General features: G+C 34.7%; 3 protein-coding genes and 2 long non-coding RNA genes across 9 annotated transcripts; 2 read left to right on the top strand and 3 right to left on the bottom strand.

Annotated features, from left to right (window-relative positions):
• The first annotated feature begins 16,313 nt into the window (after nt 1–16,313).
• Nucleotides 16,314–21,719, top strand: LOC117275709 (protein NRT1/ PTR FAMILY 7.3-like). Its single transcript, XM_033655011.2, has 5 exons — nt 16,314–16,472; nt 16,953–17,067; nt 19,287–19,504; nt 19,726–20,294; nt 20,439–21,719. Exons 1-5 carry the CDS (start codon nt 16,446–16,448, stop codon nt 21,313–21,315), a joined length of 1,806 nt encoding a protein of 601 aa, XP_033510902.1. The 5' UTR covers nt 16,314–16,445; the 3' UTR covers nt 21,316–21,719.
• LOC108944392 (uncharacterized) lies at nt 18,340–18,742 on the bottom strand. The gene is made up of 2 exons (XR_001968420.1): nt 18,522–18,742; nt 18,340–18,482 (listed from the first exon to the last, which is right to left on the bottom strand). It is a non-coding gene; the product is annotated as an uncharacterized lncRNA (long non-coding RNA).
• A 4,319-nt stretch (nt 21,720–26,038) lies between the features above and the next one.
• Nucleotides 26,039–34,048, top strand: LOC104091942 (protein NRT1/ PTR FAMILY 7.3-like). The gene is made up of 5 exons (XM_009597387.4): nt 26,039–26,191; nt 26,763–26,880; nt 31,514–31,731; nt 32,131–32,690; nt 32,835–34,048. The coding sequence occupies exons 1-5, from the start codon at nt 26,165–26,167 to the stop codon at nt 33,709–33,711; spliced, it is 1,800 nt and encodes a 599-aa protein (XP_009595682.1). The 5' UTR covers nt 26,039–26,164; the 3' UTR covers nt 33,712–34,048.
• On the bottom strand, nt 27,505–37,671 carry LOC104091943 (uncharacterized). 4 transcript variants are annotated; one of them, XR_011412558.1, is made up of 5 exons: nt 37,318–37,668; nt 35,758–35,998; nt 35,499–35,579; nt 33,717–33,932; nt 27,505–32,509 (listed from the first exon to the last, which is right to left on the bottom strand). It is a non-coding gene; the product is annotated as an uncharacterized lncRNA (long non-coding RNA). The 4 variants fall into 4 exon arrangements; XR_685317.3 differs by having other exon boundaries at nt 27,505–33,932; nt 37,318–37,671; XR_011412559.1 differs by having other exon boundaries at nt 27,505–33,932; nt 35,504–35,579; nt 37,318–37,671.
• An 878-nt stretch (nt 37,672–38,549) lies between these two features.
• Nucleotides 38,550–44,357, bottom strand: LOC104089469 (type I inositol polyphosphate 5-phosphatase 2-like). Of its 2 annotated transcripts, XM_009594381.4 has the most exons (11): nt 44,085–44,356; nt 43,905–44,010; nt 43,728–43,814; nt 42,634–42,721; nt 42,423–42,527; nt 40,884–41,676; nt 40,170–40,360; nt 39,951–40,059; nt 39,564–39,712; nt 39,135–39,332; nt 38,550–39,046 (listed from the first exon to the last, which is right to left on the bottom strand). In XM_009594381.4, the coding sequence occupies exons 1-11, from the start codon at nt 44,112–44,114 to the stop codon at nt 39,043–39,045; spliced, it is 1,860 nt and encodes a 619-aa protein (XP_009592676.1). In that variant the 5' UTR covers nt 44,115–44,356; the 3' UTR covers nt 38,550–39,042. The 2 variants fall into 2 exon arrangements, with proteins under 2 accessions (XP_009592676.1, XP_009592677.1); XM_009594382.4 differs by lacking the exon at nt 42,423–42,527 and having other exon boundaries at nt 44,085–44,357.
• Nucleotides 44,358–72,089: the final 27,732 nt, after the last annotated feature.

Here is a 72,089-nt window from a genome sequence, read left to right as displayed (position 1 = left end):
CAACTCATGAAATTGGTGGTGGAAGAAGGTCATTCCGAAGTAAACTCAACAAGTTTAACTTACGATTGGAGGAACAAATACATAGATTATTTAAAGACTCGAAAATTTCCCTCGGATCCTAAAGAATCAAGAGCTTTGCACACGAAGGCGGCCGGGTTTAGCTTGTCCGAATGGACTATGTTCAGAAGAACATTCGACGGCAAGCTCGTCATACGCTTGGGGCCGAAAGATACCCTATATGTCTTGAGAGAAGTTCACGAAGTCACTTGCGGAAACCATTTAGGGGAGGAATCTTTTGTTCGGAAACTAATCATAGCTGGCTATTACTGAATCGACATGGAGAAAGATGTGAAGGAATGTGTACGAAGATGCGACGACTGTCAAAGACACGCACCGATGATCCATCAACCTAGAGAGCTACTACATTCAGTTTTGTCCCCATGGCCGTTCATGAAATGGGGAATGGATATCGTCGGTCCCTTGTCGTGGGAACCTGATAAGTCTCAATTCATACTATTTATGACCTATTATTTTTCTAAATTGGTCAAAGCTCAAGCATTCGAGAAAGTCCGGGAAAAAGAAGTCATTGACTTCATTTGGGACCACATAATATGTTGATTCGGGATACCGGCCGAAATCGTGTGTGATAATGGGAAGCAATTCATCGACAACAAGGAAAATAAGTTTTTCGAAGACAATAAGATTAAAAAGAAACTATTGACACCCTATCACCCTAGTGGGAATGAACAAGCAGAATCTACAAACTAGACCATACTCCAAAACTGAAAAAGAGTTTGACCGATACCAAAGGAAAGTGGAAAGAAATTCTGCCCGAAGACTTGTGGGCATACCATACAACTTCGAAGTCTAGTACCGGGGCCACCCCATTTTCATTAGTCTACGGTGCCGATGCCTTAATAACTATCAAAGTAGGAGCACCGAGCCTCAGGTTCCAATATGCGACCGAAGAGTCGAACGGAGAGGCCATGAACACGAGCCTGGAACTATTGGATTAAAGGCGTAAGGCCGCCATGGTCTGATTGGCCTCCCAAAAAAAACGGATAGAAAATTATTATAACTGAAGAGCCAACCTCTGATACTTCAAGATCGGGGACTTGGTGTTAAGAAAAGTAACACTGCACACCCGAAACCCGAACGAGGGGAAGCTTGGACGATTGGGAAGGACCATATCGAGTTGTCGGAATTACTGACAAAGGCTCATACAAACTCGAAGCAGGAAACAATGTACGACTACCAAACAACTAGAACGTAACGCACTTAAAGCGGTACTATTTCTAAGGTAAGATCTCATTTACCTCTTTATAATATTATGAATCGGACTAATACTTGCAGGGAACGACCAAGGGAGAATGTGACTATTAGGTCTGAAAACACGCGTTGCACTCTTTTTCCCTTGAACAAGTTTTGTCCCAAAATGGGTTTTTCGGCAAGATTTTTAGCGAGGCAACAGTAAAACAAGCTAACTTAGATTCGAAGGCCGGTCTCAAACCGGAGTCAATTGGTCTTCATTGTGCATCAACAGTATCTGAGCCCTCTCAGGCTCGACCTCGAATATTGGGGGCCATCATCCTCGGGTTAAGGTTCTTAGCAAGGAAGGGAGGATACTTCGTACTTGAGTAGCTAAGGCTCGGCGGTTAGGATACATTGTAAGGGCCAAACAATCGTAAGAACCGTGCCGACGTAGCCCACCTTAGCCACGGTACAAATTTTTATCATGTACTTTACACATTGAAATGAAAGAATGTTCCGCCTTGATATTATACATTATCTTGCCTCCTTAATCCCCCAGATCATAAGAGCCAAAGGACTACCCCTACTCGGGGACTTTCGAACCCAAGAGCTACCCCCTACTCGGGGACTGTCATCCGAAAGAAGTTCGAATGAACCATGCTACTAGATCTCGGGGAGGGGGTGGGGGAGGGGAACCAAACTTATTAGACGGTGCCCAAAAACAAACGGCTACAGCCACCTAAAAAATGGCTCGGAGACGTCTGAAGCTCGTAATCAAAAGAAAGGCCTTTAAAAAAATTTAAAACATGCTAAAAGGTTACCCTAAACAAAAGCACCATCTAAAATCACTTAAGCATCTTGAAAAAACTTTCGATCGCACCAAGGTTTTAAAGCCTCGAGCAAACAAGGTTGCATCGAAGTCATGCTCCGTTCGAACTTTTGAAAAAATAGATGCCCTATAACTACCTTGGATTCTATTATTTTAAAATATCAACAAATAATAATATTTAAAATCAATTTTAAATTTTATCCTACTCGTCATGGATTGAGGTTCTAAGTTATTAGGAACATTGCAAGAATAGAAATTATTAAAAGATGCTAAAAAAGAAAAGACTCGGAATTGCTAGAAAGGGAAAATTTTTAGATATTCCAGAATATACTTACAAAGGAACAACAAAAACGGCCTCAAAATAAACAAAAATATACAAACAAAAAGTACTAAGGCATCTACGTCTGATCTTTACCAGGGTCCGACTCTTCGTCAGAACCGTAGGAGCCTTCGGATCCCTCAGAACCCTCGAAATCCCTAAGGCCTTTGGCATTTTCGGGCTCATAAAGCTTCTTTGCCTCGACTTCAGAGTTTTTGGCTTCTTCGATCTCAGCCGTCAGGTCAAAGCCTCAAGCGTGGATCTCCTCGAGGGGTCTCTCTACGGGATAACCACTTTATATATTCGGCCTTTGACTTTAGGCAAACTTTGGTTGCCTCTACATCAGGCTTGTATTCGGCCATAATTTTGTCGGAATCGGCAGAGGTTGTAGCCAACTTGGACTTCACTGCCTCGTATTCTCCACCGAGGGTGTCCCTCTCTATGACAACCAAGATTAACTATGCTCACTTGTCAGCTTTCTCCTTCACCACTCGGAGTTGGACCTCTACCGATGCCAGCTTCGCCTTGGCGGTTTCCTTCTCCGAAGCCAGAAGGTCCATTTTGCTTTTCCACCCATCAGCCATGGCTTGGACCTCGTTCATCTCGGCTCGGAGTTGGTCAATCAGGTAGACCTTCTGTTGGACTTGTGAGGTTGTGTTGTTAGTCAAAGACCTTTACATTTTCAACTTGGTCGGCATGTTCCTGCCTCAGGATCGAAGCCTCCTTCTGAGCCTTGTCCAGCTCGACCTGAAGACCCTTGATGGCCCCGTCCTGTTGCTCACTAAGGAGCTTGAACAAATCCTTTTTAGGGTCTGCTCCTTGAAGTTGAACTCGAGCTGGCTGACTTCCAAGCGATACCGAAGGAAGCTCACTAAAGCTTGTAAAGAAAGGGAAATGAGTAAGAAACGTCAAAGGGAAACTTTAAGTGGTTCATAAGAGGAGTTTGCAGGTTATAGAACCTTAACAGGTTCAATGCCTGCCGTGCCTCATTAAAGAGGATCGACGTGCCCACCTCGTTCATCTTTGACTGGTCCTCCTCGGTTACCAGGCATAGGAGGTAGCTAGCAATGCCTATCGGAGCGGATATGACCCGGACATCTTCCGAGATTGTGATAACGACCATCCTCTTGTGCTCGGGGTCCGCGCTCGATGCAGGGAACTGCTTCGCCAATCTTGGGCTTATGCTCATCCCGTCATCTTCCGAAGGCACGTCCTTCTTCGGTATCTCCAGGTGGCCCAGCCCGGAAAACTCTTCCAATGTAGACGTATCCATTCCTTCGAAGAAAGAATGGAGAGGGTCTTCTGCCCCTTGTGCCCCTTCACTTGATTTTTCTTTGCCCGCTTGGGCCTCTTTGAGCATGAATTCAGTGTAGGAGGGCGCCTCTATGATGTCTATCATATCGGTCACCTCTTTCGGTACAGAAGCGGCTTCTTGGGTGGTCTCAGCCCCCGTCTCTATCTCAGCCTCTCAGATCGGCGGAAGGTCAGCCTCATGACCCTTCCCCTCGGTTGCTGCCTGCTCCCCAGCAAAGGTCGATCCGTGGGCAACAAAGATATCATCTTTTTCGGGCTCATCCATGAGCCAGTAAAGCAAATCAAAGTCCGGTACTTGGGACCCAGTATACTTCTTGGGCTTGCGGGACTGAGTGGCCGACCTCTTTTTTATCTTCACCTCGAACCCCTCCGAGCCCGATGATTTTCTTTTCCTCTTCTTTTTTTCCTCAGTAGTAGCCTCGAGTTGTCCCATAACGGAAGGATCAACGGACAGGAGCGGCCTAAGTTCTGTGGTCTTAGGCAAACCTATAAAGGAAAGAGAAAGGATCAGTGTTATGTATGTTCGGGGCATAATATTAACTATTTTAAGAAGAGCCTTACCATATGAATAGGCCTCCCATCGACCCTTCGAAAGTTTGCACCACGAGCGCTTTAAAGACAACATCTGCTTGCAGATGCCTTCGATCCACTCCTTGAGCCAGGGGACCGCATTGGAAACCCGAGCAACAGCTGCACGGTCACAAACACTGACGGTTAGAAGGGGAACAGAGAAAACTCGACACTTAAGGAAAAGGTACACTTACGAGATGCATTCCACTTCCTGGGGAATGGCAGAAACTCGTGAGGTATTAAATCTTCAGTCTTCACTCGAATGAAGCGCCCCTGCCAGCCTCGGTCTTGGTCCTCGTCGATACTCGAAAAGGGAGCCTTGCTAGCCCGGCGAGTGAGCTTGATTGGCCCCCCTCAAAAAATTCGGGACTGTATAGGTATAGCAGATTGTCAAGAATGAACCAGCAAGACTCGGTGTTATTTGCAAAGTATCAGGATACTCCAAAGAGACGGGTGGATTTTCCCAAGGCACACCTCGTATCTTTTGCAAAAGTCCAAAATAACTGGGTCTACCGGGGCCAGTATGAAGGGATAAGTGTAAAGACTTAAATATCCCTTCACGTAAGTGGTGATGTCGTCCTCAGGCCCGGGGACTACCACGTCCTTACCTCCCCAGTTACAGTCCTCTCGGATAATGGGAAGGGTGTCTTCGGTGACAAATCATATATACCTCGATGCCACATCACCTCGGTCTTGTTTGGACGAGGCCTTCTCGACTTTGAAGTCATCTAGGGTTGAGCAGCCCCCGAGAATAAAGATCTTCATGAGGGGCTCTAGGGCCGATTCGGAGGCACCCTCTTCGGGAGCAGCCATCTCGAGAACAACTACTTCAAAAGATGTCACCTCAGTACCTATGGCCGGGTGAGAAGACGAAGAGGCAGCTTGTTGAGGAACTGATTTGGATGTTTTAGCCATTACTATCTGAGAATGTTTGAAAACTTAAAGAAAAAGTATAAAGGTTTGAAGGAACGAGTTTGAAGGCTAAAGAGAAAAGTATGAAGATTTGAAGGTAGGATAAAGATCTGGGTAAGAACCTAAGAACAAATATGAAGATTTGAAGATCAAAGATGAAGATATGAAGGTTTGAAAGAGTTGGTAACAACTAGAAAATTCGAAGGTGGAAGCTTGGAACGGAAAGTGGAAAAAGAGCGAAGGGTAGAAGCTTTTATAGGGGTAGTACACGACGTTTCGCATTCGAGAGCAACCAGCCGATGATTGACATGTGTCCGAAGTCAGAACGACATGACTGATGGGACATTTCGGCTTCTTTGTCGTTTCGATTGTAACGTACGAAGGAAGGAACCGGGGAACATCTATCGTTTCCCATTATTTCGGCAAACCTTCTCTCTGAGAAATGAGGGGACTATCTGTATACGAGTAAAACCGAGGGTAACATATACGGGGTCAAAAGAAGAAAAGGCACAATTATATGGGATCGGAATCAAAGACGGAACACCTCGTATTAAGGCCCAAATGGAGTGGTCGCCACCGGGATTTATAAAACATTACTTCTCCCATCCCGAAACATGATCCGAGACCTCGAAAGACACGATAACGGTTACCCATGACCAACAGAAGGCCATGATATCTACACCCCCATCGGATATCATGGCGTAGATCTCTGCCCGTATTGATAGCGGATCAATGATTAATAAAAAAGAAGATTTTTTACCTTTTTTAGAATTGTACTAGGGGTGACACTCTCCTGCTATATAAAAGGAGTAGTTTTTATTGAATGGACACATTGTAACACGCACATAAAAGCAATATAGATTTGTTTTCTCTATTTCCAAGTTATTCAAAGTTCTTATTTTTGCTCACCACTCTTCATACATTTTTGGCTCTGAGTCGAGGGCAGAACAATCAATGAGCTCAGATCCGAGCCCCGACTTAACATCACAACTTGTTTGATTATTTATTTTATCTTTAATCTGCTTATCTAACGTCATTGATTACTTGTATTGAATTAATCCACATATCTTTAAAACCACATATAAATTCAATTGTTATCCATTTTTAAGGGTAAACATATACTAAATATAAAAAGCGGCTTTCATAATGAAACTATCACGACCCCAAATTCCCTCCGTAGGAGGTCGTGATGGTACCTAGTCTCTAAGACTAGGTAAGCCTATCAATGCGGAATAATCATAAATATCTGAAATAAATAAACTATAATTCAAATAATTACAACTCCCAAAATCCAGTAGAAATAAGCCACAAGCTTCTAAAAATTATCTCAATGTTTCTATGTATCAAGGTCTAAAGAAAAATAAGGAAGCAACATAAAATGATAGAAGGGGACTCCGGAGTCTGCGGACGCTGGCAGATATACCTTGAAGTCTCCGTGCGCATGTAACTCACTGATGTCTAAACTGATAAGATATACCTGGATCTGCACAAAAAGATATGCAGAAATATAGTATGAGTACACCACAGCGGTACCTAGTAAGTGCCAAGCCTAACCTCAGTAGAGTAGTGACGAGGTCAGGTCAGGCCCTACTGGAGAATAGATAATGACATGAAAAAATATTTAAAATAATTTAATAAGATAAAATGATTATGAAAATGAATCAAATAGTATGTCACATTTAATGACAACAAATAATTGCAAATAATATCTCGTGGAATCAAAACAGAATTTCTTTCAACTTTATAAAAATCACAACAATTAATCGAAGGCAACTATGGCCATAAATCAATATCAACAAGGGAACTACCGAGGTACCGTCTCGTAGTCCCAAATCATAAATAAATTCACAATATCTCACTTTCTTATATCACCGCGGGAGCCTTCACAATTTATTTAAAGAAAATATTTTTTCCGAAATAGCATCCCGCGTTTTAGTCACCCTTATCACACCGCAAGACTTCTAATAGTCACCCCTACTAGCCACGCGTATCAAGCCACCCTTATCTCACCGCATGCGTTTCAATACCCAGACCTTATACCACCACATGCGTATCAATATCACAATATATCACAATTTGCACCTCAAGTGCCCAATATTTCAATTTTCCAAAAATAAATCAACAACAATATTTTTCAATAATAAAGAGCTCACGGCTCATGCCAAAATAATCCAACAATAATATTTTTCCACAATAAAGAGCTCACGGCTCCATCACAATGAGTACCAAATATCTTACGAAATATTCAGGAATAAATAATTCAGGAAAATAATATTTCAAAATCTTTAATACGTTGCTTCAATATCAAATTTAGAAATGTCAAATACTTCATAATAATAATATTTAATTTAAAAAAATCAACCTTTAAATAATGCACAGTATAAAAGAAACTAAGTTTCAATTAAACAGATAAAACAATTAGCAGGAAAAGGTCAAGCAAATAAGATATACAAATCAAATCAATAATGGAGAATATAACAAGATTTAATAATTTAATTAATATGCAACAGTGATCTTCATAATTTGAACACATAATCCTTCACATTTAGTCCGTGTACACACTCGTCACTTCGTGTACACAACTTTCATCACATTACAATTAATACCAATCCTAGAAAAATTTTCCCCACACAAGGTTAGACAAGTCACTTACCTCGACTTGCTCCAATTTAACCAAGTAATATGTTTTTTCCTCGATTTTCTGATTTCGGTCGACTCGTATCTAGTCATAAATAATTCGATACAGTCAACAAAAATTATAGAATTAATTCTATAAGAAAATACTATATTTTTCAATAAAAATCCGAAATTAACTCAAAAATGGCCTGTGGGGCCCACGTCTCAGAATCCGATGAAAGTTACGAAATATGAACGCCCAATCAACCACGAGCCTGACCATACCAAAATTACTAAATTCCAATAATAGTTCGACCCTCAAATCCTCAAATCTATCTAAGAGGGTTTTCAAATTTTTTCAACTTAAATCATCAATTAATTATTAAAAATAGTGATAGATTCGGGTAATCTAACAAAGATTGAGTTAAGAACACTTACCCCAACGTTTTCTCTGAAAATCTCTCAAAAATCGCCACAATACGAGCTCCAAATCGTTAAAAATGGACTCTGAACTTAAAATATTTTGTCCAGTGGTTTCTTCTTCGCAAACGCGACCCTTGTCTCGCGTTCGCGAAGCACAAAAATGTGCTGCCCAACTTTCCTCTTCGCGAACGAGACCAACGCTTCGCGAACGTGAAGCTTTGCTAACTTAGACCTTCGCGAACGCGTCCCTTATCTCGCGAACGCGTAGAACAAAAGACTGGGGTTCCCAGCTGCCTCGCTCTCCTTCGCGAACGCGACGCCACTCACGCGTTCGCGATACACACACAGACCATACCTTCGCGTTCGCGTCCTCCCCTTCGCGAACGCGAAGAACAAAACCTCACATTCAGAAAACACTCTTCGCGAATGCGTCCTACTCCTCGCGTTCGCGATGCTTCCACTGACCACACCTTCGCGAACGCGAAGAACAAACTTCTGCAACAAAAACCAGAAAAATCTACTACTTCTCTAAGTCCAAAAATGACCCGTTGAGCATCCGAAACACACCCGAGGCGTCCGGGACCTCAACCAAACATACCAACAAGTCCTAAAATACCATTCGAACTTAGTCGAATCCTCAAATCACATCCAACAATGCTAAAACATGAATCACACATAGATTCAAGCCTAATGAACTTTGAAATTTCTAATTTCTACAAATGACTATGGAACCTATCAAATCACATCCGATTTACCTCGAATTTTGCGCACAAGTCATAAATGATATAACAGAGGTACTCAAATTTTCAGAATCGAATTTCGACCCCGATATCAAAAAGTCAACCCCTCAGTCAAATTTCCCAAAAATTCAACTTTCGGCATTTCAAGCCTAATTCCACTACGGACTTCCAAATAAAATTCCGATCACGCTCCTAAGTCCAAAATCACCATACGGAGCTGTTGGAATCATCAAAATTCTATTCCGGGGTCGTTTGTATATAATTCGATATCCGGTCACTATTTGAACTTAAACTTTTAATTTTTCATCAAAATTCCATATCTCGGGCTAGGGACCTCAGAATTTGATTTCGGGCATACGCCCAAGTCTCAATTCACGATACGGACCTACCAGAACTGTCAAAATACTGATCCGAGTCTATTTGCTCAAAATATTGACCAAAGTCAACTCAGTTGAGTTTTAAAGCTCTAATTTATATTTTAATCCATTTTCACATAAAAACTTTCAAAAAAATTTTACGGACTGCGCACGCAAGTCGAGTAATGATAAATAGTGCTTTTTCGAGATCTTAAAATAGAGAATTAATTATTAAATTTAAAGATGACATTTTGGGTCATCACATAAATAAATTTAAATTAAGAGTAAGATTGATAAATTGAAACGGATGAAGTATATATCAAGAATCTTGTTATACATCACTTTGTCTCGAGTTGGACGTTAACCATTTTACTTCTCTAACCGCACATGAACACAATGAGAATTTTCAATAAGAGAGCTCGGATCGAATCTGTACTAAAAGTTCTAGCTCATATTCTTTGATGTAAAAAAAAAATAGTTTATTGCACAAAGTATCTCGTGTTCACGCAGGATTCAGAAAATGGTCTCATTCTAAAGGGTATGATGTAGACAGTCTACCCTAATGCAAGTATTAGTGACTGCTTCTATGTCTCAAACGCGTAATATATAAGACAACTCGGTGCACAAAATATCTCGCATCAGTGACATTCTTGCTCGGATTCTTCTATATCAACTTGGTATAATTATCTCTTTGTTTCTCTCATGATTACTTACTAAATTGGTATTGCTAACTGATACTAATAGGGCTACGCCATTCCCTTTTTATCATTTATATTTGGCTATCTACTATTTGTGACTTAATTTGTGTCAATTACATGTCTGCTGTCCCATATTTCATTTTTTTTCTCAGATACATTCCCTTTTATATATTCTCTTTTATTTATGTGGAATTACTATTAGTACCATTTATTTAGGTGCTCAAGATTCTATCTTTATGTATCTAATTTATATTCTGTCGTTAACAAGTATGTGTGTAGTTGGTTCAAATCATTTTACATAATGAATTAACTAGTAAGTAGTAACAGGTTATTGTATTCTATTTCAAGTTAGCTATGAAGGGCTACGTACATGCTAGTGCTATAATAAAACAATTCATAAATTATCAGTAAACAAAACTTAATCTCGTACATGATTTTCTAAGGAAATACGAAAAAATATATATTGGTCGTTTTATTGTATATAACTTAAATTTATAAAATTCCCTTAGAAGATGTGCTTCTTATATCGCGTTAACTTTTTACCAAACTATATATGATGATAATTAAGTTATAATTTAACTTATCACTAATTGTGAACAAAGTTTTAATGACAGCTTTTCCACAACTAGATCTGCTTAAACATTCTTTCTTGTTAACCACTCGAGATGGGAAAAGCCAATTACAGAATTTTGACACTGAATCCAGGCTCCAGCTGTTAAAAGTCAAAAAGTTATCACACTAAAAACAAATTCCTAATTAAACTTTTCTTTTTGTGAACTAATAAGATACCTAACTCTTAAACAATATCTTGTTTTCTTTTCTTTTTGATTTTTTGGTGTCTAGTACTCGTATTGCAGCCTAACAAAATTTGGATTCTTACAAGAAATCCCATATTGAACGGTAAAATAGATCCTGACAAAGGCGACTTCATTTCCCGTATTAAAAGGTAAGACTTACCCTGACAAACGACTTTATTCTCAGGACACGATATCTTGTTCTTTTTCTCTTTCCTTGTGCCTATCGAAGAAACACTAAATCAAAAATAATTTGCCACAAAATTTTAGCAAAACCCACACATGGTCGATTTTGGAAAGGGTGAACCACCTCTTATATATATATATATATATATATATATATATATATATATATATATATATATATATATCCCATGCACTCAGGACGTTCATTGTTACTAAACGCATGTCTTTAACCTAGTGAGTAGAGTTACTTGTTATCTATACTGATAAGAGATAACATATACTTAGTGAAACAATCGTAATGCACACGATATAGCCCGAATATTGTTGTAATTATTTAAGAAGAAAAATGAAAAATTAAGATGTGGTGTTTGCAAAATTGATCCGTCTAAAGATAGTGATTCAAGACTTTGTGTGGCTAAAACCAGACTACTAGCTCACATTATCTGAACTGAGACGTGGGGAACTGTTTTTTGCATATTGGAATTTGTGGGAAGATTTTTTTGACACCTTGAGGTTACAAACCTAGGGGAAAATTTTACCCCAACAAAACAATAACAACAACTGTTAGGATCGGGAATTCGGGTAGTGCGGAATATAGCCAAACAACGGTATAATGACAATAACAAAGACAATTGAAGTTGATAACAATGACAATTAAAGTAGATAAAGAAGACACAAATTTAACGTGGTTCGGTCAAAGTGACCTACGTCCACAAGCGGAGAGGAGCAATTTACTATAAGAATAAGAGTACAAAAGAGAATACAAAATTAGAGTAAACACTCTAATTAATCCCAAATACCCTAAGAGAATAACCTCACAAGATCACTCCAAAGAAAGGGTTCACACAAGTGCTTCCCAACACTTAACTTTCATATAAAACACTCTTAATAAAGGAAGAAAGGAAGAAACAAGAAATGAAGACTCAAGTCTTGTTGGTGTGTCTAAAATGAACTAATGGCCTTCACTTTTATAGGCAAAAAAGTCTTGACCTCTTAGGTGTAAAAGAAGAGATACAACTTGTGCAAATAATGTCCAACACACAATGCAATATTTTTGGGTCCCAAAGAATATTGCCAACAAAGTCTACACTTTGCAAAGATACTTATGCTTATGTGAGATGGACTCCATTTGACAAAATAATGGCCATATTACAAATCTCCACCTTGGCCTAATTTTGGATGATATAGTAAATTTGCTCCACCTCTCTGCAAAAACCCCAATGGGCATATGTCAAAATTTAATGCCATCAAAATCGGACAAATTGTCTGATACCGAAACTGTAGTAGGGCCTATAACAGTGGATCCCAATAAAGTATATAACGAACCAGATCTGTGTGCTTTCATGATCAAACGAGTACCTTGAAAAATTTTCAGAACTCCACCTTCACCAGTGAATTTGCACCCAAGGGATTCTAAAGTGCCTAGAGAGATGAGATTTTTCTTCAACTCAGGAACATATCTAACGTCGGTGAGAGTTCTCACCACATCATCGTGCATTCTGACCCGAATTGTACCTTTGCCAATAACGTTACAAGTAACATTGTTACCCAATTGGACAACTCCACCTGCAACTGAATCATATATAGAAAACAAGTCCCTGCTAGGACACATATGATATGAATAACCGGAATCTAAAATCCACTCATTGTCTAATCTGAAACTAGTTTCAGTTGCTAAAAATATAGTTCCCTCAATCTCATCAGTTGCTACACTAGCTTCGGCGGTGTCAGTATTGTTGTTCTTATTTTTTCTTTCTTTGTGCTTTTCTTTATTTTTCAGTTTAAAGCATTCAGAGATATTGTGACCTTTCTTATGACAATAGCGACACTCTAAATTATTGTATCTGGAATTGGAGTCGGATTTGCCCCTAACAAACAAGCCAACTTCCGCTTGAGTTCCACTAGCTTCCCTAGTAATATCACTATCTATCTGTTCTTTTGATTTTAAGATAGATTTAATATCCTTATAAGAGATATTATCCTTTGCATAAAGCATAGTATCTCTTATATGCTTAAAAGATGGGGGTAGAGAACAAAGCAGTAACACGGCTTGATCCTCATCTTTAATTTCAGCATCTATATTACTCAAATCCATAAGAATGGAATCAAAGGTGTCAAGATGAGAGAGAATGGAGGTACCTTCACCCATACGAATTGTATAAAGCTTCTGCTTCAGGTAAAGTCTATTTTCTACCGTCCTCTTCATATATAAGGTTTTCAATTTTTCCCACATGCCTTTAGCTGTGGTTTCTACAGAAATTTCACGTAAAACCTCATTTGAGAGATTTAAAATGATACCTGCTTTTGCCTTTTTGTCTATGATGGCAAACTCCTCGTCCGTCATTTTATCCGGCTTCTTCTCCTTTCCTTGCAATGCCAAGTCTAAGCCATCCTGAATTAGGATAGCTTCCATCTTTAATTGCCACATTCCGAAGTTTGCACTTCGATCAAATTTCTCAACATAGGTCTTTGTTAGAGTCATTTTGGCTATTGAAACTAACTCGGTTAGATCCGGCTCTGATACCAATTTGTTAGGATCGGGAACCCGAGTAGTGCGGAATTTAGCCAAACAACGGTGTAATGACAATAACAAAGACAATGGAAGTTGATAACAACGACAATTAAAGTAGATAAAGAAGACACAAATTTAACGTGGTTCGGTCAAAGTGACCTACGTCCACAAGCGGAGAGGAGCAATTTACTATAAGAATAAGAGTACAAAAGAGAATACAAAATTAGAGTAAACACTCTAATTAATCCCAAATACCCTAAGAGAATAACCTCACAAGATCACTCCAAAGAAAGGGGTCACACAAGTGCTTCCCAATACTTAACTCTCATACAAAACACTCTTAATAAAGGAAGAAAGGAAGAAACAAGAAATGAAGACTCAAGTCTTGTTGGTGTGTCTAAAAAGAACTAATGGCCTTCCCTTTTATAGGCAAAAAAGTCTTGACCTCTTAGGTATAAAAGAAGAGATACAACTTGTGCAAATGATATCCAACACACAATGCAATATTTTTGGGTCCCAAAGAATATTGCCAACAAAGTCTACACTTTGCAAAGATGCTTATGCTTATGTGAGATAGACTCTATTTGACAAAATAATGACCATATTACAACAACAATAAACCTAGCGAAGTATTACAAGTGGGATATCGAAAGAATAGTATATATACAAACTTTATCTCTATCTTGTAAAGGTAAAAAAATTATTTTTAAATTCCAATAGACCCTCAGCTAAAGTTTTACTACAATTTGCTTAAAATTGGTATATACTTGCAAAGAAGGAAGAATAAAAGTGGTTTTGTTTTCTTTTCTGTTCAAGTTTGATGGGCATTCGGTACATATGTTGGTGGGAGAAATCAAAATATGCACAAGTTAACACGAACACCACGATTATTGAAAAATGATTCAACATATTAGAATGCGTGAGAGATTTTTATATCAATAAGTTGGGGCATAATAACCTTGGCAAAATTAATTTTGCTAAAAAATAAAATCGACAATCCTTAATAAGAATCAGAGATTCATGTCTCTTGTGGTCCGGCCCTTTCTCGGACCCTACGCATAGCGGGAGCTTAGTGCACCAAGCTACCGTTTTTAGAGATTCATATTTCCATTTGGACAGAACAACGTTATTCCAATGTCATCAAGTGAAATTAGCACATAATATGGAATCTTATCCTTCTCTAACATATAGGGGTATACAAACCGAACCGGAAAACCGTACCAAACCGAAAAATCAAACCAAATCGATTAAAAAAATCCGATTAGGATTGGTTTGATTTGATTTGATTTGGTATCCAGTAAAAAAAATCCGAACCAAACCGACATATAAATATATAATTTTATAATATACTTTTAAGGCTTTTTATAGAATTTTCTTTTTTTAAAAAATCGATAGAAATATTTGCGATTCTCTTATGGGATAAATATGAAGTGCTCCACTTTTATTAATTTTAAATAATGGGTTGTATGTTTATTTCCTTATCAAGTGTTAATGAAATACATTAATCTCTTTATTCTTTTATATTCATATGTCAATATCTATTAAATTCTTATATCTTTTTCGAATTTGAAGTGGTCTTCGATAATTTAAAATTAAATAGAACATATCATTATTTAGGTATCATGTTGATTTTTATGTTTAATTATTAGATTCGGTTAACCTTGAAAGTGTACATCAACGAAAAATTATTGTCAGATGACTAAAAAACTATCATATATTACAAAAAAAATTCTCCCATAAGAATATTTTAATAGATCATATGTTAGTCATTTTTTTTAATTTTTACTAAACATATATTTACTTATCAAAAATTTAACAAATTAAGACTGAAATAATATTCATGTAACAAAAAAACCCCGAAAACCCGATAAAATCGAACCAATCTTAACCGATATAGTTGATTTGATTTGATTTTGATAAAAACCCAACCGACCCGATTCATGTATACCCTACTTAACATAGTTGAACCCCAAGTTCAAGATGCTGCAAAACTCGACATATATTATTTTATACTTACGTTTGGTTGCAAAAGTCTTGTTCTAAAATGTCCCCAGGCAACCAAACATAATATTCTAAATTCTTTGTTTGAATCAACAAAATGATTTTCCAAACACCTTCTAATCAATTCTTGAAGATCATCCAGCTCCCTAATATGCAATTTGCGAACACGCTTGATTTGGAACAAGTTAACAGTTCATTAAACATCTCGGGATCTTCCACAACATGCTCGTGCTATTCAGGATCGTATAGTTATAAATTGTCAATACCATACAATAATAATAATATATCCTATGAATTCTCATAAGTAGAGTCTGAGAAGGGTCGTACGTAGATTTTACCCTTACCTTGTGAAAATAGGGAGATCGTTTTCGTAAATTGTCAAGACCATAAGCGTGAAAAAACTAGCTAAAAAAACACATAAATTTGTGAAACATAAGAGGAAAAGACTAATAATTTCTCATGCTTAGTTAAAGCAAAATAAGGTTAATAAAGTGATCAAAATCAAAGTTTGCCCACCCTTTAAAAACATAGGTCTCCAAATCATTCAACAGAGCATTACACTAAGTGTTTCATGTGTCAAATCAACTTTCAACCAATTGAGAGGCAAGAAAAAATATTGAAATGGACCCTCAATATTAGGTAATTTGATGTGTTAAATCACAAACAAAAAGTAACCTATACTTGCGTCCAAAACATCATGTTAACAAAATTTGGTCTTGTGCCTATTCCTTTTTTTTTTTCCTTCCTAAAAAAATCCTTTAATCTCCACCTTCCACTTATCATCTCTCAAACTTCTATATATACTTTCACTCACTTGCATTTATTCTCAACTCTCTTTTCTTTCTTGGGTTCTTCTCTTCATCTCCACCATTGATAACACTCATTAATACCAAATATTTTAAGCAAATCTTAGAGTCAGTATCAATGGCATGCTTGGAACTCTCAAAAGAGGTTAGTACTCACAATCTAGGCATCTTATCTCTATTTTCTTTCTCAGCAGCTCGATACATAAAGTATCACACATTCATGTTTGGTCCGGGACGGGTTGCACTTTAAGGAGTGTAATATAAACGACCTACCCTAATGCAAGCATTAGCAACTGATTCCACAGCTCGAACTCGTGACCTATCAAGGAGACAACTTTGATGTTGCTCCAAGGCTCTCGCTCATTCTCTTAATAATTTTCATAAAGATTGTTAGTTATATATATCACCCAAAAAAAAAGAAAGATTTGCTCTTATTCCTAGTGCGTACCATTTACCATGATATAGGCGCACGTAATAGCTTCTTTTTTTCTAAGTTATCAATATTAATTTTAGGTGACCCGATAGTATATAGTTTTTTTAATTATATCAAAGCTTGTTAAGCTAACTATATATCTTTATTTTAATTTATTTTTCTTTTTGGAACTTTATTATATATGATCATCAGGTGAAGTTGAAAGGGGAAGAAATGGATTGCACTAAGGATGGAACTATTGATCTTAATGGAAAGCCAGCAATCAGAGAAACAAGTGGGAAATGGGTGGCTGGAATTATGATTCTACGTAAGCTTTTATTCCTGAAATTAATCATATTAGAAAATTCTTAATATTTATCTTTGAAAAAAGAAAACGACATAAAGTACTATTAGTAATATCTGCATCTGCTTAATTTCTTTTATTAGTTCAATCATGGTATATACTAGAGCTACTCAAGTTATATTATTCTATACGTTCAGCATGTACAGTCATGAGAGTATAGAGTGTAAATGTGTAATTCGAATCTTATAGTATCAATTAAGTATATAAACTAGATCTATTTATATAATTCAAATCAATTCTTATCACTTGAAGTAACTTTTCCGATTGAGTTAGACCCAACTCTCTTAACATTTCTAACATGTAGTCTTTCCGGTTTATTTTTATGTGTTATTATTTGATTGAGTATGAAGTTTAAAAATAAAGAATTTTAAATTTTGTGATCTAAAAATAAAGTTATAAATATTTTTATTGGCTATAAATAAACTAAAATGAAAATTTTTAAATTAATTTTCTTTTAAATATAAAAAATTATTATTCCTTTTTAGACAGATTAAACAAGGAAAATTTACTATTACATAAATAACAAGTAATATTTACTTCACTGATTTTAACCGACGTAGAGCTTTTTCTGTTGGTGGGAGAAAAACAAAGAAAAAGAAAGGTTGATAAGGTGAGGTAATAAATAAAGCCAGCTATCATATATGTTGGAAAGGGAAAATGACAAGAGGTTGAAAAAGCCAAAGCCTAATACTTTACAGTAAAACTAAAATGACAAGAGGTTGAAAAAGCCAAAGCCTAATACTTTACAGTAAAACTAACCAAAACGTGTGTCAAAAGACCAGGTCTTATTGCTAGGCACTATTTGACAGCTTTCAAATACATAGATACCTAGGTTTTGGCATATCTAAGCTACGGTGTGAGGCAGAAACAGAGATTGGATTTATAGTTTATGAGTTCTAAATTAATCACGTAATTTATAGTTCGTCTTAGTTATTGGGTTTATAATTAAACATTTATAACTATTTAATAATTTTTCTATTACAAATATAATATTTAAACAAAAGTGACTGAGTTCGGTTTAACTACACCTAATAGACTAGGTCAACCTCGGGTGTGGGGTGAAGGATCAGGGCGGAACTATAGTTACGTAAACGAATTCAAAAACTGTTAAAATTTTATTTTTGCACTAGATTTTTTATTAAATATGTGTAATATTTAATATAGAACACAGTAACTAAAATAAAAGTTCAACGGCGAGTAGCCTGATGTAAAAAGTATTTCGTAAGTCATGCAAGGTTCGAAAAAAAATCACACCCAAATAATATAATATAGATAATCTAATATAATACAAGTAGATACTTTTACGATTCAAATTTGTGATTTATAGATCACACGAAAATAAGTTTACTGTTAGTTTCGAGGCTCCCTCTTAGAGAGACCTCCTCGGATAGGGTGTCGAGGCTCCCTCTTAGAGAGACCTCCTCGGATAGGGTGTTGTCTGTAATAGCCAAAATCCTGTGGAAGACAGAGGAAGGATAAGGAAGTGACAAGAAAACCATGCAGTTCTAGGAAAAGACATACCTAACATAAACCCATGATACGATGTTGTGGGACTGCCACGTCATCCTTGACAAAATTTTGATTCTTGAATAGTGGGGGAGGGGCTAATTATGGTGATATGGACTTTCACTTATCCCCAACTTTTATATATATATATATATATATATATATATATATATATATATATATATATATATAACACCTCAAATTATAGACATGGTCCTACATCGACAAAATATAAGAGAGATGTTGGGTATAACAAGTCCTAGACCCCAGTAACGCGTTTTAAACCCGTGAGCACATAGATTCAGAACGAACAATATCACTAGCGTGCTAGCTGTTACAGATGGTATCAGAGTCACTCTTGTGTCAGCCTTGTCGATGGTGGCTCAGAGTTCAACTGAGTTTAGACAGTTCCGATTAGGGAGGTCAAACCTCAGTGCCGAGTCTAGACAAATCCCATGCGAAGAGGCAAACCTTAGCAAGAACGATGAGTGCATGTATGTTGAATAACTTAACTCATTAATTTTATAAAAATAACAAAATAAATATAATTTATTATTTCTATTGAAATTTGAACACCACTCCAATTTCATTTACTTTGTCTCTTAAAAGCAGTTTAATACTTTCACTTCTTTGTTTTCTTCTTTAATTGACATTTTGTTTCCATATTGATAATGTAGTGAATCAAGCTTTAGCAACTCTAGCATTTTTTGGAGTTGGAGTGAATTTGGTGTTGTTCTTGACAAGAGTGCTGAAAGAAAACAATGCTGATGCTGCTAATAGTGTTAGCAAATGGACTGGCACAGTCTATATATGCTCCCTTGTTGGTGCTTTTCTTAGTGACTCTTACTGGGGAAGATTCAAAACATGTGCCATTTTTCAAGTCATCTATGTAACTGTAAGTATCCCTTTAACTCCCATTATAATTCTGATGTTTAACTGGTTCATTTGAACATAGTATTTTCGACACACATATAATGAACCCATAATTTCAACCGTACATAGGCGTCAGTGTTAGGAACCTTAAAGGTTGAAACTATCAAGTTTAAATTTAGAATTCGCCTTTGATTGTAATAGTCCTTGATCTTGCCCTTACTAAGTTTGGAACTTCATTGATAGGGATTGGCATTACTAGCACTAGCATCACAACTCTACTTGCTCAAACCTAAAGGTTGTGGAGATCGAACGACTCTATGTGGAGAACATTCAACCATGGGAGTTGGTCTATTCTACATCTCTGTCTACATGATTGCACTAGGATATGGAGGTTATCAGCCCAATATTGCTACCTTTGGGGCTGATCAGTTTGACGAGCAGCATCCGAGGGAGTCTCAATCTAAAGTTGCCTTCTTCAGCTATTTCTACTTGTTCATGAATCTCGGATCGCTCTTCTCCAACACCATTTTGGACTACTTTGAAGATGAAGGAATGTGGGCTCTTGGTTTTTGGGCATCTGCAGCATCTGCTTTTGCAGCATTAATGCTCTTTCTTGGAGGCACTGCTAGGTACAGACACTTCAAATCTAGTGGCAACCCTCTTGCCCGGTTTGCTCAAGTTTTAGTTGCAGCAACAAAGAAGAGTAGATTAGAGACACCAGAAAATGAAGATGACTTCTACCAAGGGGAAGACGACGACGACGACGACAACACAACTGGTGGTAGAAAAATGCTACACACCCACGGTTTCAAGTAAGCAGAAATACACTTACGTGTTCAATCCACTATGTCTACAAATATCTCAAATTTATGACCTGACTCTGCCATTCGTTTATCATTGATGACTAGTCTATTTGCCATTCTATAATGCACTAAACTAGATTTTTCATGTTGCAGATTCTTGGACAGAGCAGCTGTGGTGACATCAAGGGAACTTGACAACCAGAAGCAGGGCGATCACAACCCATGGCACCTCTGTCCTATTTCACAAGTTGAGGAGGTTAAATGCATTTTGAGACTGCTGCCAATTTGGCTATGTACCATTATCTACTCTGTAGTTTTCACGCAAATGGCCTCTCTGTTTGTCGAGCAAGGCGATGCCATGAAAACTACAATAGCAAACTTCAGGATTCCAGCAGCAAGCATGTCTACCTTTGACATCCTTAGTGTAGCAGGCGTCATATTTCTAAACCGCAGAGTTCTTAATCCACTAGTCAGTAGGTTTAAGAAGTGCAAGGGTGATAACACCGGGCTAACTGAACTTCAAAGGATGGGTATTGGACTAGTCATAGCAGTAATGGCTATGCTTTCAGCAGGAATTGTGGAGTGCTTCAGGCTAAAGTACGCGAGCAATGACTGCAAACATTGTGAAGGCTCAAGCTCTCTTAATATCTTCTGGCAAGTCCCTCAATATGCTTTTATAGGAGCTTCAGAAGTATTCATGTATGTAGGCCAATTGGAATTCTTCAATGCACAAGCACCCGATGGACTTAAAAGCTTTGGAAGTGCACTATGCATGACATCGATATCATTAGGGAACTACGTGAGTAGCTTCCTTGTGAGCATAGTGATGAAAATATCAGCAACAGACAACATGCCGGGATGGATACCAGGAAACCTTAACAAGGGTCATTTAGACAGATTCTATTTTCTATTAGCTGGTTTGACATTAATAGATTTGGTAGCTTATATTGCATGTGCTAAGTGGTACAAGAATATTAAGCATAGCGAAAAGATTCAGGAACACGAGGAAGTTGACAAGTGTGAAGTCTAATGTACCTGATAATGATCATACCTTAGGCATGTTTTGCCAGAGCCATATGAATAAGAGGAAGATGTGCAATCTCCACAACATTTTGGACAGAGTCTCTGCTTTTAGTATTTGGATTTCCTCCATCTCCAGTGTTCCAACCCAATCGGCTCAAAATCCCCAGCTCTGCAGAATTGTCCTGAGAGTTGGGCTGCTCTTAATTTCTCGGTCCTTCTTTTCTCATTGTTGCTGCTGCATTTGTTGGTTCCGTCATAGTAGTTCTTGATTTAACGAACATTTTGGATTGATATGTAAATGGATTGGCTTTTCCTGTATCCAAGAAACTGTTGAACACTACTCATGTACCCTTAGAAAATTCCCATGTCCAAAAAGATCTCATTAATTTCATATGCAATTTAGAGCTAGAAGAGACAGTCTCCATCTTAATAAACAACTTGCATTGATATGTTTGAGTAAAAAAAGGGCAGTCTGTGCACAAGGCATCCCTGTTCACACAGGTTCCGTGGAAGAGCCGCACCCCAAGGGGTGTGGTGTAGACAACCTATCCTAATGCAAGCATTAGTGGCTGCTTCGGCGGCTCGAGACAACTTTACCGTTGCTCCCCTTCTATGTTTTGAGTAAGATGGACACAAATAAAAAATCTGTAAGTTTGAGTTTCCGAAAGCATGGAGCAAGAGTTATTAGAAACCTCAAGAGTTTCTCTTCAGTGGAAGCATTTTCCTCGAAAAATAAGTTCCACAAAGAACATGAAATCATTTACTAGTAGCAAAATATAACTATCCGAAGAGGATTCAGGTTATAAAAAGAAATGCATGTTCTTGGAAAAAGAAACACAACACTATAAACTACACCAAAAAACCTTTATATTGTTTTGCCTTATCTGTGATAATGATGTATTCATTTCTGAGGTCTAGTAAACTAAGAAAATCCAGACAAAACTGAGATGATAGTACACCATCAGAATTACAAGTACTATTGTGCATAAGTTGGGGTCGGCTATAAGAATCCTCACTCATCAAGTTACTCAATTTGAATTCTTCTCGTGCCAATATTATGCAAATACAAATATATTTATTCACTTTTCTCTATTACTCATTTCATGCCAATTTAAACTAACATATAATAAAGTTCACACCTTTCCCGATCTATTATCACGCTCTTCATGTGCCAAAAACTCAAACTTCTACAAATGCGCTGAACCTCACTGGATATATCAGTAGCATTCTCTAATGCAGAGCAGAGCACGCAAACACCGATATACAACTTGGACAGGAATGATACAGCGAAGGCGCCAATGAAGGAGGTACTGGTTCATCCGAATCCAATAGCTTTGGCTTAGACTTTGTATATACAAATAATAGATTTAAAAACTAGTAAAAATTAAACAGGATGTAGTAGAATTGTAAAGCATAACCTACAACTTTAAATTCTTGATCTGCCCCTTGCACGAAACTTAGAAAGACCTCACTTGTGTAGTAGGATAATATATGAACGATAAGCATGAAATATATTCCTTTGTCCCAAAAGTTTTGGCCTTTTTATTTTTGCCTTTCCTAGATTCAAAGTAGGTAAAATTTAACCAAAAATTATAAAATGTAGTTTCTGCACCAAATTGATAAGGAGGAATGCAACTTATACTACCTTTTTTTTTTTTACAAGGTAGGAAATCGAACTCTCACGAACAAGGTGAAAATTAAGTTAGACAACTAACTGAACTAGTAAAATTATCCTAACTTATACTACTTTTAACCTCAATAAAATGTATTTACTTACGCTGACTTGGCCTGAAAGTTAATCAAATTGACTCTTAATAAATGAAAAAAAAGCCAAATAAGTGAGAAGACGATAGTAGTTGATAATAAAGCAACTTACTGATGTTACAGGTCTGTTGAGCATATTATTTTTATTATTATGAAACTTTTACCAATTTATGCTACACTATAATTAGCATCAATTTGCTCGGGGAATTTAATTTAATGGCCGTGATTTGATTCCAAGAAACTCGGTTCAAACCCAGTAATCATTCATTAACTGGTACTAATTGGTCCAACCCAATAATCTCCAACCCAATAATCCTTTGTTTCCTATTTCTTTCATGTATATTTGGCTCACTATCTACTTTTGTAATATAACTTGTGTCTACTGCTGTCCAATTTCATTTTTGTTTTACACACATACGATTTCTTGCCTTGAAAATTACCCAAGCTGGTAATTGTGTATAGGATTTATAAATCTAAAAAAATCGTAGCCTCATTCTATAAAGTTTAGCAAGTTGCAACATTACATTATTCCAACAGGGAATCAACAAACAATAAAAAGCAAGTAAATTGTTTTGCAAACTCGCGTATATATTTTCTTTTATGTGGAACCATCGGTTCCATTTTATTGTTGGTTGCTCAAGATTCTATCATTCTATATATCCAATTTCTGTTGTTAATAAGTGTGTGCATCTTATCCTCTTTTGATTAGAAAAGTTTTCGAATTTTTTCTAGGAGCTGAAAGTCTAGCCCCGTGTATATATATATATATATATAGACGTTGATGTCGGGACAGCTTGCGCCTCGACTATATTACCAGATACTTGCTACCTTCCCACCAGCACAAGTATTGAGTAACTCTATCAACCAAGACTCAAATACTGAATGGTTAAACCACAAAAATGAATGGTTACTAAGAAATCATCCGTGATTAAAAAAGCGCTCGCTTCCTCGCTTTAAGCGAGAAGCGATGCGAAGCGACTCAGGTATAAAAAAGCGACCGCTTCCCACTAAAAAGCGAGAAGCAACCAAGCGATGCGATGCGAAGGGAGCGACCACTTCTTTATTTTTAAAGAGACCCAGGCTATTTAATTAAAAACGAAGTTGTTCTGTCTTTTATTAAACGAACAATAACAACTAGGGTTTTAAAGCAGAGCATCTGAGAGCATTAGACTAGGGTTTTTCTTCTTCAACTTCAACTTCAAGTTCAAGTTTTCAACAGCAACAAGTATGTTCTGATTTTCTCTTTTTCTTTCACTATTTCAACGTCCAAATAGCAGCGAAATGTTGGCGAAATTTTTTTTTACCTTCGGTTCTTTCTCAGAATTGATGCCAATCCTTGGGTTCTTCTTTCTCTGCCCAGTTTTTAACAGAGAAAAACTGCCCTTCCTCTAATTTTTATATCCTTTACATTGAAGTATTGAACATTTGCTTCCAATTACATGTGTTGTCTATGTAGTATTTATTTTAATTTTTTTTAAAATTCCGTTTCACTTCAAAAAAGCGAGCGCTTCGCTTCTCGCTTTAAGCGAAATGAGGGTTGACGTTTTTCCTCGCTTCACGCTCTTCACAACACTGAAAATCATAAACAATCCAAAGGTAAATTTTCTTAAAAACTTTCACGAGTATTTTATCAAAAGGTAATATAAGCATACAACTTCTTTTTTTATTTTCATCTACATGAAAAAAACTATACTGTTTTCAATTAATTATTTTCCAAATCCAAACGCCAGAGATAATTATAAGAAGAAATTAAGCAAGAAGCGGATTAATAATATTCTGGAAAAGGAAGATTTAGCATGCAACTGATGGTTGGCAGAAGGCATCAGTATATATTCCTTTGCTTGGGTGTAATATTTTTTCTAAAGCAGGAGAAGAACAGTAATAAAAATAGAAAAAAGGGGGAAAAGAGAAAAAAATATTCTTTGTATTGGCTTGAGTAATAACATGGAATAGTAGTGTTTGCCTAAAATAGGTACATTAAGCTAAATTTACGAATAAGGAAGAATAAAATTGGTTTAGCATATTAGAATGTAGGGATTTTCATCTCAAGCTGTGGCATCAATAACTTTGGCAAAATAAATACATTTTGCTAAAAATATGATACTTCTTAATTAGAAGATAGAGTTTCATGTTGCAGAACAAAGTTATCCCAATGTCATCTAATGAAATTCGATCATTTTGCTGTTAAATGTGTGATTATCTCATCTAAAAGTTAAAGCGATCAGAGAAAGCACACTTATATTTACTTAATTATATCTTCAACACACTCGCTCCTTGTGCGGATTTAATTTAATTATTTTCATGAGCGAAGCATGTGAAAATTCTTTTTTAAGACTCAACTCTGAAACCTTTGGTTACTCTAATACAATATTGAATTGTGTGATCATATCATCTAAAAATTCAACACATTTTTTGGAATCTTATAAGTCTTATAATTTCTCATGATCAATTAAAGCAAGTAAAGGGCGACCGATGCACAAGACATCCCGCGTTCATAAGAGATAATGCTAATACGCTGGGTCCGAAAAAAGACCGCAACCCAAGAGATATGATGCAGATAGGTTATGCTAATGCAAATACTAATTGCTGCTTTCACGGCTCGATCTCGTATCAACTAAAGCAAGTAACGTTAATAAAGTGTCAAAGTTTGTCCAAGGTCTCCAAATCATCATTTAGCATAGCTTCACAATAATCACCATTTGATGTGTCAAATCAACTGAACCAATTTGACAGACAAGAAAGGCATTGAAATGAAGGATATTGAAATATTATATGGGACCCTCAATATTAGGTAATTTGATGTGTTAAATCATTTAAATCACAATACACAAACAAAAAGTAGTCCTATGCTTACGTCCAAAACATCATGTTAAAAATTCGGTTCTATGCCTATTCTTTCTTTTTTCCTTCTAATTTTATCCTTTTAGTCTCTACCATCCACTTAACTCTCTCAAAATTCTATATATACTTTCACTCACTTACATTTACTAGCAACCTCTTAACTTAAATAGTTTTGAGAATACTCATTTCTCCCCTTTCCCTTCGTTTTCTTCAAATCTTTAATTCAAGCAATTACCTTTGAGTCACTAATAATGGCATGCTTGAAACTCTCCAAAGAAGTTAGTACTCACCATCTTTTTTTTTTCTTGATATATTTTTAGAAAGATTGTTAGTTGTATACTATAAGTTTGAGTCTTATATCTTATTCGCGAGAATTTCTATTTTCCGATATTGTTTGTTCTTTAAATGGCTAAACACACCTATCTCACAAATAGAGCCCAAAAAAAGATCATTTGTTCTTTCTACTTCTTAGTGCCTACCACTTACCAATCTTTGGTTCTTTTCTTGAATACAGAAGGGTAAATGAAGTGCATATCCATTTCTTCTATGCAAATGTTTTCTCATGCAAAGAACTGTATATAAATATAAATTTAACTTATATACACTGTCCGTATAAATAATATTTACTTTATTACATTTTAATATATTATAGTACGTAACTTACTTTATTTTTCAGGTTACTAGCTAATGTCACTTTTATAGAAAGTTATTCGTGTTATTTTTTAAGGGACTTTACGGTACAAAAATTGTCAATATGTAAAAGTTAAACTTAATTAATATAAATAAATGATCTAACACTTCATTAGAGTTCACTAAATTTACTATATATTTTTTTCTTTTGTCTTTTAGGTGAAAATGATGAAAGGGGAAGAAATAGAATGCACCAAGGATGGAACTGTTGATCTTGATGGAAAACCAGCAATCAGAGAAGCAAGTGGAAAATGGGTGGCTGGAATTATGATTCTCCGTAAGCTTCCCCCCCCCCCCCCACACACACACACACAGAAATTAATCATATATTAAAAGTCTTATAATTTATCTCTGAAAAAAGAAAAGGACATAAAATTATGATATCTGCATCTGCTTATCTCTCTTTTGAGTTATATCCAGATTAAGAGTATTATTATTATTTATGATAAGTCACAGTTTTTATACATGGTATATACTGTTAGAATCTACATCAATTAAGTGAATGGGTCATAATCTGCCTATATAGTTTGAATAACTTCACCACGAGTGAAGTACACGAACAATCTTTGGTTTGTTATTTAGGAATTAGTCAATACTTATTTTATTCTGAAATTTTGAAATAAAAATCTTAATTTTGGAATAATTCAGAACATTTATATTCTAAAAATTTAAACTGAAAAATTGAAATTCAGAACACATTGACTAATTCCTAAATATCAGCCCTTTAGAGTAACTACCTGGAGTTATTTCTACCTTCACCACGTAGATATTCGACTATCCAATATAGAGATATTCGTGTTATATTATTCTAGGTTCAAGATATTCAGTCATGAGAATAAATGTCAGAATCTTATGGTATAAACTACATCGTTTCAGATTATCCTAATTAATTCTCATTTAATTCTTTGTAATGGAAAAACAAATAAAAGAAAGGTTGATAATGGTGGAATAAGGTGAGGTAATAAACGAAGCCACATATCATTTGTTGGGAAGCTAGAAACTGACAAGAATGTGAAAAGGCCAAAGCCCAACACTTTTCAGAATAACAAAGCCGTGTGTCAAAAAATTCGAGAGCTATTGATTTGGCCTATTTGATAGCTTTCACATATATTCAGGTACAAGGTCTTTATCATATAAAGAACCTAGTGGAATGTATGAGATTCTTTCATTTATAATTAAGGGTTACAAGTTTAAATACTGAAAATGATTTTTTTTTAAATAAAAAGCAATTTTTTCCTTTAACACACGGTATGAATTAGCTAAATTTGTAGGTAACAAATATCAAATGATTGTACGAAAATTTTCCAAAAAATATAAATAGGTACATTTGGCTCCTCCGTAATGGGTAGGGTTTTTGTCTATAATAGCAAATTTTTTGTGGAAGACGAGGAGGGATAAAGAAGTGACGAGAAAAGCATGCACTATTGGGAAAAGACATCTTTGACACATACCTAGGAAATGAAGTGGTGGGGTTACCACGTCATCCTTGACAAACTCTGATACTTGGTGGGTGGGTGGGTGGGGCAATTATGTGATCTGGACAATCAATTATCCCTAACTTTTTGCCTTCTCATATACTCTCCCCCCTCAATAAATGTTTTTGTTTTTTTCACATATATTAAAAAATTCACCTTTTAACATTAATTATCAATGAAGTTGATTATATTAACATTTACTATCTCTTCATATAAACACTTCTAACACATACTCCTACATTATTTTACTCCAAGGGCAATATAGAAAAAAAATAATTAATTCATTCTTGAAATCTTAAAAAATCACTTATTTTAGACCACAAAAAAAAAAGACAAAAAATCACTTATTTTGGACCGGAGGGACTATTTATTTATAGCCCGTTTGGCCAAGCTTTTTTTTTGAGCTAAAGTGTTTTTTTGGTCAAAGATTGAAGCTACTCAAAAGTGTTTTTCAAATTAACTAGTTAAACACAAACTGCTTCTCACCAAAAAAAAATATTTTTGAGTCTGAGAAAAGCCCTTCTCAAAATAAGCTAATTTTAAAAGTTTGATCAAACAGACTATTTATACAATGTACTAGGATGTATATACGACTCCTTTAGATCATAAGATGATAAAAAGTAAGAAAACGATTTTTACAATATCAATAATTCGGACAGGTGAATAGGATAGGTTATGATGCTCCATACTCAAATAGTGGAGATTTACTAAAAAGTATTGCATAAAACATCAAGCAACTCTACTTACTAGAATTAAAATTAATTTTCATTGCGATTCCACGACCTACTCTTTGGTGCTTTTTGTTTCTCTAATAAAGGAAGCTCAATACTTAGGCTTTTACAAAAAGAATGACGGACATGGAGTCCGATCGTCAAGTCATATATTTTTTTTGTGAATTTAGACGTTGATTTCTTAATATTCTTGTAATAATAAGTATTATAAATCATAATATTTATAGTTAAAAAAAATATTTTAAAAATCGTAATCAAAGAAAATATTAATTGATAGAAACAAGGGCAAAGTTAGTTTATTGCTTACGGTTCAGCATAACCTTTTAGCTTAGCATTTTATATTTGTGTTAAAGAATCCACTTAATATGTACAAATAATTTATTAACTACTTAGTAAACCGCCCTTTTTAAACTCCAAAACCCATAAACTCAAAATTCTAGCTCTGACTCTAAATAAAACTTAATAGAAAAAGGGGACAGATGAGGATTTATATTCACCCACCAGATAAGGGTGCTGATGGGTGTGTGGTAGTCTGGTAGAGATGGTGTATTTACTTGCAAAACAAAATTGCAAGAGTTTCGAAGATAGTATAGAGAATTTGTTTCACGTCATCTCCAACCCTTGCCTCCATTTTCTCCTCCAAAATGGAGTAAAGTTACTCCAACCATTACTCTATTCTTTGCTCCAAAAAAGAATATTCTATTTTATATTCTTCTCTCTCTTCAACATTATTTTATTATCTTTTTGTTTAAATTTTATTTTCTTATTCTATTAAAGAAATTCTATCTTTTTTTCTTTCTTTTTTTCCATATTCATCACATATAATTTATATTCCTTTCTTACATTATAATAAAATTCAGATTAACTACTACATAAATATTCAACTTCCACCTCTCTCTATATGCTCCCATAATTGATCTATTAATGCATTACGAAGTACAATTTTAATGTATTTTCAATTTTCACTTTTCAATTTTAGCAACATCTAATATTTTATATTCGCACCTTTCAATTTTAGCAACATTTATAACTTGTTTGGCCAAGCTTCTCAAGAGGCCAAAAGTGCTTTTTTTCTCAAAAACACTTTTTTTTCCTAACTTGAGGTGTTTGGCCAAGCTTTTTTGGGGGAAAACATATTTTTGGGAAGAAGCATAAACAGTTCCTGAGAAGCAGAAAAAAGTAATTTCTTCCCAAAAGCAGAAGTAGAAGCAGTTTTGACTTTTCTTCTTACCAAAAATACCCTTAACAAAATATAGTATATACTAAAATAACCGTTAAACCTAATACTTAGGATATTAATGTATAAATATTTTTTATTATTTTTAGGATAGCTTTCTAATATATAGTGACTTTAGGGGTGAATGCTTTTATATTTATTGAATGATTTTTAATATATTTAACTTATATTAAAAGAATTAAATACTTTTAAATTTTATTTTCATATTTTACTTAAATAAAATAAAAAGATTTAATTATTGCCTGTAATAACAAATTTTTAAGATTATTTATTTACTTATAATATTAACTATTAAGTAAATATATTCATGTCCTTATTCGTAACTTAATACTTAAAAGCACTTTCTGAAAAATTTGGCCAAACACAAATTATTGCTCAAAAGTATTTTTCAGAGTGATTAGCCAAACACATATTGCTTCTCTCAGAAAGTACTTTTTTCAAAAACACTTCTCAAAATAAGCTGATTTCTTCAGCTTGGCCAAACAAGCTATTAATATTTTATATTTGCACCATTCATTTTTTGAGATGATTATATATTTTTGTACAATTATAACTTATAATAAATTAACTTACAATTTTACATAAAAATAATAAATGCACGAAAATTAATTTATCAAAATTATACGCCAAAGTTAAGATATAAAATTAATATTATAAAGATATTATATAAATATAATTAGGTATATATAAAGAGATAAATTAAAAGAATTAAATAATAAAAATAATAATAAAGTAGTAGGGAATAGTAATGGAGGATGAATAGTGTCACTCCAAATACTATTCACCCCCATTTTGGCTAAGCCAAATTTCTCCAAAAACTGACTGCATTGTGACAAAATGCAGCAGCGTTGGAGATGGCCTCAACATCGAGAAATTGTCATTTTGCATTTAACTAGGAATTCTTGGGTTCATTCAAGAAATAATGAAGTGTCAAATCTAACAGGTAACCTATCAGTCCAACTTTAGATATTGATTGCTTGCTAAAAGTTCACTTGACAAGCCAACCTTCTAGTCTAGCACATGATAATAACCAAGAAAGCAAGTCCTATCATGGGGTGATTGATATGATATAGTGGTTTACTATTTAGGTGTGGTCAGTTTCATTATGTCTTAATTAAGAACTTCTATTCCCACTCAATTCCAGAAATGGACTTAACGATAAAGAAAAAGAAGAAAATAAAAGCAGAACTCGTTGCGAAAATAACAAAGGGTGTCTCCATAAATTGATATCTGATGCAATCAATAAAGTTGAACTACGTAAATACATACTTTTGAAAAAGGATAAATTGACAATCAATTTTTCGAATTGGGTTAGGCTTCTACTAATGACCATCATTTCCTTAAGTGCACACTTATCACATATGTTAACCACTATTTCAAGCCAGAAAATTCAACTATCAATGTCACTACAACTTAATTCTTTTGTTTAATTGATATATAGTTTTGGTTTCCATATTGATAATGTAGTGAATCAAGCTTTAGCAACTCTAGCATTTTTTGGAGTTGGAGTGAATTTGGTGTTGTTCTTGACAAGAGTGCTGAAAGAAAACAATGCTGATGCTGCTAATAGTGTTAGCAAATGGACTGGCACAGTCTATATATGCTCCCTTGTTGGTGCTTTTCTTAGTGACTCTTACTGGGGAAGATTCAAAACATGTGCCATTTTTCAAGTCATCTATGTAACTGTAAGTATCCATTACCTCCTATCATACTTCTGTACATATTGAAAAACCAATCAAGAATACACTAGCAGAATAATTCACAATCAAGGAGATTTAATATTGGCCGCTACCATCATCCTGCACAAGCGCGATTCCTGCTAATTGTTAATGTTGATTGTAATCAAAGGCTGATGGAGCCTATGTTTACTTGGTTCAACTAAACTCAGTATTTCCGGAACAGTGTGTATATCTATACATATATTGAGAAATACTAAAATTTCAACAAAAATTAAATTCAAAAGTACAAAGGGTCCAATGCTAAGAACCTTAAAGGCTGAACCTATCAAGTTTAAATCTTGAATTCGTCTCAGATTGTAATAGTCCTCGGTCTTGCTCTTACTAAGTTTGGAACATCATTGACAGGGATTGGCATTACTAGCACTAGCATCACAACTCTACTTGCTCAAACCTAAAGGTTGTGGGGATCGAATGACTCTATGTGGAGAACATTCAACCATGGGGATTGGTCTATTCTACATTTCTGTGTACATGATTGCACTAGGATATGGAGGTTATCAGCCAAATATTGCTACCTTCGGGGCCGATCAGTTTGACGAGCAGCATCCGAGGGAGTCTCAATCTAAAGTTGCCTTCTTCAGCTACTTCTACTTGTTCATGAATCTCGGGTCGCTCTTCTCCAACACCATTTTGGACTACTTTGAGGATGAAGGAATGTGGGCTCTTGGTTTTTGGGCATCTGCAGCCTCGGCTTTTGCAGCATTAATGCTCTTTCTTGGAGGCACTGCTAGGTACAGACACTTCAAGTCTAGTGGCAATCCTCTTGCAAGGTTTGCTCAAGTTTTAGTTGCAGCAACAAAGAAGAGTAGAGTGGAAACACCAGAAAATGAAGATGACTTCTACCAAGGGGAAGACGACGACAACACAACTGGTGGTAGAAAAATGCTACACACCCACGGTTTCAAGTAAGCAGAAATACACTTAGGAGTTCAATCCACTATGTCTACAAATATCTCAAATTTATGACCTGACTCTGTCATTCGTTTATCATTGATGACTAGTCTATTTGCCATTCTATAATGCACTAAACTAGATTTTTCATGTTGCAGATTCTTGGACAGAGCAGCTGTGGTGACATCAAGGGAACTTGACGATCAGAAGCAGAGCGATCACAACCCGTGGCGCCTCTGTCCTATTTCACAAGTTGAGGAGGTTAAATGCATTTTGAGACTGCTGCCAATTTGGCTATGTACCATTATCTACTCTGTAGTTTTCACGCAAATGGCCTCGCTCTTTGTCGAGCAAGGTGATGCCATGCAAACTACGATAGCAAACTTCAGGATTCCAGCTGCAAGCATGTCTACCTTTGACATCCTTAGTGTAGCAGGCGTCATATTTCTCAACCGCAGAGTTCTTAATCCACTAGTCAGTAGGTTTAAGAAGTGCAAGGGTGATCATACTGGGCTAACTGAACTTCAAAGGATGGGTATTGGACTAGTCATAGCAGTGATGGCTATGCTTTCTGCAGGAATTGTGGAGTGCTACAGGCTAAAGTATGCTAGTAATGACTGCAAAAACTGTGAAGGCTCAAGCTCTCTTAATATCTTCTGGCAAGTCCCTCAATATGCTTTTATAGGAGCTTCGGAAGTATTCATGTATGTAGGCCAATTGGAATTCTTCAATGCACAAGCACCCGATGGACTTAAAAGCTTTGGAAGTGCACTATGCATGACATCGATATCATTAGGGAACTATGTGAGTAGCTTACTTGTGAGCGTAGTGATGAAAATATCAGCAACTGACAACATGCCGGGATGGATACCAGGAAACCTTAACAAAGGTCATTTAGACAGATTCTATTTTCTATTAGCTGGTTTGACATTAATAGATTTGGTTGCCTATATTGCATGTGCTAAGTGGTACAAGAATATTAAGCATAGCGAAAAGATTCAGGAACACGAGGAAGATGACAAGTGTGAAGTCTAACATACCTGATATGGATCTTACCTTAGGCATGTTTGCCAGAGACATATAAATAAGAGGAAGATATGCTGTCACTGTAACATTTTGTTTAGATTTTCTGCTTGGTATTTGGATTTCCTTCCTCTCAACGCTCCAAACTCAGTCAACTCAAAATACTCAGCTCTGCAGAATTCTTCAGGGAGCTGAACTCCTCTTAATGTCTATGTCATCCTTTCTCCTTGTTGCTGCATTTGTTCGCTCTGTCATATTAGTTTTACAATTGACAAGCATATTGGATTGTAAATGAATTGGCTTTTCCTGTAACCAAGAAACTGTTGAACAATATTGATGTACCCTAAAAGATTTGTGTCTGAAAAGATCTCTTTATTTAACATGCAATTCAGAGCTAGAAAAGCCAGTATCCACCTTAATAAAAAAAAATTGAATGGTATGTTTGGGTAAGATGGCCACAAATACTATATCTGTAAATCCTATTGCCAACAAAGTGCATAAAGAAATTCTATTTGATTTTCTAAATGGCTGGAGCATAAGGTTAGATGGCTGTACATATAGAAATCTCAAGAGCTCTTTTTTTCAGCAGAAGCATTTTCATCACAAAATAAGTTCCACAAAGAACATGAAATTATTTACTAGTTGCAAAATATGACTATCCCAAGAGGATTCATGTCATCAAACAGAATGCATGTTCTGAGGAAAAGAAACACAAGATTAGAAACTAAACCAAAAAGGCTTTTATATTGCTTTGCTCTAAGTTGCTCCGACATGGCAGTTTAGGTGCCGTACCCGTGTCGACACGACACTAGTATGGGTGTGGGTATGGGATCCGTACCGGATCTGGTCAAACAATTTTGGGTACTTTGACCACGACGGACAGAAAAGTTCGAGACGAGATACAATTTGATTACCGAAATCAGAACTAAAACTAGGGTAAATTTGAAGAAAATAGCATATCTTATCTAGGAAATCAATCTTTTACTTACCTACAACTTGAGAATAAAAAGAAAATTCACACTTTACAAGCTATACGTAAGTATTCCACAAAATTTCTCATAAATTAGAGAGATTTTTATTTTTTTTAATTATTTTTTGCCGGATCCCCGCACCCGTATCCGTACTAGGATCCGTATCCCCGAATCTTAAAATTTACATCTTGAAAGATCCGACCTCTAGATCCGCACCAGTGTCGGACACCCGCACCCGTGTCCGAGCAACTTAGGTTTTGCTTTATCTATGATGTTGATGTATTCTTTTCGAGGTCTGGTAAACCAAGAAAATTGATAAGGAACTGAGATGATGATGACTAGAAATGGTGAAATCTGAACGATAATGCAACATGAAGATATTCAACTGCAACCTTTCGTCCACAGGAAAGTTAGAAAGATAATACAGCAGCAGAATTACAAGCAATTTCGGAAAGTAGAGAATGTGAGGTATCTTGCCACTGCTTTGTCCAACAAAGCATTTAGGGTTCATGATTCCCCAGGTCTCTAAAACTTTATAAGAAAATATTCTCACAGCTGAGAAGGAAGCCAAACTAGACTTGAACCATAGACAACTGTTTCCACATTGTAGAAAACACTCTTTGATGCACCAACCAAAATGATATAACAATTCTAAGAACAAGACTCTATAATCGAAAACTTTCTACTCTTAAGGAATTTCTATATTTCATCACAGAAGGAATAAGTTAGAGCTAAAAAGCAACTGTGTTTAGGAAAAAATGACAAATGCAGATTACTCAACATGATTTCAATTTAAATAAACGGTTACAGCATAAATCAACTTTGAACCTTACAAACTTGTGAATGGTGCAGATTTTCTACGCCAGTTGGTTGTGCTCCACTTTGGATAAGAGTGACATAGCTTTTAATCTACAAAATGCAGGAAACAAAAAGATTATCCATGTGTATTGAAGTGTATAAAAAATAACGCAGGTCAGACACAAGATTAAAAATGTGATATAGATTATCCAAGGGTATTGAAGTGTAACAAAAATAGTTCAGGTTACAAACATCAGGCACAAGATTAAAAAGGAGAAGTATCACGAACCAATAAAAGCTTGAGAGCTCAAGAAACGGCCTCCTCGGGATCATCTGAAAACTCCATATTAGTTGTTCCTCTTTTTCTGTTCTCATGGATAACCAAAGAGGACATATACACTAGGAGGCACCATGAAATGTAGTAATCCAAGGCACTTCCATCAATGATAGACAAATGCCCCAAAGTTATCCACCTTCCATCATCGTGTAAATAATTGACTTTTGTATCAGCCTGCTCTCCTTTTTCCATTCTACAGTAACAAAGAATATCCAACTTGAGAGTTAATGAATATGTAAATGATTACTAGCAAGTGCAGTTGATGTACTCATGCTTTTCCACACATCACTAGGTGGAACTGAAACAATGGTGTTTCTAATATCAATAGCCCCAAAAGATTAACTCAAAGCAATATCAAAACATTCATAGTGGCAGACCTTTTTGTTTAATTCAAATTTATTTCTCCTCCTTTCTTTTTAGATCAAGAGTTAAACATAAGAAATTGCATGTGATTCAGATAGCTGTCAATGGCAGGATAGTCTAAAATCTAAATTATTCTCACATTTCACTATTTTTCTTAAAAGTGTTGCATAAGTTGTACAGAGCAAAATCTATTTTCTCATACCCATTCTCATTTCATGCCAATTAACCTAACATATAATAAAGTTCATATCTCTCCCAATATATTAAGTAATTTTAATCAAGTTCTTTCACAATCTATTATCGCGCTCTTCATGCGCCAAAAATTTAAACTTCTATAAACATGCTGAATTTCACTGGATATATCAATAGCATAATCTGATGCAGAGCAGCACACGCATACAGATATGAACTTTATGCGTTTGGACTTGGAATTCTACGACATTCCATCTAATGTATTGGGTTCGTTATCTATTATTTGTACTTATATAGCGGATTTTTAACACATATACAGGGTCTAAGCATTTTACTCACTGGATCCGCCCCTGCATGCATACACTGATATACAACCTGAACAGGTACGAAACTCAAAAAGGCTTCATGTAATGTATGACAATATATGAAAATTAAGCATCAAATATTCCTTTTCCCTAAAATATTTGGCTTTTTATTATTTATTTATTTTTTTCTTTCCTAGATTCAAACTAGGCAAAATTTACAAAATTTCATAAAATATAGTTTCCACACAAAATTAATATGGAGAAACGCAACTTGTTACTACTAGTTTAATTTTGAAAATACGAAATTTAACTTGTCCGTCTTGACTTGAAAGTTAATCAAATTGACTCTCAATTAGATAATATATGAACGTTAAGCATCAAATATATTCCTTTATCGCAAAATTTTTTTTTTTTATTTTTTTATTTTGCTTTCCTGGATTCAAACTAGGTGAAATTTAACAAAATGATGCTTCGTGCCAAATTTATAAGGAGAAATGCAACTTATACTACTTTAATTTTGAAAATATGAAATTTATCCAGTTCCGCTTGTCTCAACAGTAATCAAATTGACTCTCAATAAGAGGGGGGGGGGGGGGGGGAGAACCAAACAAATGAGAAGACGATAGTAGAAGTTGATAATAAAACGACTTACACATGTTACAGGTGCATTGAGCATATTATTAACATCAATTTGCTTGGGGATTTTAACGGTCATTATTTGATTCCGACTACCTTGTTTCCGGCGGCTATAATCAGAAAATACACAACATTTCACCGACGTTCTTCGCCAGAACAAGGCGATTTGACGCCTCGAATTTCAAAGCGTCTATTCCTGTAGGAAAATCTAGCGTGTCGCCATTGGAGAAGTAACAGTAATATAAGAAAACAACGGTTTTTTTAATCATGGAGAGCAGCTGAGAATTGTAGTTTTTATGTGTGGTGAATCACAAAAATCGGGAGGAAACGAGAGGAGAGCGAGTTACAAGAGCGCAGTTAATGGGCTAGAAAACTGGGGGGGGGGGGGGGGGGGGGGGGGGACTTACTGATATTTGGGAATGCTGATTATTGAGAAATGAGAAATGACAATGATCGAACTATAAATAGGCGGCGGATGTGTATATATATATATAATTTATATATAATATATACATAATTATCTATAATCAATATATATCGGCTAAAAAAAAAATTGAATCTGACGGGCTATTTGTGTTACAATTTCGAAATGACAAATTGACAATCATTTTGACAAGGTTAGCACAAATAGGACACTTCACGTACAACTCTTGATTTTTTGATCCCGCTCAACTCATGAGTAAAATTTTAAATTTAACAAATATTGTTTATCGCTTGTCCCGTGGGTAACACTTTTAAATTTTGATCTTAAAGGTAGTAGGGGTTCAAAAAATTAAGTTCATCTATTTTCAAGGTTATTGGATGTAATTTCATATTAGACCAGTGTGCAATATGGGGCAAGTGCACATATAGCCAATTTTGGAACCCCCATCAACGCATAACAGAAGTTTATAAATTTTGTAAGTTTAGCTATTCAATATACAATTTTCAACATAAATGATCGAAGTTGTACAATTCACGACTGAAGTCATAAATTTTGCCTAAGTTAGGCATATTAAAACTTTTTAAGTACATTTTATGAAGTGAATTCCAGTTAAACATCGAATGTAATACTTAGGTTTTAACTTCTAATTTGCCACAAGAACCATCCTATCTAACAAAAATGTATGCTTCATTACTTGTAAGTTGTATCTTAAGAGAATTTGTGCTCTTTATTCTTTTTTTTTCTTGGAACTGAAAACTTAATAAAGCTTTGAATTGTACACTAGAATAAAAGCTTTTCACTATGAAAACATCAACTCATGAGTCAGTGAATGGAATACTATGAACTTGTATTCAGTTAGCATTTATATTACAAAACTTTGAAATGTGTATCAAGAAATAATATTTCATAATTTACAAAACCATACAAAAATACCATCTTTCTGGCAGGGAAATTTAGGAAACAAAAGAAGAAAAAAGAAATTAAATTCACAGTAAGGAAAACCAGGTTATAAAAATACAATTAGGATGTCAAAGACCCAATACAAGGGAAAATTCACTCAAAATTATGTCAAAAAAATTCTAATTACAAAACATTAAACACACTGTACTGGTGCCAAATCTTCATTGCTCAAGTATATGTATGTATAGTGTATCTTCCAGACATGACATTGGTCTCCTGTCTTATAACCTTTAACTTAACAGGATTCTGGAATGATTTGCAGGTCGTCCTACAAGATATTCTGAGTCCCCCGACACTAGATCTTGGATTCGCCTCTGCCTTGAAGTACATATGAACGCGACGCTTCATTTCTGATTCCTAACTGAAAACGCCAAAAACAATTTGTGTTATTACTACTGAATTACTGTCATGTTTGATGACTACTTATTTGAAGAAGCTTTAAGTCTTACTCCTCACTATCTAGTAGAATTTCAGGATGTACAGCGGCGCTGTTAACATTGAGGACTCTCTGGAGTTTTCGGTGATCAAATATTTCAACTTCTACTGAAAACATTGAACTTACAGGCCGATGATCAGATAGTCTTATTTCCGCTCTCTTGTAAAAGAGTTGTTTTATACCTTTCCCTAACCACAGTATACGGTCACACCTGCACGATATTAAGAAAATAATCATTTCAATATGCAGAAGGGGAGCCTTGGAGCAACGGTAAAGTTATCTCCGTGTGGCCTATAGGTCATGGGTTCGAACCGTGGAATCAACCACTGATGCTTGCATCAGGGTTGGCTGTTGGGGTGCAGCCCTTTTAATCATTTCAATGTGCATTATCAAAATATGCAGAAAGATCATGCTTTGTCCATTTAAAGAGAATTTCACTTACCAAGCCGGTGATCTCTTCTTCTCCCCTTCTCTTGGAGTCTCTCCTACATATCTATCAGTGTTGATTTCATATTTATATGTTGGTGCAAAGTTAATCACTCCTTCCTTCCAACCGGCAAAAACACGGCCACCTCGGAGTTCTTTGGCTAGCTGCAAATGAGATAAATATATGATATTAGAGCTTAAGTTATATACATTGACGCAGTATTAGTCCAATTAACTTAACCTGTTTTTGCTTGTTACTACTCCATTTTCTAAGTTACCATATCATGTTAAGTAGTCAACTTAACCTGATAGTGTAAAAATTTCCTTATTTGATGAAGTTCCAATTGGAAGATCTTGTATAAACAAACAAAGAGTCGAACCAAATCTTAGTGATGAGTCTCACCTCGTCGTAGTTGAGAAGTTCATCCCATTGCTTTCTGGCGACAAGCTTTCGTACCTCAGCATCCAACATATTGATTCGATAATTCAAATCTCCTAACCAGAATATCTGACTGATTACAGTATAGGAAAGTGTATGTATTATATATATGCTGCATAACTTATTTAAAATTAGAACATACAGCTCAAACATATACGTCAAAGTATCCGATCTAATACTTACTCATGAGATGGAATTGTTTGTGGTTGATCTGCATCTGTGTCGAATACAGATGAGAAATGCGTGCGCCTCATAATCTCATAGACATCAGAATTACGCCTTTGATCAGCGCCATCCTTTCGACCAGAAGTTAAATGTGAACAAACAAAGCATAGCCTTGACTGGAATAGTGACATACTCACAGAAACAGATCCCTGTATAGCGCCATCGATTAGTTAGATTTAGGTTTCATGTACAGACAATAGGTTCAATCTGCTTATGGAGCTGCATAGGTCAAAGGTCTATATATCCAAAAAGAAGAATGTGCAGACAAAAAGTAATCCAAACAAAGACAAAAAAAATGTTAGGTGATTTCTTCCCATATGCCTAAATCTTGGTCGGCAGAATTGCCCGTACATGTGTGGGTGGAATGTAGCAGTTACTCGGTGGAATAGTCGAGGTACGCTCAAACTGGCTTGCACAACCATTATTATAAAAAGAATGTAGAGACAAGAATAAAGGGGGAATAAATCCCTCTAAAGTTCAAATGTCTTTTTTCTATAACAGTGGTGTTCAGTACCCTAACTATTCCATTCGATACGTGCTAATTCCATTAGCACATGTATCGAATAATTCTGTTTCAAATGTTTTTTTAACTTCAATATTTCACTTTCTACAACTAGTGAATGCTGATATTTGATTCAATGAAAATCTTAAGCATGAAGGAAAAAGCAATACCTTGTTGCCCATGTATCCCATTAGACCGACTCCAACGGAGGAGACTTGCAAGTTGTTTATGTGCCTTCTCAACCTTCTGCGGACCCAAACGGATACATATATCCCAACCATTTGCTTACTAACAATACGAATATACCTTGGACGTGAATTCACCTCATGTTTTAGAAGCGAACTTTCATCTTCGAACTCTGTGAATCCTTCGAAGAAATCATTTTCCTCTTCAGAAAATTGATCAGAGCCATCAGAAAGTGCATCAAGTACTTCAGGCTCCTCTTGTTGATTCATAAAAAGCAATCCTAAGTTTCCGGAACTTTGGTGCCCTCTTTTTAACCTGCTACCATCTAATCCAATATCCTGATTGCTAAAAGCAAGAGCACAGCTGCTCGATACTCGCCGCAAGTTAAAAGTTGAAGACAGAACTTGAGGCGTTGCATCGAGTGAACGTTCAGGCCAATCCAATCTACTATCACAATCAATCCCATATATTCTCTTTAATTGCAGGTTCTTCCTCAGATTGATCATATTATTTTCAGCAAAGCGAGTGGTGTCCATCGACGCCTCTTCAATTATGTCTAGAGCAGTAGTAGTAGTTACAACATCAGCAACTATATCAGCCGCAGGTGATGTTCTTAACACTGGAGAGGGTGGAGCACTGTAACTCTTGAGCTTAGCTTCAGGTTCCATTGTTGTTTGGTTTAATGTTCTGCGAATGATCGCCTCCCATTTTGGAATTGGCCTTCTATTTTCTGCTCCCAGTACATTTCCAGCATTTAAAGGAACTACCTCTTGGAAGCTGTAAAGGGAAGATACAAATCGCGCTATAAAACTCAATCGTATAACATAACTCTTAGCGACTAAATGTTTAGGCTATCGGAAAGCTACTCTATGCAAGACAACCAGATAAATTAACAAGCGAAAACAGAAATGAACATTTGTTTCTTTTGCTAGATACATATGCAGCTTTGAGACTAAGCTTTAACTTTGTTTGGTTTTCGAGCAAACACGAAATGGACTTTAACTAAGTTAAAAGTTCTCAAGAGCAATATATTTTTTCGCTGTTTGTTTAGCTGATTTAGCACCAAAAGATCCCTCGGCTAGACAAAAAGGTAAGCGCACAGGCAAAAAGGGGACGGGAAAAATCATCACGGAGAAACATAAGAAAATTGCACGAGATTATAAGATCGATGTTGCGAATCCATGACTTCCCTATATGACAGATTTAGTGGTGGAACCAGGAATTCTAACAAGGGGAGGGGATTCAGAAAAATGCAAAAATACCACACCTATGATTTAAACATGCGATCTAAAGCAATTTTTGAGCCACCTTTGTCCCTACACTAGAAGCTTCCTTTATGTCAAGGGGAGTCAAAAAAATTTATATATGCAAAATAAATTGTAGTATTTTTCGATTAAGGGGATTCAGTTGAAACCCCTTGGAACATATAGTTCCGGCCCTGGATGTATTTCATATCGGTAAAGGCAAAGAGGAAGAGTGATATACAAATTGATCGAAAATTGCCAAATTTATAGAACATTTACCCAAGAATATATATATCAGCTGGTTCATTCATACAAAGCCACTCATCAATCTCAAGATCCTCATCTGGAAGTCTACCAGCAACATTCCAAGTTCCTATAGTAACTCTGAGGAAAATCGGAGCATATGTAAATCTCCAATGGAAGGAAATTCTTATAAATGGATCCTAGTATCACAAAAGCAAATCAAATTGAACTGAATTTAAAGCCAAACCTCACTTCTTTTGTATTAATGTATTGAACTCTCAGAGTTTCTGATTTCCCTCTCCTATGTCTTGATGAATACTTGGTTGAAGTTTTCCCTGAGTATTCAACTCAAATAGTCAACATAGTTTAAATTCAAGCTTAGTTGAAATTGACATATGTGGGCTGTGACCTAAAATGATTCAACCTTTTCTTAATTTGCATATCTTGAAAATAGAATAGTTGAAATAATAAAGGGACAAATAGAACTATATTAAGTGTATGTCCATGCATAAGGTAGCACCATATGAAAATAGCCTCATCAATATGAAAAGAATATGGTCTCCTTGTCTATGTTGTTTGGACTCTCTAAAAATATCGCCAGACGCGTGTCGGATCACCCAAACTAGTACAACTTTGGAAGATCCGACACGGGTGCAGTAGCACTTTTGAAGAGTCCGTGCAATATAGATCCTGATGCTTTACACATAATTGAAATTTGAAGAGGCATCCACAATAGTGGTTATTTTTCAAAGCAGAAAACTCTGCTCTTTTTATTAGAGTGATGTCCGGGCAGACATGTAAACTGTTCCACCAGTACCTTCCATTAGCAAAGGTGCCAAGTAAAAATGTCGACCAAAGCTTAGGCAGATAGAAAGAAATGACCTAGCGTTGTTTTTAGCCGAAATAATTTTTTAACTTCTTATCCTATGCAAAATTAGGCACGATCTTGAAATTCAGAAAAATCAAAAACTTGATTGTACAGACTCCATATGTGTAAACGCATGGTAATTTCTTCGTATCTGCCTGAGTCTTGGTGCGAAAAGTTACCCAATACTTGACTAGTATAAGGTAGCAGGTACCTAGGTACAGTGGCTCTGCCACCTTATATAAAGGGGTGTCAAATGACACCCCTTCGCGAAAAAAATACACTGTGTACATAGGTAAAAAATTAAATTTATATATATGTATACTATGTATTGACTCCCCTTAATTTTCTGGTATGTTTAATTTTATATATTTTGACACTCTTTAATAAAATTTCTGACTCCGCTACTGCCTAGGTAGAATAGTCGAGGTGCGCAAAAGGTGCCAAAAACACTGAAACAGTATTTCAAGAAGTACCTGAAGTTTGAGGCTGGCATTCATTAAGCTTCCCTTGTGTTCTACAAAAATGATCTTCATGCACCCTTTCATCTTTAAGTGAACATGCTGGAAAATATCCAAAAATAGAAACTAATCAAACACTTGAAATAAAAACCAAGAAACAAAATTTTAGGATTATAGACAAAAATCCCATACCATCATCTTCACTCTCTGTTTCAGTATCAACTTCATCTTCACTAAAATCATAAAGCTTAGGCTGAATATTTAACCATTTCTTCATCACAATTGAAGGCCAAAATGCCTACAACCAAAACAAATCCCTCTTCAATCTCCTTAAATAACAAATTAATGACTATAGTATATAATAAAACATACCTCTGATCTTTTTCCTCTTCTGGTTTTCATTTTTTACAGAACAAAAAAAGTTGTAAACTTTAGAAATTAATGAAGCTCAAGAAACAATAAATGCTAGTAAATGTCACAAAGGTTTAAGACTTTTTGCCAGTTTTCTTGGAGTTTGATATGTATTTAAGGGTCTTATAAAACCCCCTTAAGCAAACAAGTTGCTAACTACAAAGAAGATTCTTAAAAAAAACCAAATGGAAAAGACAGAAAAAAGTTATGGCCAAGCTTAACAGACATCCATTTTCTCAACTTGCATATGTAAAAAGAAAAAAAAAAGGAAGGAATTTTTTTTTAAGGGTCCCAAAGTTTGGTCCTTGTATGAAAAAACAAAAGATGTGATATTGCTGAAGTTCCATGTACACACAAAGAAAAAGCATATAAAAATAGGACAAGTCATTTTCTATGTTTAACAACTTTTTAGTACTAAATTCAACTGATGGATATATGCCTAGTGGGCTAACATAAGCTGTTGACACCAATAGTTAGGAAAGATTTGTACTTTTGTACTAATAATTTATTTTAAAAATCCACATGCAAAAGCTGGTTATAGCATGATTTAATTTAATTTAAAAACTAAAAAGACAACAGGTGACAAAGTCCAAGAATCACATATTAATGGAATATTCAGAAAGATTAGGATCTAGTAAAAGTAATTATTCACTTGATTAATTAAGGCCAACATTCACTGTTAGGTGAACAAATCTTGGTTAGCTGGCAAGTGCCAACCATTCTTCCCCACCTCCACAGTCTCCTCTTCTTTTTTTTTTCTTTTTTTATATAATTTATGGCAATTGTGTCGAGAAGTTTCATGCACCTCGACTTTTTTACTAGGTACGTATTATCTTCCACCACCATACATTGTAACTCTTTCATCACTAAGGTTTAGGCATATACGAAAATATTTGTTAGGTGTTTTTGTCTCTGCTAAGACTAGAATCCAATTTTTCATGATTTTCACTTACTTCATTGATTAACAGGTCTTATATTTCGTGGACTCACCCACCTAGAATTTTACAAAAGCGAGTTCAGAAAAAAAAAATAATGATAGATATTAGTATAAGGAGTGTTGGGTATGAAAAACATATAAGGTTTGATCACTTTTTTTCTTCTTAAAACAATCTAAAAACAAAGTCATTTTAAAGTTCGCGCTCTATAGTTTTAACAAAGTGAAAAATACTTTTAAAAAGATACAAAAAATTATATTTTTCTATTTTAGCAAGTTATCTATTTAATTTCAAATTTTACTTCAAGAAATTCAATTTAAAAAATATTACTAGCTTTAAGATATTCATATAAAATCTAGAATTTTTCTTGTTATTATGTTAGAAATTGTTATTTCTAAACAAAAGAGAATAACAAAATTTATAAATACTAAATTAGTTCCAATAATTAGTGAAAAAGAGTTATATACCAAATCCAAAAAATTAGTATAAAACAAATAGACATTTCAACATAGACTAAAATTATTTAAACTAACAAATAAATAATTTGAAAAAATATACTTGCATTTTAATAAAAATTTTAAGAAAGAATAAAAATTCACTGTGTAAATAGGTTTAATTTTTTAAAGCAAATTAAACTATAAAGAATTAAAATTGGAGAGGACATGAGAGTGTAAATTCAGAAGAGAAAATTTGTCTTTGCCTTACGGTACGCAACTCTTTCCGCTACAGGCTAAAATATATATTGGACCAAGAGAGCGCAATTGCAACAAGCAGGTTCAACTTATAATTTCTATAAACAATTTCTTTGTTTTAAATATAATTTATCTATATGCACGGTATAATTTTTTATCGAAGCAGGTTCAACTGAATCCGGTTGACACTATGTGGATCCACCCCTGGACGCACCCAGAGGCAGAGCTAGAGAAGGGGTTCAGTTGTTGTGCAAATAGGGTAAAAGTAAAAAATTATATATACTGCTTAATCTTCTTGACATAAGGAAAAATTCTAGTATACTGGTAAAAGGTTTTAAACTATGCTTTAGATCATAAGTTGAATCTGAACAATGACATTCTAGTATTTTCTTGAATACCCTTATATAAATTCATAGCTCAGCCATTGAATGCTACCCCACGCGACCTTCTTTCTAAGGAAAGTACATAAACAATCATTTTTAGAACTAATATTTAGGGATAAGTCAGTACTTAGTCTTGAAAATTTGAACTGAAAAATTGAAATTCAACACTCATTGGCTAATTCGTAAAATGCGGTCTTCTAGAATGGCTATCGGGTGTTATTTCTACCTTCCTATACAATATTTAAAACTTATTTACCAAAATTGTCCTAATTTTGTATATTACCCGCCCTAACTAAGATTTGCTTACAATTTATATATAATCCATTATTAGTGCCTTAAATTAGGGGATTCAGTTACTCTCTTTTCCTTTTTTTTCTCTCCTCTCTCCTGCCTCTCTGCACTCAAAACTCCCTAAATTGAGTGTCAAATTATGTGGGTAGTGAAGCCACGCTATATATATATTTTACCATGTAGTAAGAAAATAGGAGTGACTAGTCAATTTTATGTTTGATGTAAACATTAATACCTTGAAATTGCAGAACACATAGATGTCCAAAAGCAACGGCAATCAGGAGTGACCCATTATTTTCCTTGATTATACCACCGACCGCTTCTTCTTTTGCAAGTACAAGAGTGTTAACTGTTTTTCTACTAGTATTTGTAGTTATTCCTTTACGAAAGAACATCCACATTGAGCACTAACCATTTGATAATGAGATTCAAGGCATTATTTATCTGTTTCACTACATCTTCCTGATTCCCAAATATTTTTCCTTATACTTTCACACTTTCTATCTAACGAGAATTATATATGGAATCTTGCAAATAGCTACAAATTCAAGGCAAGTTATTTGTAAATAAAACTCATGTGTCAAAATATACTCATGTATCGACATCCACCGGAAACTTATGAACTAACTCCCTTTCTTCTTGCTTCATTCCACCCAAATCATTCAGTTCCTATCAATATTCAAATTTTTCCGTTGAAACAAATATGAATCAATGTACATGTGTCGATATGGTACATCAACATACAAATTAAAAATAAATTTCGTATAAATTTAATGCAAATTTGAATATCTACAACAACATATATAGTAAAAACAAATTTCATACAACTAATTATATATTATACAACTTATTTATAACTTATCTACAACTTTCATACATTATTTCTACCTAGTTAAATATAACTACAATATCATACAACTTAAATATAATTTTTATACAATATGTCTTTTGTATATTTTGTATCTGATTTGTATATATTTTGTATGCGGTGTGTGCTTCTTCCTCTCTAAAATTTCCAATCAAAACTTACTCTCTTAATACAATTTTGATACATATCAACATTTTTATGTAAAAAGATAGTAATGATAACTTAAATATAAATTTTATACAACGATTCATACATTATACAACTATTTTTCAACTTTCATACAATATTCAAATATATATATATATAATATAATTTACATACAATTATAATACATATATATAACTACAACATAATACAATTTACATACAATTATCATACAACTTTACTACAATTTTGTAAGTATATTGTATGTCATGTGTTCTTCTTCTTTTTCGAGTTTCAATCTGAAATTCAGCTAAAATCAAGTCTAATCTTCACCAAAACACCCTCAAAATTGAGATATAAACTCCAAACAATATTTTTAATTGTTTGCAATAACACTCAATCCAAACAAATAATGATTTTTGAAAACCCAAATTCGATTTCAAAGCTTTAAAACTTTTTAATGGTTGTCAATGGTGGAGAGTGAAACACCTTCAAAATTTATTGATTGACAATTTCAATTTGAACACCAATTGTGCAACATGAAAAGAAATTGCTAAGTTAAAACGATTGAAATCCACTGGTGAATTTCATTAAAACTCTATACAACTAGAAAGCATAAAAAACAAAAGAACATCAAATGAAGAAAAATTTGGTAGAGAGACAAAGAGAGAGAGAGATAGTGAGAGAGAGACAGAAAGTGAGAGTGAGCAAGTATAAAGGGATAAGGAAATAACTGATATTCCGTATTTAGTTCATAGTATAAAGGGATACTCATTTAAATCTTATTTGTATATAATTGATAAATTGTATATGACCATGTAATTAAATTAAAATTTGAGTAGGGAGGAAAATAAGGTATCAAATAACGTATAAGAGGGTAAAAATCCCTTTAAAAAATTCAAATCCTTGAATTGATTTGATAAGTTCTGATTAAGAATAAGCTAAACACGGATTAAAACTTGCAACTTGTAAGAAACGTGACCGACTTATTGATAGAATTTAAGATAGTTAGTTAATCATGACTTCATGGACATGATTTTCAAGACCCCACAGCTAAGAAATATGTGAATGACCTTATTGAGACAAAAATGCAAAAGGATTAAAATAAACAATAGTAAGTCAAATTGGTGATTAACAATTTGAATTTGAATAATAAAATTTATAGGATTGAAACAGATGTAGACTAATAGGTCGGACGTAATACAAAACTAAGCATACGTGCATAAATGTTAGTCACATAAATATGAATAAAAATTGTAAGTGGGATTTACATCACAAAAACAGGTTTTATTGAGTAGCAAATGGATGTTAAAAGAATGCTCCAAATGGTGTGGCCAAACAGTCGATGAAGTTGATATAAACTTTAAAAGTATAAGAAAATATTAGGTAAATTTTTTATTTATTTTTTTGTCAAAATTTTAATGGACAAAGTTATTCGGTACCTAAAGGGTAGCCTGTTATACAAATTATCCCACATTCATACAGGATTCAAAAAAAAGTCGCATCCCAAGGGATGTGCTGTAAGCAGAATATCCTGATACAAGCATTAGTGGCTGATTCCACGGCTCGAACCCATAATATATAGGTCACACTGAGACAACTTAATCGTTTATTCAAGGAAGGACCGCACCCCAAGGGGCGTTATGTAGGCCGCATATCCTGATGCAAGCATTAGTGACTGATTCCACAACTTGAACTCGTGACATATATGTTACACAGAGACAATTTAACCGTTGCTCCAAGGCTTCCCCTTAATTATATGTTATCTAGACCAGTGGAAATAGTAAATACCCAAAAAAATAGAGGTGCGTACAAACTGACCGAGACATCATTATTATTAAAAAATGGAGTGGGTTCGAAGGATATGCATGTATGGGTAGTGGGACCAAATATAGAGCACTAAATGTGGAGGTAAATAGAGAAGATTTTCTTTGGAAAAGAATAGTTATATTCAAGATTGATTTGGATAGTTGACTTTTGAATACTGATGGAAACTAGAAAGTGGCTAGGAAGGTAGTGTACTTGTCATGGTATTCGACTAGATACACAAGTTTTGTCCAACGATAATGTTAAATAGTTTATATTATTAGATAAAAATTGACTTAAATAGGTTGCTTTTATATAAAGCCTAATAAGGTAATCCAAAAAATAAAGGGAGAATTTACTATGACCAGTACTCTAACTCGCCCATAGTTATAGGGCAGTTCGGTGCACAAAGCGTCTCGCATTCACATAGGGTTCGGGAAAGGCCGTACCCTAAGGGGTGTGATATAGACAACCTACCCTAATGTAAGTATTAGTGATTGCTTCCACGGCTCAAACCCGTAACCTATAGATCACACAAAGACGACTCGCCCTAATTAACTAGCTGAAGAACAAAATTGCCAGAACAATCATTGTTGGACAAGACAACAGAAACTATAGAATTCCATATTGCACAATTTGCACTTATTAGTACGGCATTTAATTCTGTATTTTAACACGAGTTTGCAATTAAGGAATGATGTGTTTGACTTGTGCAGTTGTGCCCATTGTATTTGCCTTCTCTATTTCTGTTGCCATTTCTGACTTTCTGTCTGTGGTCACCCTTTGAGAGGTCTAAACCTTGAAGGAAATTTGTGGTCATAATGAAAGTCAAATATTTTTTAGTTTTTTATTTTTGCTTATTGAGTAAAAAATATTTTTAAAAGTAATATATATTAAAAAAAAAAGATAGTGTTCTGATAAAATTTATGAGTATTAATGATTGAAAATAATGTCTAAGGCCTCATTTGTTTGCACTTAATGGAGGTCTGAATCTTAATCATTCAGATCACAGACATTAAGTGCGTTTGTTTTCAAAGTCCGAATCTTAATTATTCAGATTTTAATCGTTAAGTGTATTTATTTTTTTTACTTCACAACCACTTAATGAGTCTGAATATGTCTGTATTATTAAGATCTATAACAGAGACTTAATTTCATTAAGATGTTATCATCCATATTCATTATTAACTGCCGCCACCGCCTACCATTAGCAACTACCACTATGCCACCCACCACCACCATCATCCTCAATCATAGCCACCACCATTGTCGACTACTACCACCCACCATCCCCACCACTCTCACCACTATCATTAACGACAACCAACACTCATCCATCTCAACTACCACAACTAACCACCCCATCACCATGCATCAACAACCACAGCTGGCACTGCCCATCATTATAAACTACCACCACCCACCACCATCTTTCTCAATCACAACAACACCACCACCGCCCGTCATTATTAAATATCACCACCCACCACCACCATCCTCAATTATAATAGCTACCACTACCCTAAACTACCACCAACCACCATTTTTAGTCGGCATTCACAAGTACTACCGTTAGCCATCACCACCAACAACTACCATATTTTAAAAAGCTATATATTTTATTGATGTAATATTAGATTAATTAGTATTTTATTTGAATTTTATGTTTATTAATTTTCAAATAAACGTAAATTTATACATTCAGATGTTAAAAATCAAACAGTGTTAATCATTTAGTATTCAGATCTTAATACACATCTTGACATTGAGATGTGTATTCAGATTCGGATGTCTTAATCTTAATACACATTTTGATATTCAGACGTGTATTCAGATTCAGATGTCTTAATCATTAAAAAAAAAAAAAAAAGAGGCCTATGTGTCGATTTGAACAAGTAACGTAATTATTAGAAAATGGCTTTCATTCGTAAGTGAGAAAATTCAGTTTTGATGAATTTTGTTTTTTTACATATATATATATATATATATATATATATATATATATATATATATATATATATTGATTCAATTAGCTTCTTCGTAGGAATATTTTTTTATATTTTGATCTCATTCCTGAAAGTCCTGGCCCTATCACTAAGCTTTAACCTATGATAGTATCCTTTAATTAGTGAACAACGAGTCAGCGAGCTAGAAAGAAATAATAGAATATACAAATACAAAATTATAAATCAGTAGTCCGTAGTCAGCTAACAAAGTATATTAATTCGAACTTGGTATATGCACAAATCCTATAACTTTACATATTAATTAACCATAATAAAACCATACTTAGGATATTCTAGAAAGAGTAAGTTAGTCATATTGACAGTGTAGAAAATATTTAACACGATCGTGTTATAAGGTAATTATAAATAAATCTCAATTATAAATAATCATTAGCATAGAAACGATATTCTTTAATCATTGATCAACTTTCTCATGCCACCGACCTTGATAGTATAAGTAACACTTACTCAACTACACATAATAAATGAGAAGAATAACAAAAACCATAGTAACATTTTTGGTCAAACTCTTTATTAATTTCATCCTCTTTTACAATTTTTCTGAACCAAAAAGCTTGGGTTTGAGCTGGCCTTGGTTATTTGAAGCAGTGGCTGATATAGTGTTATAATTACGGGTTCAATTGAATCTATAATTTTCGAGGTAAAACATAAATTTATGTGTAAAAATTCATTAAAATTATAAGAAATAATAGATATGAATCCATGACTTTAAAAATATAATAGATTCAATGCTAAAAATCTTAAATATTGAACTCATAGAATTTAAATCTTGGATCCGCCTCTGATTTGAAGGGTCTCAGTTGATCTAACTGATTTCCTTCAAAATGTTTTAATTGATAATTCCTTTTTCAGCTATTATAGTAGTTCGATATATATTTAAATGTTGTGACAACTGTAGCTCGCACGTTAGATATAATTTTTAGGGCAGGCACCTAATAATATTGTTCATGTTAATTAATTTTCTCTTTGGCAGCCTTTCCCCTATTATAGTTTGAACTATTTATATGAAAATTCTGAAATTCTATATAGTGTTAAAAATTTGAAATAACTAGACAATGAAAATTTTAAAAACACGCCCCAAGTCAATCTTTTTTCCTTCAAAATATGGATTTAAACTATTCAAAATGTATGGAACAATTTTTGATATTCTACTCAGCGGTAAAGATTTGAAATTACTAGGCAATAATAAATTAAAAAATATTGTGTTAACCTTGAATATTTCTTTGAATATTAGGAGTCATTTGGTAGGAGGTATTAGAAAAAAACAATGCAAGCATTAACCTTGTGCATTACTAATCCTTTGTTTGGTATATTTTTTCAACCTATGTGTAACTAATACTTGTATTACTTATAAATCATATTTGGTATTATCCTATATATAATTAATACATAGCAAACCATGGTATTACTAATGCAACGATTTTTAATACTTGCATAAGCATAGTCAAAGACACAACTACCCCGTAAATCCTTCAAAGTGTACAAAGTTAAAGAATGTAGAGGGTATTTTTGTAAACAACTAATTTTTATTTAAGAAATTATACAATGCTTTAATACACCAAACCAAACAGTGGATAAGAAATAATCTCAGCATAACTAATCCAGCATTGCTAATACACCATATTTAGCATTATTCTTATACCTCCTGCCAAAAGGGGGGTCGTTTGGTATGCAGACTAAATTATTCCGGGACTAATTTATACCACATGAGAGATGGGATAAAATAATCTCACATTTGATGGGATAAGGTGGGATAAGATGAGATATCCTGGATTAAGTCTGGAATTAAATTTATACCTTGTTTGGTTGGAGGTATAAATTTATCCCAGCATAAATTTATACCGCCAACCAAACACGGTATAAATTTAATCTCACCTTATTCCTCATGCCAAACGACCCCAGGATTTAGAAATTTAGGGTTTAGTCTTTGTGAGGATGGGTGCAAGATGGCTTCAACGACATCATCATAAATAAATTGAGATAAAATTATATACTAATATTTTATTGTATAAATTCATATTCTTATTAAAAATTGGCTTTAACCCACTAATTTAATTTATCACGCTGCTCTTACACAAAAACTAGGATTGAGTGCAAAACAAGACAAGTAGGAAAAATCTTTTATATACTTCAGACTGAACAATAATTGAGATTCATCTAATTGAGACAAGAGATAATTGCAACATTATGATTGATACTCTTTGGGCTAGTTACCTAATTACCTAGTATTATTTAAGGCTACCATTATTAAGTTTATTAAGATTCTTTGGGCTAGTTACCTAATTACCTAATTACTATTTGGTAATTAGGTAAAATGATTAATATGTATATTATGCATGTATTTGGCAAAACTTTCTAATTGTTATATACTAGATACTCTTATGATTTTAAAAAAAATGGTTTTGTCTGGCTCTCTTTGGCACAATATTTATTTTTTGTTGCTCATACATCAAAGGTTCTATAGCTTACTATTTCTTAATAGAAAGAAGCTAAAAACAGCAAATTCAAAGAATTCCTTTAGGCAGTGATGGATGTATAACATCGATGTTGTCTTAGATTAGGTTAGAAAACGCATAGTAGCATTTTGAAAAAAACAAATAATAATAATATTATTGCCCAATCTTTATGCGTACAATTCTATTTATTCCTTGATTTTTTTCTTTAAATTTTTCTCCGTGATTCGAGGTCTGGATCAACGTATTTCTTGAAAGTAGTATGATGCAGACCTCCCTGGAATATATTTGATCTCCATGAAAGTCGAGCATTATTTGGATCTTCTTCTTGAAGTATTTGATTATCATGAAGCGTTCGACCGTACTCCAAGTTGGTCTTGATGAAGAAAGATTGGACTTTAGAAAGACATAATTTGATATCTTAATCTCCAAATATGCTATTACAATGCTTCGCTAACTCGAATAATAATTCAAGATATATAAATACGGATTCAAGATTTAAGCTCTATGGATTTAACCTTTTATAGTAATTCCTAACAATTATCTCAAGTATCTTAGAATTATGAGTTCATATCGATTATATATCTATTACAATTTTAATGAATTTTTATCAATAAATTTATTTTTTCGTCGAAAATATTAAATTAAAACCCGATACCGTAACACTGCATTCGCCTCTCAGTCAAGATCATAGACTTAACAATGACACAGCTGTTTCTCACTTTAGACAATTGAATTCAAATCTTTTGCTTCTAATTTTCTTTTGGTTTTATGTATAATTAGAACGAGTTGTCAATATCAGAAGCTGTAATCTAGTTGTGAAACTGGTAATGTTCATGTAAGCTATTACGTCAATGGAAAAGGTGGAAAAAGGGGGAAAAGGAAAACGAAAACCATTTTGTCTTCTTTTTAATTTGTTTTCCTTCATTTCGAAAGAAATATCTTTTCTTGAATTTCCTCTAAACTATCATTTCACATAAATATTTTTTTTCTTAAATCGAAAAAGCAAGAAAATTAAATAAGCAAAGTTTGGTTTTATTTGTTACAGTCTTACAGTTTTACGCATCCATAAATTTGACTATGTATTTGGTTTATTTGTTATTTTGGATTACCTTTCCTCCCTTTTTAAAATAAATTTTTAAATAACATTTACAAAATCGATTTTTCCTTTTTTTTATTATAAAAAAAACACGTAGTTTAGATATATGTGTAGCAATCAAACCAGCTTAGCACAATATTTTAGTAGGCTCAGTTGCATGAAAGTGATTAATACATAATTAAAAAAAGTTTTAGAATAAGGAATATTATTTGGATCGGTGCAAAACAATCAAACCGAACTTTAGTCTCTTTCAAGGCTATTTTATTTACTTTCATTTTCCCTTTCTTTCATGTTTTTATTTAAAATATATAGTTTTAGAATTAAGTTGCATAAAACGTCGTAAAATGACTTAAAAATAAGCTGCCCACATCAATTATAAATTTTTCCACTTTGTTACACCAATTTTGGGTTGATAATTCATTATAAAAATATATACGTTACCTTGGGACACAAGCATACTAGTCGGCCATGGCTAAAAGTGTCACGATCCAATTTCACCTATAGGTCGTGATGGCGCCCAACCTCACGGTCAGGCAAGCCAACTAGTAAATTAAACATATATTTCATCTTTTAATAAATTTCCGAGTAATTAAACTCTTTTTACTTGCAAGATTTAAGAAAAATACCAACGATTCTGATTAAATAAAACCAAGAAGAGGCAGAATACAAATTCAAGAAGAGGCACTAGTTGCTGCAGAATGACTCAGAAAGGCAGCTCACCACTAGGCCTCGGGGTAACGTGGATGCGCTCCGGTAGGACCACCTAAAACTCCTGTCTCAGATCCTGCACAAAAAGTGCAGCAAGTATAGCAATTAGTATGTAACGTGTACCCAGTAAGTATCAAGTCTAATCTCGAAGAAGTAGTGACGAGAGGTCGACTTTGACACTCACTAAGGGTCAATATTATTAAAATAAAAATATTTAAATAAACATGATTTATGTGAATAACAATAATTTTCTTAACAAGCGGGAATAAATAATTCTTTCAAATTCAATAATTTTCAATTTATCAATTAGTTTCACAAGCTGCAATAGAATGTCAAGGTATCGTGTAATTATTATTATTAGGCATGATTTCTGTCGAGGTTGTTCGGACCGATCCAGAGTGTCGTGTACACTGCCGAGGGACGTGCGGCACGATCCATAGATGCATCTATACTGCCATGGCGTTCGGCCCGCTCCACAAGTGTCACACCCTTTTTTACCCCATAAAAGATATATGTGCTATGGATTATTGTGGGTTAAAGAGTTTTTCCAATTAAAGTGACAAATTTGAATAGGGATTATTTTATTTACAGAGTCGCCACTTGGAATTGATTTTTTGGATGTTCCAAGTCACCTTTTATTTGAATCCCTAGTCAAAGGAAGGTTTGACTCTATTATTATTGATCTGCAAAAATAAAATTCGGGTAAGGAATTTTATTGACCGGGGAGAAGGTATAAGACATTCCCCGAGTCCCGTGGTTCTAGCACGGTCGCTTTATTGACTACAACTTGGCTTGAATTAATTTTAGATAAACTGTGATTTATTGGTTTCCATATTTTATCTGTCCGCTTTTATATTAAAATATGGAGTTATCTTTGAAACGAATCACGTGTGTGAATCCGTCTTGTTTATTGTGCCAAAATCATGTCACGTGTACGTGCACGCATACCTTGATTTTAGTTTTGGGAATCGTAATTATGCTACGCGAACGTATACATAATCACGATGATTTAATTAATTATGAGTACGCCTAAAGCATTCTAGCGCATTCATGATTTGTTTCTTTCCTAAGTTTGAGATTATTGTGAAGGCCATGAATTATGGAATTACTTGTGGAAGAAGTGTATGATTTTAGATATTTGAATAAATAAACCATCATATACAAATACCCTACAACCCAACAATTGAAGCCCAAACTCATTAGGGTCCAAATCTTCCCAACTTTAAAGCAAGTTTGAATACCATATTTCCAAAAATATGATAAGCATATAGCATTTAAGGACTAACTTACATTAATATTTATAAAGTTTAAAGGTAAATAAATAAAATCACATGAAATAAGATAAAAAGAACATAGGGAAGAATAAACTTTTAATGTAAAATTTTCAATTAAATGAGTCTCCAAGAACATGTACAATAACTCAAACAAACGTCGAACAAGCATAAGCGATGAATAACATCAAACCTAGTGAACGGAGCTCCAACGGAATTCTCGACCTCGACTATTGATTCCACTTTTTGGCATGTAAAAAGAGATGATATGAAGTATTTTTGTTGGGTTTTGGGTGATGACTTGCTGGATTGTTTGAAAGAAAGACGAAGAAAGAATGACACGAGTAGAAACTCCCTTAGCGTAGAAGAAGAAAAAATAATTTCTCTCAATTCCCCCATCCCTTCTTTTTTTCTCCTTCTCCCTCACATTTATCTTCTATTTATAAAAAAAAATCGGATTTATTTTCAGATTTTTTATTTTTTATTTTTTATTTTATTATTTTTTAATTAAAAAGAATTCTCACTTTCTATTTTTTTTTAAAACAATAATTCCCCACTTTCTTTTACTTTTATTTTTTTTAATTTCCCACTTTTTGTACTTTACTTTTTTTATTTTCCACTTATTTTACTTTTCTTTTTTAAATTTCCATTTATTTTACTTTTCTTTTTTAAATTTTCACTTTCTTTTAATTTTTTTAAAAATAATTTCAGCTACCTTTACTTTTATTTTTTAATTTCATCTTTCTTTTACTTTTCATTTTTTAAAATTTTCACATTCTTTTACTTTTATTTTTTTTAATTTTCCACTTTCTTTTACTTTTTAAAAAAATCAATTTCCACCTACTTTTACTTTTAATTTTTTATTCCATTCTTTTAATTTTCCTCTTATTTTATTCCCATTCGAAAATTAAATTTATTTTTAAATTTTTTTGTTTTCTTTTTAATTTATTTTATTTTAAAATAAAGATAAAAAATAAAAGGAATACTAATAGTAATAATTTGACCTTTTAAATTATTTTTAATTCTTACCCTATATTAACAAAATGTAACAAAGCTAAAAAAATATATATTAAATTTTTAAAAATATTTACATAGTAGAAGTTGGTAAAAATTCAAATATAGTCAAAAATTAGGTGCTCACAGCTGCCCCTCTTTGCTTGGAAATATGAATAGTTTTTAGGCAAAGACTAGGTGAGCCATGTAACTAATTTTTGACCAAATCGTTATTCAAAATGAAAAGAAATAAAAGATAGGGTGTAACTGAGTCCTTGTTTTGGGCAGCCTACATATCCCGGGTTATAGGGGAGTCAGGTCACGTTTAGTTCAAGGAGAATGGTGGAATGATGAGTTAAGGAGTCGAGTGAGGTTCTGTCGAGGCTCCGGTCCGCGGTCCTGCTATAATAAAAAAGAAACTAAACAAGCCTATCAGCTATGAGTTACAAGATTCATATCTATGAGACTTCTGAAACTTGATCTTGAGTCTTGACTGGTTTTTCATGCAGACTCTGAGCTAAACCTTGATGCTTGCTAACTGTAGGTGCTAGTTCATTGTTCTATAGCTTCTTCTAATCAAAACAGGACTCCAATGCTCGTGGCTTCAGTCATGTCTTGAGCATTCCACATCTTTTCAACTGCTTTTGCATTTTGGATTAACCTATTTTTTTATTTTCTTTTATTCTGAATTGAGACTTCTTCTTTTGGCCATCTTGAACCATGTGCCTCGAGGTAAAACCTACTCAGACACCAAAACAAATAAACGAGCGAAATATTTCTGCCCCAGTTTGCACTAGGAAAATTTCGTGAGTTATTGTAACAAAGTTCTAAACTAGTTCTTTATTGAAAGCAATAAAAGGTCGGGAATGGTGTATCCCGAAAAAAAACAGAGACTATGGAATAGAGACCCTATTTCTAAAATGAAAGAAACTAAGGAGTGTAGACCCTATATTAGAAAAGCAACTAGGGATTGGTGTACCCTGATACTATTAAGAAAATGTAACCAGGGGATGGCATCCTGTATTACGAAAAAAAATGTAACCAGGGGTTGGTTCCCTGTATTATTGAAATGAAAATAGATCCCCCTAGGCGAAAAGGTTCTACCTGGGTTAAGCTACGAAAAACAACCTGAGCGAAGAGTACTTCAACCCGGAACTATGAGCTGGATCCCCCTAGGAGAAAAGGTTCTACCTGGGTTAAGCTATGAAAAACAACCTGAGCGAAGAGTACTTCTACCCGGAACTATAAGCTGGATCCCCCTAGGCGAAAAGGTTCTACATGGGTTAAGCTACGTAAAACAACATGAGCGAAGAGTACTTCTACTCGGAACTATGAGCTGGATCCCCCTTGGCGAAAAGGTTCGACCTGGGTTAAGCTATGTAAAACATCATGGGCGAAGAGTACTTCTACCCGGAACTATGAGCTGGATCCCCCTATGAGAAAAAGTTCTACCTGGGTTAAGCTACGTAAAATATCCTGGGAGAATAGTAATTCTACCCGGAACTATGAGCTGGATCCCCCTAGGCGAAAATGTTCTACCTGGGTTAAGCTACGAAAAACAACCTGAGCGAAGAGTACTTCTACCCGGAACTATGAGCTGGATCCCCCTTGGCGAAATGTTCTACCTGGGTTAAGCTACGAAAAACAATCATGTGCGAAGAGTACTTCTATCCGGAACTATGAACTAGATCCCCCTAGGCGAAAAGGTTCTACCTGAGTTAAGATACGAAAAACAAGCCTCGGCGAAGAGTACTTCTACCCGGAAATATGAGCTGGATCCCCCTAGGCAAAAAGGTTCTACTTGGGTTAAGCTACGAAAAACAGCTTGAGCGACGAGTACTTCTACCCGAAAATATGAGCTGGATCCCCCTAGGCGAAAAGGTTCTACCTGGGTTAAGCTACGAAAAATAGTCTGGGCGAAGAGTACTTCTACCCGGAACTATGAGTTGGATCCCCCTAGGCGAAAAGGTTCTACCTAGGTTAAGCTACGAAAAACAAGCCTGGGCGAAGAGTACTTCTACCCGAAAATATGAGCTGGATGCCCCTAGGCGAAAAGGTTTTACCTGGGTTAAGCTTAGTAAAACATCCTGAGCGACGAGTACTTCTATCCGGAACTATGAGCTGGATCCCCCTAGGCGAAAAGGTTCTACCTAGGTTAAGCTACGAAAAATAGCCTGGGCGAAGAGTACTCATACCCGCAACTATGAGCTGGATCCCCTAGGCGAAAAGGTTCTACCTGGGTTAAGCTACGTAAAACAACTTGGGTGAAGAGTAGTTCTACCCGAAACTATGAGCTGGACCCCCTAGACAAAAAGGTTCTACCTGGGTTAAGCTACGTAAAACATCTTGAGCGAAGAATACTTCTACCCGGGAACTATGAGCTGGATCCCCCTAGGAAAAACGGTTCTACCTAGGTTAAGCTACGTAAAATATCCTGAGCGAAGAGTACTTCTACTCGGAACTATGAGCTGGATCCCCCTAGGCGAAAAGGTTCTATCTGGGTTAAGCTACGTAAAATAATCTAAGCGAAGAGTACTTCTACCCGAAAATTATGAGCTGGATCCCCCTAGGCGAAAAGGTTCTACCTGGGTTAAGCTATGTAAAACAACCTGAGCGAAGAGTACTTCTACCCGGAAACTCTAAGCTATATCCCCCTAGGCGAAAAGGTTCTACCTGGGTTAAGCTACGAAAATGAGAGGTATGAGCAGTAGTGATGCATGCTAAAAATAAAAGAAAGTGGAGATTTTAAGGAAACTTACCTTTGGTGACATTCATCCTTTAGGAATCGCCATTCTGTACTGCTTTGTTCCTGCTTCAAAAAAAAAAAAAAAACTTGGGAGTTTTAAAAGTGGTAGTTGGTGTGTGGCCTTGATTTATTTGGCAGCTTGGCTTTGTGACCATCTTCTTTTGATTTTGATTTCAACCTATGACTAGATGTTTCCTGAATACCACTTACATTTCTAGCCTCGGATAGCCTTTGACTTTTCAAACTTTTACATGACGGTTGACCGCGTGGGACTTAACCTTTTAAACTTTATTTTGCCTTTGTGGCATTTCACTTTCGACTTCTTTCCACCAAAACTTTCAATTTCAGAGCATTGGGGAACCTTTGGCTTTTCAAACTTTGACAAAACGGTTAACCACTTGGGACTTAACCTATTCAACTTCATTTTGCCTTGTAGGCACTTTCAATTTGATTTCCTCATTTCGATAGTTTTTTATTTCAAAGCATCAACCACCATGGCCAATCAGGGTTGACTTGATTCCCCTGATAAGGCTGGGTGCCTCTTGAATATTAGCTTGTATCAAACGAAAGCCATGTAAATCAGTTTTGCTATCCCTTCTTTGCCTTAGTTTTGGAACAGAGTTAGACCGAAAGGGATTCAAAGAACAACAAATAATAGAATGGACAATGAATTTAGATAAGAGATATCCCTTTCGGGGGAAAGAGAGAAGGACTTATCTGGAGTATATGCGGACTTCAATGAACATGACATGCCTTTTAGACTGGATGCCCGATCTGTATCCACTGTACGACTCTCAGAAATTCATCACAACTTTTGCCTTGAAACCGAGAAACCTTGCCTAGGAATCTGTCAATGCCCATGGGTGTGAGGATCCTCTTTTCGATCAGTGGCGCCCTTTTGTGGGTTTTCACCAACTGACCTCTTTCATTTCTCTTCTCGCCATCGCCTTATAGTGCTCTTTGCAAGTTTTCACTAACAAGACTCTCTCACTTTCAATTTCTCTGCTTACCATCGTCTTACGGCGCACGTGAGGGTTTTCACCAATAAGACTCTCTCATTTTATTTCTCTCATTTTGATTGCATTGGATCCAAGTAGCTGTATTCTCCGATCCTTGAACATTCTCACTGATTGATCGGAAGGACTTGAAAGGATTTGGGTAAAAAATAATTTGGACTGAATTACAACTTTGGAAACTTTCAGGCGAAAACATCGCCAAACCATTATATCATCTGCCCCAGTTTCACTTTTGGGAGAATTTGAATTTCTATTTTGGTGTGGCTGAACCCCAGAGAGAGGTTGCCTACGTATCCTTTCGGAATCAAGTTGAACGTAGTTCAATGAACTTTGTTTTTTATTTTTTTTTGTCTTTTTCTTTCTCTTTTTTTTTTTTTGTTTTCTTCTACCATTTTTTTAATAACATCTTCAGGTTCCAAAGAGGGTAATCAAAGAAAGGTAACCGGCTCAAAAGGGTTAGCAAAGGGTTGATGATATTTGGATATCGAGAATGAAAGCCTTCGCCATCCCAATCAGAGAACATTAATGCTACATAGAGGGTCAAACATAGTACCTTTTGACTGCATCCGCGTTGACAGTTGTTTCAGGGATATTTTTTTGATACTTCCCAGGTACAACGCTCTCTTTTGGCAGTACTCAAGTTACAATGTATGGACTTTTTTAATTAGGAGCCAATTTTCCTTTAGCTTCTTTATGAGGTGGGAGGATACGTCTCAAAATAAGTTGTCCTATTTCAAATTTTCCGGGCCGCACTTTCTTGTTGTAGATACAGGCCATTCTTTGTCGGTACAACTGCCCGTGGCAAACTGCGGCCAATCGTTTCTCGTCAATCAGTGTCAATTATTCCAATCGGTTCTTGACCCAATCTTTATCCTCAATCTCGATTTCAATAATGATTCGAATAGAGGGAATTTCAACTTTTGCTGATTTCATTTGGACTTGGCTTAGGCCTATTGTTCCAATTCTTTATTTATTTTCTCACAAGCCTTAACACATTCTGCTTCTTGATTCATTATTTCGAGGTCTGACAGCGTTTTAGGATTTGGGCACGAAGTCCGCAAGCATGTCATGTTATTAAAATCTGCATTAACAGAACTGAAAAGAGAATAAGAAAGGTGACAAGACTAAGAAAAGAGACATTCAATGAAATATTAATTTTATTTGATTTGTTTTTTTTAAAATTTTTTTAAAGATAGAAGGGTTTACATCACAAAGTAAGACAATAAAAGTAAAACGTCCGCATTACACCCTGAAATAATCCGGACAGAGAAAAGATAGCAAGACCGGCTACCGAGATTCGTATCTGACAGAGAACTTTTCAGGTTTGGCGCCTGTTTTTAGGTTTCTCTTCTGCCGCGAAAATAGCTACTGTGGCTTTCAGTGCTGGATCACATTCCTCATTTTCACAGATCATTCCGACTACTGGCCCATTGGTGTGAGTAGGCAGAGGATTGTTCATCATATTAGGGGCCTTTTCATCCCTAAGCACTATTGCCTTGACCTCGATGAGGTCTTCCACTGTTCTCTTAAGAATCCAATAGTCTTCTGTATCATGTCTCACTGCTCTAAAGTGGTATTCACATCTAGCATTAGCCCGGTGCGCCGGTTCGGGGCTACTGGCTGCAGTAGGCATAGCCTGACTAGCTTTTTGGAACAAGCTCGACTATGATTCACCAACATGGGTGAACTGATTCCTTCTCGGGAGGCTCTCCTATTTTTTTGAAATTTTGTTTTCATACCTTGATTTCTTTTTTCTTTCTATTTTTTGTTGTTTTTCGCTCTTTGTTTTTCTTTGTTATTTTATTTGTCACTCTTTTCTTTCTTTTTCACTCAATTGTTTTTTTTTTTTCAGGTTTATTTTTTTTACTCAATTTGTTTATGGCTATGATCGAATCCGATGGGGATTGCCTACGTATCATGACACTGCATGAATCAAATCATTACGTAGTTCAGGGATATCGGGAATAGACTGACCCATTTTTCTTTCTTTTTCTTATATAAAGAGTTTTAAATATATTTTTTTGAGTTTTTTTTCTTTTTTTGGAATTTTGATTTTTTTTTTTAAAAGAAGGAATTCTAAAGAAGGAAAAATATTTTGGATTTTGACTTGAAAATTGTTTTTGTTCTTTTTTTTTTTTTTTTGAATGAAAGACCTCGGAAAAGAAGAAAAATATTTTTGGATTTAATTTCTTTTTTTGGATTTTCTAAGGAAAGAATTCTAAAGAGGGAATCAAGGAAAGGGAAAATATTTTTGATTTTGTTTTTGAAAATTGGGGCCGAGACCGATGAGGTTTGCCTACGTATCTCACATTCGGTGAGAATCAGACCCGCGTAGTTCGGTCGATTTTGACACAACAGGGAAAACATGATTTTTTTGACTCATTTTGAAATGACTTTTCTTTTTCTATTTTTTTTTTCAAAATTTCGGCAGAGTTTCTAGATTTTGCAAATACCGGGATTTTTGGAAACCGGGTTAATTGTTTCTCTCCTACTTCTCAGTTTTGCCTTATCTTAATTTTCAGTATTGCTTCTAGCAGCCGGTCAACATGCAAATTAGATCAAACAAAATACACAAATAGCACGTAGGATGCATCATGATAATTTTTTTTTTTTGGGTACACATGTCCTAGACGGACCCAACCCCTGTGTTGAGTCCCCAAAGTCAAATGCACGTGATGCAAACAAACGTTCCTACTAGGGATCCAACATGAGGCTATGTTATTCTAGGTTTAAAATTCTCGGGGGTGTTTTAGACCTGGCTTATCCAAGCGGACAGCTCGAGCCGAGGTGAGGGCAACGTACCGGGAGCACGAAAGTCTACCCGGCCTAGTTACAGATCCAGCCTCGTCCTATTTGGTATGACCTCTAACAGAACAGTGGGTCACGCGCACGTGTGCACCATAAATTCAGAAGACTGAGAAGGGAGGCGTAAGAAGGCAGTTTATATAGTTTAAATAATATCAAAGCGGTAAATGAGCGGCAATTAGCACATTAGGGCCACAAACACATTAATATCAACAATGAAGAAAGCCAAGTATAGATCACATTACAATCTCGAATTCTGAACCCTAAACCAGAAGTTCTGTGTTATTTTTCCCAGTAGAGCTGTCAGACCTCTTTTTGCTCCAAAAAAGATATATGTGTTATGGATTATTGTCGGTTAAAGAGTTTTTCCAATTAAAGTGACAAATTTGAATATGAATTATTTTATTTACATAGTCGCCACTTGGAATTGATTTCTTGGGTGTTCCAAGTCACCTTTTATTTGAATCCCTAGTCAAAGGAAGGTTTGACTCTATTATTATTGGTCTGTGAAAATAAAGTTCGGGTAAGGAATTCTGTTGACCGGGGAGAAGGTGTAAGGCATTCCCCGAGTCCTGTGGTTCTAGCACGGTCGCTTTATTGACTACAACTTGGCTTGAATTAATTTTAGATAAACTGTGATTTATTGGTTTCCATGTTTTATCTGTCCGCTTTTATATTAAAATATGGAATTATCTTTGAAACGAATCACGTGTGTGAATCCGTTTTGTTTATTGTGCCAAAATCATGTCATGTGTATGTGCACGCAATTAATAGCATTTTTATTATATTTAAGGTTGTTTCACCCAAAGTTGCGCAAACGCATACCTTGATTTTAGTTTTGGGAATCGTAATTATGTCACGCGAACGTATACATAATCACGATGATTCAATTAATTATGAGTACGCCTAAAGCATTCTAGCGCATTCATGATTTGTTTCTTTCCTAAGTTTGAGATTATTGTGAAGGTCATGAATTATGGAATTGCTTGTGGAAGAAGTGTATGATTTTAGATATTTGAATAAATAAACTATCATATACAAATACCCTACAACCCAACAATTGAAGCCCAAACTCATTAGGGTCCAAATCTTCCCAACTTTAAAGCAAGTTTGAATACCATATTTCCAAAAACATGATTAAGCATATAGCATTTAAGGACTAACTCACATTATTATTTATAAAGTTTAAAGGCAAATAAATAAAATCACATGAAATAAGATATAAAGAACAGAGGAAAGAATAAACCTTTAATGCAAAATTTTCAATTAAATGAGTCTCCAAGAACATGTACAATAACTCATACGAACGTCGAACAAGCATAAACGACGAATAACATCAAACCGAGTGAACAGAGCTCCAACGGAATCCTCGACCTCGACTATTGACTCCACTTTTTGGCATGTAAAAAGAGATATTATGAAGTATTTTTGTTGGGTTTTGGGTGATTACTTGCTCGATTGTTTGAAAGAAAGACGAAGAAAGAATGACATAAGTAGAAATTACCTTAGCGTTGAAGAAGAAAAAATAATTTCTCTCAATTTTCCCCTCCCTTCTTTTTTTCTCCTTCTCCCTCACATTTCTCTTCTATTTATAGAAAAAAAATTCGGAATTTTTTTCAGATTTTTTAATTTTTAATTTTATTATTTTATTATTTTTTAATTAAAAAGAATTCCCAACTTCCATTTTACTTTTTTTTTTTAATAATTTTCCACTTTCCTTTACTTTTATTTTTTAATTTCCCACTTTTTTTACTTTACTTTTTATTATTTTTTATTTTTTTATTTTCCACTTATTTTACTTTTATTTTTTTAATTTCCACTTATTTTACTTTTCTTTTTTAAATTTACACTTTCTCTTACTTTTTAAAAAAAAAAAAAAATTCAGGTACTTTTACTTTTATTTTTCAATTTCATCTTTCTTTTACTTTTTATTTTTTAAAATTTTCACATTCTTTTACTTTTATTTTATTAATTTTCTACTTTCTTTTACTTTTAAAAAAAAATCAATTTCCACCTACTTTTACTTTTAATTTTTTAGTCCATACTTTTAATTTTTCTATTATTTTATTACCATCCAAAAATTAAAAAAAATATTTAATGTTTTCAGTTTTTTTTAATTTATTTTATTTTAAAATAAATATAAAAAATAAAAATAATACTAATAGTAATAATTTGACCTTTTAAATTATTTTTTAATTCTTACCCTATATTAAAAAAATGTAACAAAGCTAAAAAAAATATATATTAAAATTTTAAAAATATTTACATAGTAGATGGTGGTAAAAATTCAAATATAGTCAAAAATTAGGTTCTCACAACAAGAAAGGAGGACATTTCTTTATGAATCTCCGGAATAAGAAGTTATTATAAGGCTAACACATAAGGATGTACAATTTCTATTAATAGTCAAATAATTTGAACAAAAATTCAAGTATGTGAGTGAAATTTCGGTCTTTTACTATTTCCTCTAACAATTTACAATATAATTTCAGTACTTTAATTAAATAAAGGATGCAATTATCACAAGTAATTTTTGATTTGAGTCCTAAACTACCCGAGCATAGCATAATTAGTAGCTACGCACGGACTCTCGTCACCTCGTACGTACGTAGCCCCCACAATTAGCAATAATTATTAATTTAAATCATCTATTGGGTAAATTTCCTCTTACAAGGTTAGACAAGAGACTTACCATATCCCAAAGTCCACTTTTCGATCACCACGTCGCGTTAAAGTCTCAATTCGATGCTGAAATATCCGAAACTATCCAAATATTATACAAAATAAATAATACATGCTCAATAATTCAAAATTAGACTATTAAATTAATTACCCGACCTAAAATGGTAAACTTCCTAAAATTCATCCCAGGCCCACGTGCCCGGATTCCGGAAATTTTCAGAAAAAATCGTTACCCATAATCTCAAGAACTCAAATATACAATTTTCATCCAATTCCATAACCATTTTCGTGGTTAAAATCTCATTTTTATCAAAATCTAGGTTTTTCATCTAAACCCTTGATTTCCACGATTTACAGGTTATAATCTACCCATAATCTATGTATTTAACTCAAAGTATGTAGAATTAACTTACCTTCAAGTTGCTAGTTGAAATCCCCTCTCAAAAATCTCCAAAATTGCCCAAGAATGAAGAAAAATAGGCTAAAATGGTTGTTTTCCCGTTCCTTTAAACGTTCTGCCCAAACAGCCCTCTCGCTTCTGCTGCTCGCAAGCCGCATCTGCGGAAATGCCCTTGCAGATGCGGCTTTCCCCTTAGCCTGCTCCTCCGCTTCTGCGATCAACGGCTCGCTTCTGCGAGACCGCTTCTGTGGTCCATATGCCACACCTGCGACCTCGTCCGCTTTTGCGCTGCCTTCCTCGCACTTGCGAAGGCGCAGGTGCGGTCCACTTCCCGCTTTTTCGATCCCTGGTAGCCCCCTTCTTGGCCGCTTCTGTGGCTTGCTTCTACGAGCTCGCACATGCGGTTGCCCATGCGCAGGTGCGGTTACACGAGAAGCTGGGAGCTTCAACTGTTCCTCCCAAGTCCAAACTTGGCCCGAGCCTCGTCCCGTTAACACCCGAGGCCCCGTCCGAACATACCAACACGTTTGAAATCATAAAACGGATTCGCTCGAACCCTCAAAACGTGTAAAACAACATCAAAACTAAGAATCATACCTCAAACCAAATTGATTCAACTTAAAATTTTTAAATTCTTTAAACTTACTCCGAACGCGCCGAAACATACTTAAACTACTCGGAATGACACCAAATTTTGCGTGTAAGTCTTAAATCACCATACGAAGCCATTCCCAAGCTCGAAATTTCAAACGGACCTCGATCACTCCAAAACCTACTCGAAACCAAATTTAAAGAACCTTAAACCTTTAAATAGTTAGTTTTTACTATTAAGCGCCGAAACGCTCCACGATGTCCAAAATCCGATTCGAACATACGCCCAAGTCCAAAATGATCATACAGACCTATTGGAACCGTCAAATCCGGATTCCGGGGTCGTTTTCTAAAAATATTGACCGAAGTCAAACTTGCTCTTTTAAAGCCCAAACTAAGGAACTAAGTATTCCGATTTCAACCCGGACACTTTCAAATCCCGAATCAACCATCCCCGCAAGTCATAAATTAATAAAAGCACATACAGAGAGTATTATTTAGGAAAACAGGGTTTTAAAAGGTAAAACGACCGATTGGATCGTTACAAAAAGTAAATTAAAGGGGAAAAGGGTTCAAACTCTTTTCTATTTCAACTAAGAAAGTCTTTTTTCTTTTTATAAAAGATATCACTTTTATGAGACAAATATCTCACACAATAATATCCGAATATCGCAAAGAGAGAGTTAAAATTGAAATAAGTTCTTATAAACCCCTATTTGTTTTTGTATTTCGTTTTGGTTGTATTTGTTGCGCGAACGAATACAGTTGCTGTAGGTTGTATTAGTTGCGCGAACAAAGACAGTTAAAGCAAGTTATATTCGTTGGTGCGAGCTAATACAGTGAATACATACTCCTGACAAAGAGAAGATATGATACACATGGTAATATTGAAACAACAGATGCGAATTGTAATTAGTTATGAAACTATAGTGCTTTATGAAAGTTTCCATGAATATTATGGGATATTAATTAGTGGTGAAACTATTCATGTTGTTAAAATAGGTCACTCTTAAAATCATATGATATTTTCAAGTAAACCAAATCTATAGATATTCCATTATAATAAACCAACTTGCACTTTTCCCTCTTGAAAATCTTATGTCTCTTTCCCAATTTGAAGATAGGATTAGTTGGATACATCTCTATTTCCAAGAATACAACATCTATAGCTATATCTCTTTATCTTTATTGTTTTTTTAATAACAAAAATACATATGAGAGAGTTATGTTTGGTAAGATTTGAGCAAACTGACCAATCAAAGAGAAAACTGGAGATGTCATGTAAAATGACTAACGAAGGTTCAAGAGGAACCAATCAGAAGAAGATGTGTTCAACATAAAAATTCATAGGACCACCAGCACACTAACGATAGATATAGTCTATATAGTCTATATAAAGAGACAATAGAATATTTATTCTAGAGAAAAATAGAGTGGGGGTTGTGAACAATGATGTTAGCCAAAGGAGGAAAGTCGGTAGAGAAAGCAGTGACAATATTTTTTATAACGAGAGGTGTTATCTGATACCGTTTCGTAAAAAATTATTCACCAAATATATATATAAATATAAATAATACTAGTTATTTATTACAAGAAGTAAAGCTTAGAACTCTACCATATCATATCCAAACACACATACAAGCCGAGTTATTATAATTGACCGACATTGTTTATCTTGCGTATTTCATTAAGTTTCTTTTTTTATTTTTCATTCGGTCTTCGATACTTGTATTGAAATCCTACTAAATTCAGCTTTGTGCTGAAAAGTTTCACATTCCACTCTCTAACAAAGGTGACTCCATACCTAGGACTCAAACTCGAAACCTTTGGTTAGGATGAATGAATAATACATTGAGATAATAACGATGGAAAAACAACATGAAAATAAATAAATTATTCACTAAATGTTATATATATATATGCTAGTTTTCTATGACAAGAAGTAAAGTTTAGAACTCTACCATTTCATATTCAAACACACATACAAGTCGAGTTATTATAATAGACCTACAATGTTTATTTTGCATATTTCATTAATTTTTTTGGTTTCTCACCGGATATTCGTCCGTATTGGGATTCTAATAAATTCATATTCGTGTCGAAAAGTTCTGCGTTACGCTAACTCCCTAATAAAGACGGCTCCATACTGTGGACTCGAAAATTCTGGTCAAAGATAAAGGAGTGTGTTAATATCAATGGAAAAACAACACGAAAAGACATGCACCTGTCAACTCTCTCAAATCCCTTTTAGACAGAGCTTTAGACGTCTCTACGTTCAATATTGGAATATAATATGTGGATTAACATTTATTTATATATAGTAATAATGCTACTGAAAAAAGTATCAAAATAACACCGTCCATAAATTTGAAAGTCATTACTTTACCATAATCAAGAGTTTTCAATTATTAAGGGAACAAAACATTTCATTCGTTATATATGTGTTCAATGGGGTCCTTCTCGTACGAATTGAACTTTGATATGTTTGAGAGTCACAATCTAGATGTATAATACTATACACTATTGTACATTCTATATTTTATGCTCAAATTGTTGTGACCATCCTATAATTGAACACCATCTTTTTGTCTTCCAACATTATATTAGTTTTCAAAGTTACTTTTTATTTCTCACTCATTATCTGGTACCCGTATTGGAATTCCGACAAGTTTAGATTTGCAATGTGTAAGGCCGTGCTTCCTATTAGAATTTTTTTTCTTTTTTAAAGCTCGAACTTGAGACCTTTGATTAAGGCTGGAGCGATCCTACCCATCTTACCACAACTCTTGGTGATAGTTTTCAAATTCATAATGACAAGAATATAGACTCTACTTTAGTTTTTTCTTTCCTTCTAAGAAAGATTAAAGTTCTATTCATTGTAAATTAAGTCTAATATACCTAGATACCATACCAATAAGGTTACAAAATTGACAAATACACTATTGCATTATTGGTTTCCCACCATAAATTTTAAGTTTGCTTTAGTGTATCCCACGGCTAAAGTAAGGTCCTAGGCACTTTTCTTTTATAGTTCAATATGTTCGAATTAATTTCATGAATGATGTCTGGATTAGTTTGTGCACGCACTTTAATTAATTTTACGAGATACCTGTATTATCTCATTAGCATAAATATCGTATAACTTTATCCACCAAGGTATAAATAAATGAGAAGATATTACCTAATATTTTTATTTCGACTTTAATTTGAACAAGAGATCCCATTTTTAATGCGTTTCATTGTTTACTAAGACGCTCCCTTGGTTAAGGACTTAGCCACTTGATGTCTTTTTTTTCTCTTAGAAGTTGTAAAGTTATAGGGAGAACAAATCTTACCGACTTTGTATCGAGAGATAAATATCTTCCTTTGTTACTTAATTATCTAAACTTTAATTTATTAAAAGTATAAGTTTCATAAGATATAAGCAGAAGAAGTAGAACCACCACTGTACCATTTTTAATGGTTACCAATAGATTTCTTTCAGATTGAAATCAAATTTAAATTTTGATCCAATATTGACCAGAAACGAGCTCCCACTTTCATACATCCTAATTGCTTGAAAAAACAAATAATTTGATATTAGCAAAGTCTAAAAATATCAGACTGCCTGCAATGACTCGTTTTAGTAAAAATTGGTTGGCATAGTCGCTTTTTGGGTCGACTATTAGAGTTTACACTAGACATACTGGATTATACACGTTGTAATATTGGTAGCATCTCCTGGGATTTGAAAGTTGGAACAGGTCACTTTGGTTGGTGTAATCCAGACTATATTTGATCAAACCCAGACTTTTCTGAAGAGAACAAAAAACCCCAAACCCCACTTCCACAATATGGATGGCCAGAAAATGGACATGTCATCTCAACAACAACAACAATAACAACAACCCACTAAAATTTTACAAGTGGGGTTTGGGGATGATAGAGTGTACGCAGACCTTACTCCTACCCCCAGAGGGATAGAGAGGCTGTTTCCGAAAGACCCTCGGCTCGAGGAAAAAAAAACAATAGACAATAGAACAGTGACAACAATAGAAGATAAAAAATATTAACAGC

This window comes from Nicotiana tomentosiformis, chromosome 12, assembly GCF_000390325.3.
Source record: "Nicotiana tomentosiformis chromosome 12, ASM39032v3, whole genome shotgun sequence".
Taxonomy (NCBI): Eukaryota; Viridiplantae; Streptophyta; class Magnoliopsida; order Solanales; family Solanaceae; genus Nicotiana; species Nicotiana tomentosiformis.
This window is presented reverse-complemented; position numbering and strand designations above follow the sequence as displayed.

Coding starts and splice junctions, on each gene's coding strand:
- LOC104091942 (XM_009597387.4), top strand. CDS start 26,165: ATGGCATGCTTGAAACTCTCCAAAGAA. Junction 26,192..26,762: donor GCTTGAAACTCTCCAAAGAA/GTTAGTACTCAC, acceptor TTTGTCTTTTAG/GTGAAAATGATGAAAGGGGA. Junction 32,691..32,834: donor CTACACACCCACGGTTTCAA/GTAAGCAGAAAT, acceptor TTCATGTTGCAG/ATTCTTGGACAGAGCAGCTG.
- LOC104089469 (XM_009594381.4), bottom strand. CDS start 44,114: ATGAAAACCAGAAGAGGAAAAAGATCAGAG. Junction 43,815..43,904: donor AACAGAGAGTGAAGATGATG/GTATGGGATTTT, acceptor GATATTTTCCAG/CATGTTCACTTAAAGATGAA. Junction 41,677..42,422: donor GCTGATATATATATTCTTGG/GTAAATGTTCTA, acceptor TTCCCTTTACAG/CTTCCAAGAGGTAGTTCCTT.
- LOC117275709 (XM_033655011.2), top strand. CDS start 16,446: ATGGCATGCTTGGAACTCTCAAAAGAG. Junction 19,505..19,725: donor TTCAAGTCATCTATGTAACT/GTAAGTATCCCT, acceptor CTTCATTGATAG/GGATTGGCATTACTAGCACT. Junction 20,295..20,438: donor CTACACACCCACGGTTTCAA/GTAAGCAGAAAT, acceptor TTCATGTTGCAG/ATTCTTGGACAGAGCAGCTG.